This window comes from Triticum aestivum, chromosome 3A (genome assembly GCF_018294505.1).
Source record: "Triticum aestivum cultivar Chinese Spring chromosome 3A, IWGSC CS RefSeq v2.1, whole genome shotgun sequence".
Classification (NCBI taxonomy): domain Eukaryota; kingdom Viridiplantae; phylum Streptophyta; class Magnoliopsida; order Poales; family Poaceae; genus Triticum; species Triticum aestivum.
In genome coordinates, this window is record NC_057800.1 from 637348840 (window position 1) to 637420928 (window position 72089).

At 46.8% G+C, this 72089-nt stretch overlaps 2 protein-coding genes across 2 annotated transcripts; one reads left to right on the forward strand and one right to left on the reverse strand.

The window, feature by feature from the left end:
- The first annotated feature begins 33263 nt into the window (after positions 1-33263).
- Positions 33264-35628, forward strand: LOC123062788 (amino acid permease 6). The gene is made up of 6 exons (XM_044486452.1): positions 33264-33462; positions 33613-33846; positions 33922-34015; positions 34140-34491; positions 34638-34862; positions 34964-35628. Exons 1-6 carry the CDS (start codon positions 33381-33383, stop codon positions 35390-35392), a joined length of 1416 nt encoding a protein of 471 aa, XP_044342387.1. The 5' UTR covers positions 33264-33380; the 3' UTR covers positions 35393-35628.
- A 17-nt stretch (positions 35629-35645) lies between these two features.
- LOC123062787 (receptor protein-tyrosine kinase CEPR2) lies at positions 35646-40994 on the reverse strand. Its single transcript, XM_044486451.1, has 3 exons — positions 40705-40994; positions 36779-38845; positions 35646-36307 (listed from the first exon to the last, which is right to left on the reverse strand). The coding sequence occupies exon 2, from the start codon at positions 38834-38836 to the stop codon at positions 36785-36787; it is 2052 nt and encodes a 683-aa protein (XP_044342386.1). The 5' UTR covers positions 38837-38845; positions 40705-40994; the 3' UTR covers positions 35646-36307; positions 36779-36784.
- Between the last annotated feature and the right edge of the window lie 31095 nt (positions 40995-72089).

The following is a 72089-nucleotide window of genomic DNA, read 5'->3' on the forward strand; positions in this document are numbered from 1 at the left end:
CCGCTGCCTGCTTGCCGGAGCAGCAACAGCAGCCCCATGCACTGCCCGGGCCTCCCATGCATCCTCCTCACCATTGAACCGGCCTCCTCTCCATCTCCTCTGCGCCCATGGGCCTCGACGCCCTTGTTGCTGGGGCTGCTAGATCACCACGGCGCCATCAGGAAGACTCTGGCCACCACCGAGAACCCCCGAACCTGTCAAGACGTGTACACGGAGACCCAAGTCAGGAGACTACTGATGGCCCTCCAAGTTCAACAATCATCGACATCGGAGTACCACTACTTCAACAGGTGTACAACTACGCGGTTTCGTTGAGTATCCCTTCAGTTCGGCAAGTCCGGAAGTTCGTCTTCACTGAACGTTCACACGACCATAACCAGGACCGTCAGGCATCTTCTTTGAGATTTTTGCCAAGTACCACGACGACGCGTCTTGTTCATCTACCGCCGTTGTAAGAATGTCTACTTCCCTCTGAACTCGTTCCGCCCGAAACACATGCTTCGAAGGTATACCACCGAAATGACCTTCCGAGAATGAATGCATGTTGTATGAGATGCTCATGTTCGAACCGTGTCCGAGTTGTCATTGCACGTTCCTCCTCGGTTGCCATGCCGTCGACCCATGGGAAACCCGGTATCCGGGAGCACCCCACCGTTCATCGCATGACACGCTCCCGTCACACTTGTTCTTTTCCACCGGCATCTCAATCGAGTTTCCGGAACCGGAACGTTGCCGTGGCACTATTTTCGTTATCGTCGCCATGGCACCCTTTCTTTCCGCCACGATGACAAATGTTCCATATTATGCTCATGTCAACTTTAAATTAAAATTGCATAAAACTTCTCCATGTCATCCGCATCATAATAACAACAATTAAAATGTTTAAATTGTTGTTTGCTTTTAAATTACTAATGCATATGGGGATTTACCGGATTGTTGTTTGATGGTTTCGGCCCCATTTAAATTGCTTAGATTGTGTAGTTTACTTTTGCTTCACCTCTTGCCATGGTTAACAACATTTAATATTGTTGGGTACATAAACAAGATCGAACTAAATAAGTCACGTGGTGTTTCGTCAATACGCAACGGAGTTGCATATTGAGCTCCACTTAATTTGTAGGATTGCTTGTGCATATTGCCATGCCATGCTTCATTAAACCGAACATGCATCATGCTTGGATGTGCATCATGCCATGATTATGTGGTGGTTGTTTACCATGATTGTTTGCTTATTTCCGGTGTTGCTTCTTCGGGTTGGTTCCGGTAACGTCATGTTGTGAGGATCCGTTGACAACGTTCGTTTGTCTTCTTCATGGACTCGTTCTTCTTCCTTGCGGGATTCCAGGTAAGATGACCATACCCTCGAAATCACTTCTATCTTTGCTTTGCTAGATGCTCGCTCTTTTGCTATGCCTATGTTGTGATACCTACCACTTGCTTATCATGCCTCCCATATTGTTAAGCCATGCCTCTAACCCACCTTGTCCTAGCAAACCGTTGTTTGGCTATGTTACCCCTTTGCTCAGCCCCTCTTATAGCGTTGTTAGTTGCAGGTGAAGATTGAAGTTTGTTCCTTGTTGGAACATGTATATATTGTTCCTTGTTGGAACATGTTTACTTGTTGGGATGTCACAATATATCTTATTTAATTAATGCATCTATATACTTGGTAAAGGGTGGAAGGCTCGGCCTTATGCCTGGTGTTTTGTTCCACTCTTGCCGCCCTAGTTTCCGTCATATCAGTGTTATGTTCCCGGATTTTGCGTTCCTTACGCGGTTGGGTAATAATGGGAACCCCTTGACAGTTCGCCTTGAATAAAACTCTTCCAGCAATGCCCAACATTGGTTTTACCATTCGCCCTAGCCTTTTCTTTTCCCTTGGGGGTCGCGCGCCCAAAGGTCATCATTATTTTAAACCCCCGGGCCAGTGCTCCTCTAAGTGTTGGTCCAACCTGTCAGCTGCCGGTGGCCACCAGGGGCAACTCTGGGCTGGCCTACCCGTACCTAGGACAATCTGAGTGTGCCCTGAGAAAGAGATATGTGCAGCTCCTATCGGGATTTGTCGGCACATTCGGGCGGTGTTGTTGGTTTAGTTTTACCTTGTCGAAATGTCTTGTAACCGGGATTCCGAGTCTGATCGGGTCTTCCCGCTAGAAGGAATATCCTTCATTGACCGTGAGAGCTTGTCATGGGCTAAGTTGGGACACCCCTACAGGGATTTGAACTTTCGAAAGTCGTGCCCACGGTTATGGGCAGATGGGAATTTGTTAATGTCCGGTTGTAGAAAACCTGAAGTTGACCTTAATTAAAATGCATCAACCGCGTGTGTAACCGTGATGGTCTCTTTCCGGCGGAGTCCAGAAAGTGAACACGGTGTTGGAATTATGTTTGACGTAGGTTGCTCTAGGATCATTTCTTGATCATACTTTTATCGACCGTGCTTTGCCTTCTCTTCTCGCTCTCATTTGCGTATGTTAGCCACCATATATGCTAGTCGCTTGCTGCAGCTCCACCTCATACCTTTTACCTTACCCATAAGCTTAAATAGTCTTGATCGCCAGGGTGTGAGATTGCTGAGTCCCCGTGACTCACATATACTTCCAAAACCAGCTTGCAGGTGCCGATGATTCCATTCCAGGTGACGCAACCGAGCTCAAGGAGGAGCTCGATGAAGATCTTGTCCTTTATGTTGTTTCGTTCTAGTCGATCAGTAGTGGAGCCCAGTTGGGGTCGATCGGGGATCTGTGTAGCTTTTGGGGTAGTCTTCTTTTATTTTGGTTCCGTAGTCGGACCTTGATTGTATTTGGATGTTGTAATGCTTTATTCATTTAATTATGTGAAGTGGCGATTGTAAGCCAACTATGTATCTTTTCCCTTATGTATTACATGGGTTGTGTGAAGATTACCTCACTTGCGACATTGCTTTCAATGCGGTTATGCCTCTAAGTCGTGCTTCGGCACGTGGGAGATATAGCCGCATAGAGGGCGTTACAAGTTGGTATCAGAGCCTTCCCCGACCTTAGGAGCCCCCACTGATTGATCGTTTTTAGCAGCCATTGTTGAGTCTAGAAAAATGTTTTGAGTCATTTAGGAATTATATATCGGAGAGTTTAGGAATTCTTTTTACTCCCCAGTCTCTTCATCGCTCTGGTAAGGCATCCTGACGTAGAGTTTTGACTCTTCTCTTCTCAAATTTCACTAAAAAAAATTAGGATCACGCGGGTATCTTGGAATCGTTCCGATGGATTTGTGACGAGAACATTGTTCTTGGTGCCTCCTGTCATTTAGGGGTTGTGGCAGTGTCCCGGGGAGTTGAGCTCCGAGGTGTTGTCGTCACAATTTTATCGTTGCAGTTCTGGAATACCTGAGTTTAGTTCGCCGACATCGAAAATCTCTTTTATGCAGTTGTTGGTGAGATAACCTCGACGCCACCCAGTACTGGGGTGGGAGTTCGGGAGTATTGCCATAACTTGTATAACGGATGCTTTTCGAAGGTTGAGGTAGACAATTTCCGAGGGTTTCTTGGTTATGTGTTGAAGGATGGATACAGCTGGATGTAGGATTTGCTAGATTTGGGTAAGATATTATGCTTCCCCTGTATCCCCAACACCTGATTGCATAACCGGAAAATTTCGGGAGTTTATAAGTGGGAATTCAAGTAGCTCTTAGGATATCTTTCCGACAGATGTATGATACGAAATTGGGGTTCGACGTCTAGTGGTCCGCCTATTCACGGTTGGTTTTACAGTGGTCTCGTTGTGTCTTAAAGAGTCCTTGGTTATGCCGACTCGGGGACGCTTCGTATGTCATGCGCACTGCCTTGTACATGATGGTGATGTACGATCGAGCCCGTGTAGGCCCCACCACGAAAACTTCGGACGAAATCTCTATCATATGTTTGTTCCGGCTTATTCTGCAAGCCAATCCTTTGTTTTGTTTTGAGTTGTGGTATTGAGTTGCTTCAATGTCAAATGTTGATTCCATACCTTCCCCCAAATGGTGTTCTCATACTTCGATGTGAATACGAATCCTTCTCGATCATCGAGTTTGTCATTTCAATTTCTTGTCAACCGGTGTGCTTCTCTTCAAGTGGATCCGATCATCTCAACATCCGCAAAATCCAATCTCAGTTTTTTCATCAACGTTGTTTGTTTCATCCGTCTCCAAGTTGCCTTTTGTTTTTCCCGCCCACCCACCCTTTTTCTTCAAGGTATCTGATATCTTAATCAAGTATCCTTTTATTCTTGTGAAGTCTCTCCATCCTTTTCCGTCTATGTTCTTACCCGGTGTTTCTCATGAAGATTTTAACGGAGCTTCTAGTTCACCATTATTCATTCTTTTCTTCTCTGGTGGAACCAAGTCAAGCCTTGTGGATCATATCCCTTTTTTCCTCGTTTCAAATGTTTTCTCATGCCGTTGCACCTCATAATCATCCACTTCTCGTTATTCAATTGTTCCGGTGCCCTGAAGATACCTCAGAAGGCTCGTCTTGTCATTCAAGATCCGTTCAACCTATCTCGAGGCTGTTATCTCATTCAAGCCTTTTAATTCAACCGGTGCAATCTCTCTTTTCAAGTAATCATTTCAACGGTGTTTCTTTTGAGTGGGCCCTAACCCACAGGTCTTTTCCCAGGATCTTACCTGACTCTTCCAATTTTCTCGGAGCTTCTCAAATTCTTTTCAAAGTTTGACGTAAGAATGAATTATCATCAGTAAAATGCCTTTCTCCAAGATCTATCAAATTCTTTTCATCGTTGGCTCAACCTTTTCTATTTTTCATTCCGGAGTGCATCAACGATTCATGGTGGTGTTTCTCATCGTCATTCTCTGCATTTGAAGACCGAAGAAGAGTTTTACCTCCATATATTATCCATTCTCTTCAAGATTCATGATGCTAGCTTTATGCCATCTTCTCATAATTGATCTCAATTGTGAGAATTCTTTTCATCCATCCGGAGCAATTCAAGAGTCTTTTCAGTTTGATTCCCCGAAGGCCATCATTTCGGGTTTATTCATTCTCAGCTGTCAGTTATCATTCTCCAATCTTACCAGTGCATCGTTCAAGTGATCTCTAATCAGTTCGTGATCCCTTCGTTCTCATGTATCTAGATTATCTCAAGTATCTTCGTTCATTTCACAATTCTTACCCGGTGATTCATCCCTTTACTTCATTCATTTTCAATTCTTACGGTGGGTCGTTCAAGATCTCTCTTCCTTGGTTATCATATCAATTCATTCATTCTTTCCAATCCCGACCGGTGATTCGTTGAAGACCTTCTCAAGTTTATGCTATATCTATCTTATCCTTTCTACGAGAATAAGTAGTATGCCTAATCCATTGCTTGTCATCAGTCTAAATTGGTGAAGGATGAGCATAACATAATTCTTATTCTTGTTTCATCCTAATGATTAATTCCTTATCCCGGAGGCTCATAAAAAATTCTTGATCTCATGTGCTTTATCTATTCTTTTCCTGGAGTTCCAAGTTTCTCTCAATTATTTCACCACGGAGATTCATCTAAATCGTTACAAGGATCCATCTTGCGTTTTCAACTTCTCTTTCCTTTCGTTTGACCATTCTTTTATTACCGGAGTTCTTCATGGAGGTTCTACATGTTGGTTCATCAAGGACGTAATTCCTTCTCGAGATGTTCATTGATATTCTTTTTAGAGGAGCTCAAGCATTCGTCATCTTGCTTTCCAAAGTGTGATTCTTTCTTTCTTTCTTATATTTTGAGGTGGTGTTATGTCACTCTTGATAATTTCCCTTCGTGTTTCATGTTTCACATGTTTTCAAGAGTGAGGTATTTAAATCCATCATTTTTTCTCTTCGCTTAAGTCATCTTTACAACCAAGCAACCTCTTCTTTGGGGTTATCTTGGGGTATATTTCACCTAAAGCATTCCCTGAGAATTGTTGCTATCCATGGTGCTTATAATGACCCAAGTTCTTCAATTATCCTCCCGGTGAAATACTTTCTCGTCTCCTGGTTCTTATCAATCCAATTCTTTTTCTCGTGAGTGGCAGGTTGTCACCTCATAATTTGAGATGTACTCCATAAGACCATATCAAGCTTATTCTTTTCGTTGTTGGCTTTCTAATAACTCCGTTCGACCCTTCTTCTTAAGATGCCTTTTCCAACTCTTTTGTGGCAGAAGTTGGCATTTTCTTCTCCATTCTTTTATTTCAATTATCTATCTTCTATTGCTTTCTACCGGAGGCATTGTGTTGCTGCTCTCTTCAAACCTTCTTCTTTCTCTTGTCAAGAGCATGTTCTTTTTGTGCTTATCCATTTAACCAGAGGTGTGCCTTTTGGCTCAAGTTCTCTTCGCCTTATCAAGCTTTGCATCTCTTTTCAACCGGAGTGTTGTCCGAATTTGTTCTTCCTTATTAGTCTTCCCTACCGGAGTGCTTTCAACCGTGTTCTTCCTCGTTCCTCTTTCCTAATGGAGTGCTTTATACTTCGTTCATCTCTGTTGTATTCTTTCTCGATATGGCTTAACCTTTTCAAGGTTCTTTGGTTTCACTCGTTTGTCAAAGGAGCAACTTAGTTTTACCTCTTCTCTTTCTTTTCCGTTGTTCCCCCGATGCCATCCTAGATCTTGGGACGAGATCCTCTCGTAGTGGTGGAGTGTTGTAACGCCCCGAGACCGATGTGCCAGGTGTCCTCCAGTTATTCGCCGTCGTTGCCATGTCATTTGCTTACGTGTTGCATCTTTCATGTCATCATGTGCATTGTGTGTTTTTCATACATATTAAGTTCTTGCATGTTCCATGCATGATTCTTGCTTCATCACCTTCTCCTTCCCTCCACTTCCTTCTTTTGGCAAGTGTCACGTTCCCTTCTCTTTTAATGTTCATCTTTGCCTCAATATTCTAACACCATGCACCTAGCCTCTCTGTCAAATTTCATCTCTCTTGAAATTGTTTTGGTTAGGGTTAAAATGGTTCAAGTTTGAATTTAATTCAAACTTGAATTATTTTTACTTCCTTTAAAATCTCCAAACCAATTTTGTTAAATAGAGCACATTTTTAGGATCATGTATATATTTTTATATTTCTCTAGCTCCTCTCCTTTCCCCCTGCTTTTTCCTTTTTGTATTTCTGTCTGAAGAAATAGAAAAGCAGCAGCAGCAGCTACCTGGGCCTCAGCCATCCGGCCGGCCCATTAGCTCAGCCAGCACCGGCCCATCCCTCTCCTAAGGCCCGGCCGCCCCATTCCCACCTAAACCTAGCCCGAGCCCCTCGCGCAACCCCCTCCTCTCGGTCTCCCTCGCGCCGCCAGGAGACAGCGAGCGCGCTGCCCGATCCATCTCCCTCTCGATCCCTCCCTCTCTCGCTATCTTACCTTCCCCCTTCGTCCTCCTCATGCGCCGCACCTCCTACACCGAGCGCCACCCCATGGAGCCGCCTTCTCCACTCTGGTGAGGCTGCCGCCACGCCATCTCGCCTCCTCCCCGTCTCTAGCAAGGCTGCCGCGCCAAGTCCCTGAAGCCACGCCCGTCGCCCTTCTCTCCTCGCGCCGGTGACCCGGAGCGTCGCGTCTCCGACCGCTCTCCTGCAGCCAGCGCCTCCATCGTCGTTGCCTCACCGTCGCCATGCCAGGAGCCTTGCGCGCCTGGAAACCGCCGCCCGCACCTCTTCTACGACTTCTCCGCGCCGACGACCTCCATCGAGTGTCCCTGCTTCGTCCGGCCGCCGCGCCACCATGCTCCAGCGCCGCCTCGAGCTCATCTTCCTCGGCCTCCATGCCGTCCCGCAACTTCCTCGCCCCGCTCGATCTGGATGCAGGATCCCGAGCGCCTCGACCCGCTGCCTGCTTGTCGGAGCAGCAACAGCAGCCCCATGCACTGCCCGGGCCTCCCATGCATCCTCCTCACCATTGAACCGGCCTCCTTTCCATCTCCTCTGCGCCCATGGGCCTCGACGCCCTTGTTGCTGGGGCTGCTAGATCACCACGGCGCCATCAGGAAGACTCTGGCCACCACCGAGAACCCCTGAACCTGTCAAGACGTGTACACGGAGACCCAAGTCAGGAGACTACCGATGGCCCTCCAAGTTCAACAATCATCGACATCAGAGTACCACTACTTCAACAGGTGTACAACTACGCGGTTTCGCTGAGTACCTCTTTAGTTCGGCAAGTCCGGAAGTTCGTCTTCACTGAACGTTCACACGACCGTAACCGGGACCGTCAGGCATCTTCTTTGAGATTTTTGCCAAGTACCGCGACGACGCGTCTTGTTCATCTACCGCCGTTGTGAGAACGCCTACTTCCCTCTACGAACTCGTTCCGCCCAAAACACATGCTTCGAAGGTATACCACCGAAACGACCTTCCGAGAATGAATGCATGTTGTATGAGATGCTCATGTTCGAACCGTGTCCGAGTTGTCATTGCACGTTCCTCCTCGGTTGCCATGCCGTCGACCCATGGGAAACCCAGTATCCGGGAGCACCCCACCGTTCATCGCATGACACGCTCCCGTCACACTTGTTCTTTTCCACCGGCATCTCAATCGAGTTTCCGGAACCGGAACGTTGCCGTGGCACCGTTTCCATTATCGTCGTTGTGGCACCCTTTCTTTCTGCCACGATGACAAATGCTCCATATTATGCTCATGTCAACTTTAAATTAAAATTGCATAAAACTTCTCCATGTCATCCGCATCATAATAACAACAATTAAAATGTTTAAATTGTTGTTTGCTTTTAAATTACTAATGCATATGGGGATTTACCGGATTGTTGTTTGATGGTTTCGGCCCCATTTAAATTGCTTAGATTGTGTAGTTTACTTTTGCTTCACCTCTTGCCATGGTTAACAACATTTAATATTGTTGGGTACATAAACAAGATCGAACTAAATAAGTCACGTGGTGTTTCGTCAATACGCAACGGAGTTGCATATTGAGCTCCACTTAATTTGTAGGATTGCTTGTGCATATTGCCATGCCATGCTTCATTAAACCGAACATGCATCATGCTTGGATGTGCATCATGCCATGATTATGTGGTGGTTGTTTACCATGATTGTTTGCTTATTTCCGGTGTTGCTTCTTCGGGTTGGTTCCGGTAACGTCATGTTGTGAGGATCCGTTGACAATGTTCGTTTGTCTTCTTCATGGACTCGTTCTTCTTCCTTGCGGGATTCCAGGTAAGATGACCATACCCTCGAAATCACTTCTATCTTTGCTTTGCTAGATGCTCGCTCTTTTGCTATGCCTATGTTGTGATACCTACCACTTGCTTATCATGCCTCCCATATTGTTAAGCCATGCCTCTAACCCACCTTGTCCTAGCAAACCGTTGTTTGGCTATGTTACCCCTTTGCTCAGCCCCTCTTATAGCGTTGTTAGTTGCAGGTGAAGATTGAAGTTTGTTCCTTGTTGGAACATGTATATGTTGTTCCTTGTTGGAACATGTTTACTTGTTGGGATGTCACAATATATCTTATTTAATTAATGCATCTATATACTTGGTAAAGGGTGGAAGGCTCGGCCTTATGCCTGGTGTTTTGTTCCACTCTTGCCGCCCTAGTTTCCGTCATATCGGTGTTATGTTCCCGGATTTTGCGTTCCTTATGCGGTTGGGTAATAATGGGAACCCCTTGACAGTTCGCCTTGAATAAAACTCTTCCAGCAATGCCCAACATTGGTTTTACCATTCGCCCTAGCCTTTTCTTTTCCCTTGGGGGTCGCGCGCCCAAGGGTCATCATTATTTTAAACCCCCGGGCCAGTGCTCCTCTAAGTGTTGGTCCAACCTGTCAGCTGCCGGTGGCCACCAGGGGCAACTCTGGGCTGGCCTACCCGTACCTAGGACAATCTGAGTGTGCCCTGAGAAAGAGATATGTGCAGCTCCTATCGGGATTTGTCGGCACATTCGGGCGGTGTTGTTGGTTTAGTTTTACCTTGTCGAAATGTCTTGTAACCGGGATTCCGAGTCTGATCGGGTCTTCCCGCTAGAAGGAATATCCTTCGTTGACCGTGAGAGCTTGTCATGGGCTAAGTTGGGACACCCCTGCAGGGATTTGAACTTTCGAAAGCCGTGCCCGCGGTTATGGATAGATGGGAATTTGTTAATATCCGGTTGTAGAAAACCTGAAGTTGACCTTAATTAAAATGCATCAACCGCGTGTGTAACCGTGATGGTCTCTTTCCGGCGGAGTCCGGGAAGTGAACACGGTGTTGGAGTTATGTTTGACGTAGGTTGTTCTAGGATCACTTCTTGATCATACTTTTATCGACCGTGCTTTGCCTTCTCTTCTCATTCTCATTTGCGTATGTTAGCCACCATATATGCTAGTCGCTTGCTGCAGCTCCACCTCATACCTTTTACCTTACCCATAAGCTTAAATAGTCTTGATCGCCAGGGTGTGAGATTGCTGAGTCCCCGTGACTCACAGATACTTCCAAAACCAGCTTGCAGGTGCCGATGATGCCATTCCAGGTGACGCAACCGAGCTCAAGGAGGAGCTCGATGAAGATCTTGTCCTTTATGTTGTTTCGTTCTAGTCGATCAGTAGTGGAGCCCAGTTGGGGTCGATCGGGGATCTGTGTAGCTTTTGGGGTAGTCTTCTTTTATTTTGGTTCCGTAGTCGGACCTTGATTGTATTTGGATGTTGTAATGCTTTATTCATGTAATTGTGTGAAGTGGCGATTGTAAGCCAACTATGTATCTTTTCCCTTATGTATTACATGGGTTGTGTGAAGATTACCTCACTTGTGACATTGCTTTCAATGCGGTTATGCCTCTAAGTCGTGCTTCGACACGTGGGAGATATAGCCGCATCGAGGGCGTTACAGTGCATGCCGGGCTTTCGCCCGTGCGAAGGTGCACTGGGCCAAGATGGACGCCGAGAAGCTGGTGAAGGAGGGGCCGCCGCAGGGCAAGGAGCATCGCCACCCCGAGATGTATTATGAGGGTGTCCTAAAGGGTGCCCGTCTTGTAGCGGATGAGTGTGCGAAAGATGTAATATTTGAATGAACTTGCTTGTGTGATCCTGTGGTATGAAAACTTGTTCATATGCGCTATGCCACGCTTGTTTGAATTTAAAATATTACCTTCTGTTCGGCTGTTTATCAAATCTGAGAGATGGCTAGTCGTCGGCTTCTGCCCCCATGCCATGAGTGCTGGGGTGTTCCGGATAAACCTGAGCACTCTTGTTCCCATTTTTGGGTCCTTCGAGGGAGGTGCTCAGCGCAACGAACAAGGCAATCGGACTATAATGCTTTATCACTCTCACTTAGCCATAGAATTCTATAATTTTAAAGTTTGGCGAAGCCCCTAGTATTCGGAACGCCGAATTTGGGGCGCTATACACGCCTTAAGCCGGATAAAGCCGACTCCTCGCTCTAAGCGGCATAAGTCTTTAGGGACTCGAAACCTCTCGAACAGCGACCAGTCTCTCGCCTTATCATGACAGTCAGTTTTAGCTTTCTCTACTGAGGTGCTTAGCCCAGCTGAACCGGGGCACAATCGCAGTAGTTCTCCCAGTGCTACCTTAGCCGATATAGCGGAACGTAAGGTACCAAAACATGGGAGCCAGGCAAACCCAACTATTGACCCAAGACATGATTCGGAGCTGATGCATATAATGCTATAAGTTCAGGGTGCCACACTGTCTAAAGTGTTCGGACTTCTCATGCCGTATTATGGGGTATGCTTAAGCCCCTAACGTATTAGCCTTACCAGAGTGTACGGGTGCTAGATGTCATGAAATGAACATATATAAAAAAGGAAGAATAAATAATGAGATAATAGTCTAGTGCTATGCATTGTTTATACAAAAGGGTGCGTTAAAGCAAAATGATACAAGTAGTGTGATAAGCAAAAAGTAGGACTATTTGACATGTCCCCTCCAAGGGCAAGCTGAGGAATGGCATTAAAGCAAGTATTTCACTCGTTATCGTAATCCACCTGGGAGTTCCATGGTGCGACATAGCTTTCTGCCTCCTTGATTGCTGCATCATGTGTTCGGCAGTCATACTGTCGGACAGGGTTTCCAGAGATTAAAGTCCTGAAAGAGAGAAAAATAACAAAGCGGGAAGCCCCTAGTGCGGTTGAGCCGCGTCTTGGGGCGTGCCATAGTCGTGCCCCCCTCCCCACCTATGCCCATGGTATTTTCAATGCGTAATTATGTACGCACGGCACGGATTTCGCCATTTGGCTGGGATTGGGGTGGGGGCCACATTGCTATGCGAGCTCGAAACGTGCCAGGCGGTATTGTTGCCGATTACTCCGGGCGCGCTTGAAAGTGTCCGGGTCCTTAATCGCCGAACTAGTGGATTGCCTTAAGAGGCTGCTCTGTGTTTCCATGATGACCCCCCGAGGTCCTGGCATCTGGAGCTTGAGGTATGCATAATGCGGTACCCCATTGAATCTCGCAAATGCGGTTCGCCTGAGCAGTGCATGATAGCCACTGCGGAACGGGACTATATCGAAGATTAACTCCTCGCTTCGGAAATTATCCGGGGATCCGAAGACCACTTCTAGTGTGACTGAGCCTGTGCAATGGGCCTCTACACCTGGTATGACGCCTTTGAAGGTCGTTTTTGTGGGTTTGATCCTTGAGGGGTCTATACCCATTTTGTGCACTGTGTCCTGGTAAAGCAGGTTCAGGCTGCTGCCGCCGTCCATAAGGACTCAAGTGAGGTGAAATCCATCAATGATTGGGTCTAGAACCAGTGCGGCGAATCCGCCATGACGGATACTAGTGGGGTGGTCCCTGCGATCGAAGGTGATCGGGCAAGAGGACCATGGGTTGAACTTTGGGGCGACTGGCTCCAACGCGTATACGTCCCTGAGCGCATGCTTCTGCTCCCTCTTGGGGATGTGGGTTGCGTATATCATGTTCACCGTCCGCACTTGTGGGGGGAACCTCTTTTGTCCTTCGGTGTTCGGCTGTCGGGGCTCCTCCTCGTCATCGCTATGCGACCCCTTATCTTTGTTTTTGGCATTTAACTTGCCGGCCTGCTTGAACACCCAGCAATCCCTGTTGGTGTGGTTAGCTGGCTTGTCGGGGGTGCCGTGTATTTGACACGAGCGATCGAGTATACGGTCCAGACTGGACGGGCCTGGAGTGCTTCTTTTAAATGGCTTTTTCCGCTGACCGGGTTTAGAGCCTTTGAATCCGGCATTGACTGCCGTATCCTCTGTATTGTCGCTGTTAATGCAGCGCTTGTGTTTGTTGCGACATGACCTCCCATTGCCATCCTTGGTATCCGAAGTACCATGGTTCTTTGATATGTTATTGCTACGAGCCAACTAGCTATCTTCTCCCGCACAAAAGTGGGTCATGAGTGTCGTGAGGGCTGCCATAGATTTCGGCTTTTCCTGGCCAAGGTGCCGGGCGAGCCACTCGTCGCGGATGTTATGCTTAAAAGCTGCTAGGGCCTCTGCATCCGGACAGTCGACGATTTGATTCTTCTTTGTTAGGAACCGTGTCCAGAATTGCTTGGCCGATTCCTCTGGCTGCTGAATTATGTGGCTCAAGTCATCGGCATCTGGCGGTCGCACATAAGTGCCCTGGAAGTTCTTGAGGAATGCGGCTTCCAGATCTTCCCAACAGCCAATGGACTCTGCTGGCAAGCTGTTGAGCCAATGCCGAGCTGGTCCTTTGAGCTTGAGTGGGAGGTATTTGATAGCGTGTAGATCATCACCGCGGGCCATGTGGATGTGCAGGAGGAAATCCTTGATCCATACCGCAGGATCTGTTGTGCCATCATATGATTCGATATTTACGGGTTTGAAACCCTCTGGGATTTGGTGATCCATTACTTCGTCTATGAAGCATAGGGGGTGTGCGGCGCCTCTGTACTGGGCTATATCGCGACGCAGCTTAAATGAGTCTTGCCCGCTATGTTCGGCCCGGCCGGACCTACTTTTACTGTATCCGGCGTGATGGTTATCGTCTCGCATAGTGGCGCGCCCTCGTGATCCATAGATCGATCTTGCATGTTTTGCTTTGTCCTCCAATACGTCTCGTAGATCTGGCGTATTTCCCCATGCCTTGACATTTTTATTTGAGTGATGTCGGAGTAAGGGCTGAGCTTTTGACTGAAATGCCTCTCTATCACGGCCACGAGGTGGCCGGTCAGCCGCATCATATGCTGGAGATGTAGGTTTGAGTGCTTCCTCCTCCAGTCGGGGTAGCAACCTACGCTTTGGGTAACTATTGGAGGGGCGTTCGAGTTTATATTCCTCGGCCGCAAGGACTTCAGTCCATCTATCAGCTAACAAATCTTGATCAGCTTGAAGCTGCTGTTGCTTTTTCTTAAGGCTATTTGTCGTGTCTATAAGCCGGTGCTTGAAGCGCTCTTGTTCGACGGGATCCTCAGGCACGACGAATTCGTCATTGTCGAGGCTTGCCTCGTCTTCGGAGGGAGGCATGTAATTATCATCCTCCGCCTCTCCATCTGCCACTCTCTCTGGAGGGCTGGCTTCTCCATCCTCCTGCCCTAGATCTTGCTGGAGGGGATTGTTGTCGTCTTTGGCACTGTCCGGAGTGCTATTATCTCCTGTGTCGGGGTCATCGCTTTTGCTTTGGCAAGACTTAGAGTGGCGCCACTGATGCTGGCGCTTGGGTTGCTTCTTGGAGGGGTCATCCTCCGTTGTCTCATTGCCATTGCCTTCTTTGGGTGTGTCCACCATGTATATATCATATGATGAGGTGGCTGTCCAGTGCCCGGTGGGCAGTGGTTCCTCTTTGCCTCCCGCATCATCGTCCATGCCGTCGATGTCTTCGGAGTCGAAGTCGAGCATGTCGGTTAAGTCGTCGACAGTGGATACTAAGTGGGTGGTGGGTGGGCGGCGAATTACTTCATCATTCGCATCCCAATCCTGCCGGACATAGTTCGACCAGGATTCTCCTGACAAGGAGAGAGACCTTAATGAGTTCAGTATGTCGCCGAAGGGCGAGTGCTGAAAGATATTCGCGGAGGTAAACTCCATGATCGGCGCCCAATCGAATTCGATAGGCACGGGCGCAGGCGGTTGGGGGTCCGTGGCCAGGGAGGAATCCAGTAGTTCGGCATCACGGCTCTTGTCGGTGTCAAAACCGGCGGATCTCGGCTAGGGGGTCCCGAACTGTGCGTCTAGGCCGGATGGTAACAGGAGGCAGGGGACACGATGTTTTACCCAGGTTCGGGCCCTCTTGATGGAGGTAAAACCCTACGTCCTGCTTGATTAATATTGATGATATGGGTAGTACAAGAGTAGATCTACCACGAGATCAGAGAGGCTAAACCCTAGAAGCTAGCCTATGGTATGATTGTATGTTATGGTTGTTGTCCTACGGACTAAAACCCTTCGGTTTATATAGACACCGGAGAGGGTTAGGGTTACACAAGGTCGGTTACAAAGGAGGAGATATCCATATACGTATTACCTAGCTTGCCTTCCATGCCAAGTAGAGTCCCATCCGGACACGAGACGAAGTCTTCAATCTTGTATCTTCATAGTCTAACAGTCTGGCCAATGGAGATAGTCCGGCTGTTCAGAGACCCCCTAATCCAGGACTCCCTCAGTAGACCCTGAACCAGGCTTCAATGACGATGAGTCCGGCGCACAGTATTGTCTTCGGCATTGCAAGGTGGGTTCCTTCTCCGAATACATCACAGAAGAATTTGAATACGAGGATAGTGTCTGACCCTACAAAATAAGTTCCACATTCCACCGTAGAGAGAATAATATTTTCGCAGATCTAATTTGCTGGCTTGTTTTGGCAGCACGACGTTATGTCATGGCCCGGTGATTATTCAAACTGTTTCTTTTAACCAGCCCCGCGCATAACGCGAGGCAGTTTTTCGACACGTCTTGTCAAAGCAGAGATCGTGTCCCCTTATTACGGGATTCTCATTAATGCGGTCGTGGGTAACCCAACCATGTCTAGGACTCCTAGATTATAGGCAAGTCCTAAACGGCTACGGAGAGGACGCTTGATATTCACCCTCTTTATAAAGGGACGAGGTTTTCGCTTTTTCTCTCTCGTGCTCAATCGAACCCTTCTCCCGCCTCGAGTTCTAACACCCAAAGCCCAGGTTAGGTGCTCCGGATCTTCAATCATGTCCGGATCCAGCCTTCAAGGCCGATGGATGCCCTCCTCCGTTACGGAAGAGGATATTAAGAAGTTGAGGGAGGCCAGATACCTGACCGCCGAGGTTTCGCATTGGCTGCCTGCTCGAGGGCAGATCGTCCCTACTCCCGAACCCAACGAGAACGTTGTGTTCGTCTCCCACTTCCTTCGAGGTCTAGGCCTCACTCTGGATCCTTTCGTCAGAGGTTTGATGTTCTATTACGAGCTAGATTTCCATGATCTAGCTCCGGACTCCTTTCTCCACATCTCGACATTTATTGTCGTGTGTGAGGCCTTCCTTCCCGTTACCCCTCACTTCGGCCTGTGGCTCAAGACCTTTGAAGTAAAGCCGAAGATGATCGAGGGGCAACATGCAGCGTGTGGAGGTGCATCAATAGGCAAGATGGCAGGAGCTCCATGGTCGAAAGGTTCCTTTCCAGAGGTGTCTGAATTATGGCAACGGGAGTGGTTTTACGTCATGGCTCCCAGAAGTGCCAAGTGGGCGGCTGCCCCCGCTTTCCGCTCGGGCCCCCCACCACAACTGATGTCATGGATTAGTAGAGGTCTGAGCTGGGGTCCAGCCAAGGACGTGCCTATACTGCAAAGCCGCATCCGAGGTCTCTTCGAGGGAGATTTTAATTTGGTTGTGGTAATACAAGTTATGCTGGTTAGTTAAGTCCAGCCTTGCAGACGCCGGACCCTTCGCTTGTGGGAGTTCAACCCAGAGGGACCGCGTGCCATTCAAAGTTTCCTCAGCCTGACGCACGAGGAGATGTACAAGTCATTCTTTGAACCTCAAGTAGAGTGTCCGGATATTACCGAGGACGTGGGCCTGAGCAGTAACCGCGCCGCCGAACAAGTAAGAAATCCTCTGGCCAAACACACTGTCTTTTATTCGTCACGAAGTTATTTCTGAGAGTTTGTTTTTTGACCAGGAGTGGCTAACAAAGGCGAAGATGATTCGGTGTTTCGCCCCCCTCCTTGAGGGTTTGGAAAATCCGCTATTGGAAAAGATGCTCGAGGTCGCACCTTGCCCGGAGCCCTCGAAGGAAGATACCGGGGGGGATAATACGGGCAGACGCGGGCCCCTATCACCGCCCGTTCCAACCGAGGGAATGCGCGTCTCCACGAAGGAGGACAACCGGGGGAGGAAAAGGACTGCTTCCGAGGATCCGGAAGCCGAAGCCTCCAAACGGGAGAAGAAGTCTCCCACAGAGGGTCCCGCCTCGGGGGGTGCTTTTGCCGCACAAAGTCCGCGGGGGGATCAGCGCTCCAACGAGTCGTAAGTGATCCAAAGTACTTTAATAGTAAAGGTATGCTATCTTTTTTCTGAGAAAATAACCACCGCATATATCTTGCAGTTCGGGCCTTAGCCCCTCTCAGATAAGCTCGTCTTCGGGGGATCTTCTTCCAGAGATGATGGAGAGCAAAACGCCTCCCCCGGACTCCTCCGCTCAAGGAGCGGGCGACCCCGAAGTGTCGTCACGGAGGGCCTCTCTGGACCCGGTGAGGCCAGAAGATAATCCCATAGACCCCCAAAGTCCCCAGTGTCCAGCTCCCGAAGAGAGCAGACAAAAGAGTTCGGCACCATCTGGTGTGCGATCAGACGTTCTGAGGGAGTTGGTGGGGCGAGCGGCCATCTCAGAAGAACACCGTATGCTGATGGGTACGGTGATGGAGAGAATCTCGTCCGCCGAAAGCGGATTACATGAAGCCTTTATGAGTCTACTGACAGGCTTTGAGGTACGTGAGATAATATGTGATAGTACTGCACATGTTAGGTGTGCCCTGTGTAAATAGTAGCCCCTGAGACTCCGGTTGTCGTCGAGAACGGCAGCGAATAGAGGATCATACTCTCAGGCAATAACCAGACTGCCCCTATGTGCAGGTGGTGCAAGCTCCGGTGGCTAGCTGGACTAGTGAGTTTGCCAAATTAAAACGGCAACTGGATACGGCAGACGCCGACATTGAGCTTGTTAACAAGAGGCTTGACGAGGCACATGGTAAGTGTTATTATCTGGTGAATGCCACATAGTAAGAGCAGCATGATGCCAGTATCTTTAATATGTTGTGACTGCAGGTGGAGCTGCCACCATGGAAACCTTGCGGGCAGAACTTGCCCGAGCCAAGGAACAAGCGAGTATTAGTAATGCCGCTGCTTTGAAGGCGGCCGAAGAGTTGAAAGCCGAGAAGGCCGCACATTGCGAGAGCCAAGAGAAGATGGCCAAGATGGCCATAGAATTAAAAGACACTGCCGACCGTTGTCGGGTCCTTGAAAAAGAAAACCGAGCAAAGGCAACGGACCTTGAGAAGGCCACGGCGGCGGACAAAGACACCCGTTCCGCTATGAGAGCGAAGATTTAGCGGCGAGCGCTGCCGATGCGGCCAAGTACTTCCAAGGTCAGACAGGTCGTGAAGTGGACAAGCTATTCTGGTCGCAATTCCACATTCCAGAGCGTCCGCCTTCATTGACTGACCAGTTAGCCGAATGAGCCGAACTGAATAGGTTGTCCGGACTCGCCATGAGGTCTGTTGTGGATCAGCTATGGCCGGAAAAGCCAAAGCCGAACAGCTATTTCAGCTTAGTGCAGCAGTTCCTTGGTGTGGTGCCGCGCATTAATGCGATGAAGAGGTCGGCGTGCATAGAAGGCTCGTGGATGGCCCTTGCCCGTGTTAAAGCATACTGGGCGGAGATGGACGCTACCACTGTTGCGGCGCAGGGTTCGGCCATAGGCCGGGTGGCTGCTGAGCACCATTTCGGGGAGGTTCTCGAGGGTGCTCGTTTGATAGAGGCCCAGTGCTCGAAGAATATTATGCTCGAGTGATATGTATTCTCATTGTAAGCACAATGCTGTTATGAAGTTTTTATAAGGCTATGTTTATACTTTTGCCTGAAAGTAGTATGATGCCTCCTGTGCGGCCATTTATGTATACATGTGTATAACCTGAAAGACTGCAGCCGTCAGCTTCAACCCCCACGCATATAAGGCGGAGGTGCTCGCAAAAAGCGCGTGTTCACACTTAACCCAACGTCTTGGTCCTATTAAGGAGGTGGTAGCGTAGCGAGCGAGGCAACCGGACTATAATGCTTTAACACTTTCATTTAGCCATAGGAGTTTGACGGTGGGGCTACTAGATAGCCCCTGGTGGCTCCGCACTCTCCCGATCGCGGTGTGCGTACATGCTTGGCCGGAAAACGGCCCTTCGTTAAGGCGGAGGAATTCTAACATTCCGATAGGTCATCGAGTGGTTGATCAGTCTCACGCTATATCATGACAGTTAGTTTTCGGCTTTCTCTACTACGGTGCTCGTCCGGATGAACCAGGGCACAATCGCAGTAGTTCTCCTGGTGCTACCTTAGTCGGTAAAGCGGAACGTAAGGCACCAAAACACAGGAGCCGGGCAAACCCAACATTTGACCAAAGACAATGATTCGGAGCTGATGCATATAAGGCCAAACTCGCGATGCCGAACACTCCCTAAGGTATTCGGTCTTTATGGTATAAACCGGGCCTAAATAGTGCCCTTCGTAAGAAGCCCCTTGTGTCCAGGTATGTGCATTATTCTGACGTGGCCACATGCCAAGGCGTCAGCATCCTTCTAAACTGTGTTGAGAATTCGGTGGATATGTATCAACAAGAGACAGTAAAAAAGGTTTACGCAGGGTCTTAATCTAAAAAGAATCCTTGGAGCGGGTCCCTGCTGCATCCTGCGCCTGTGTCTCCGTTGTGCCGTATCCTGGACGGATGTAGCACGATGATCATCTGTAAAAGAGAGGAACTTAGGTGAAAAAGTTGTCGTGCGAAAAGATAGTTTTTAAAGAAACCATATATAATTCAAGATGAGTAAAAATTGCGACTTGTCTGCGTGCGTTGAGCCCCTTCTATTTGTAATAGGGGTGTGACCATTGATCCGGTATAAATTACATATAGCGGCGCCGGACTCGATTAACCGTGTCCGAGGTCTTGACGACCTGTTAAATGCTTTAGTTGGTGAGGCCATTTTTAGTGTGCGGCTGCCAAGGCAGCCGCACTCTCTTCGACGTGCAAAGATCGCTTAATACTTCCGTTTACTATAATGATGCCACGTGGGCCAGGCATCTTGAGTGTGAGGGAAGCGTAGTGCGGTATTGCATTAAAGCGAGTGAAAGCTTCGCGTCCGAGTAGTGCTTGATAGCCACTTTGGAACGGAGCGATGTGGAAGGTTAAATGTTTGCTACGGAAGTTATCGGGGGAGCAGAATATAACTTTTAGTAGCAGGGAGCCCGTGCAATGAGCCCCTGGGCCTGGCGTTACTCCTTCAAAGGTAGTATTGCTATGGCAAATTTTTGTTGGGTCTATCCCCATTTCGCGGATTGTATCCTGATATATTATGTTTAGACTGCTGCCACCGTCCATCAGGACTCGTGTGAAGTGGTATCCGTCAATTATTGGGTCTAATACCAGGGCAGCCCATCCTGCACGCCGGATACTTGCTGAGTAATCACGATGGTCGAAAGTGATTGGTTGAGACGACCAGTGGCAGGACTCCGCGGTGATAGGCCCTTGGGCATATTTTTCTGGGAGTGCCGTTCTATTTCTTCCCTTGATCACATGTAACACGTTTACTCTTTTGACTTCTGGGGGAAATTTGTTTTGTTCTCCAGTGTCTTGCTTGAGAGGCTCACCCTCGTCTTCACTTGGTGTATCCTCCCCCTTGTGTACGGCGTTGAGCTTGCCGGACTACTTGAAGACCCAACATTCTCTATGGGTATGATTAGCAGGTTTACCAGGGGTGCTATGGATCTGACATATTTGGTCTAGAATTTTGTTTAGGCTGGACAGTTCGTCTCTGGCGCCTTTAGAGGGCGGCTTTTGCTGACCTGGCCGAGAGCTTTTGAATCCGGCGTTTACTGCCGTGCTCTTCGTGTTGTCTTCTTTATTCTGGCATTTGTTATTGCTGTTGCGCCATGATTTCCCGTTTCCATCTCTAACTTCAGATGTACTGGGGTCGCTGGTGCTGCATCTGGCTAGCCAGCTAGGGGTGGGCAGAAAAACCGACGAACCAAACACCGAACCGAAACCGAGACCGAATAAACCGAATTTTCGGTTTTTTAAATTGATACAAACAATTTCGATTTTTAGTTCCAATAACCGAACAAAGTTTGGTCTGTTCGATTGTTTTCTCGGTTAGCCGAACTAGTACCGAACTAGTATGAAGGAGTACTAAGCTAGCGTGGAATTTCTCGCAGTCTCTGTACGCGAACCACGTCCGGTTGTTTTCCCGTACCCAGCCCAACTAGCTACGCTACTGTCTACTGGACCTAGCTAGATAGCCCACTAGCCCAAATGAGATGGCTTTCGTGGATTGTGGAATGACCACCTGCCGGAAGCTAGCGAGTGTGACTTAATCGATTGGGACACACTTCCTTTAGTCCCACCTCGCTTGGTCAATCAGGAAAGGTAGACAGGCTCAGCTATATAAGTGCGTCTCGTTGCTCACCTGGGGATAGAGCGCATTTGCTCAATCAACGGGGCCTTCGGTATAAACCGGAAACCGCACCAAAATAATTGGTTAACCAATTTTTCGGTTAGCTTTTTTTGTACTCATTTTCGGTTTCCGATTCTGTGAACCGAATATTGAAATAAACCGAATGGTAGAAACCGAATTTTCGGTTTATACCGAACGCCCACCCCTATAGCTAGTTGTCCTCACCTGCATAAAAGCGGGTCATGAGGCTTGTTAATGCTGCCATTGTTCTCGGCTTTTCTTGGCTGAGGTGTCTTGCAAGCCATTCGTCATGGACGCTATGCTTAAAAGCTGCCAAGGCTTCGGCATCCGGACAGTCGACAATTTGGTTATTTTTAGTAAGAAACATGTTCCAAAGTTTTCGGGCTGACTCTCCGGGCTGTTGAGTTATATGACTCAAATCGTCCGCGTCCAGTGGTCGGACATAAGTCCCTTGAAAATTTGCCCGAAAAGCATTTTCGAGCTCTTCCCAGCTTCCAATGGAGTTTTCGGGAGGCCTTTAAGCCAGTGACGAGCTGGCCCTTTGAGCTTGAGGGGTAAGTACTTGATGGCATGGAGATCGTCTCCTCGAGCCATATGGATATGGAGGATATAGTCCTCAATCCAGACCTCAGGGTCTGTTGTTCCGTCGTATGCCTCTATGTTTACGGGTTTGAATCCCTCTGGAAATTCATGGTCCAGCACCTCATCGGTGAAACATAGGGGGTGTGCGGCACCCCTGTATCTGGGTGTACCACGTTGTTCGGATGCTTGTTGTGTTACATTGTATGTTGGGGCGCACTTGCGTGGTCCACAGATGGATCTGGTTGCGCCGTCCTTTTGGTGTGAGCCCTCGCGTGGATCGCGTATTGTCTTGTGAGTGGCATTGTTTGCTATTCTATGTTGGCCGTGAGGTCGTCTATCCGGCCAGGTGGCTGTTTTGATTTTTGGTTGTGGGGGGTCTAAGGCCTCCTCATCGAATTCAGGTAGCAACTTCCGCTTTGGGTAGCTCTTGGTGGGGCGATTGTCGCCATACTTCGCTGCTGTGTTGAATACTTTACTCCATCTGATTTGGAGTGTGTCATGCGCAGCCTTGAGCCTTTGCTTCTGCTTTTTCAGACTCCTCGCGGTGGCAACAAACCTTTGACGGGCATTCTTCTGCTCCGGGTGCCTGTCCGGCGTTATGTAGTCCGGACTATTATCTTGGACAAAATTGGTTTGTTTGGTTTGATTCCCCGTATTGCCATGGTCCGGCAGTGGTTCGCCCTGCTCCAACGCTGAGTCTGTATGATCATTATTTCTGCCGAGGTGGGATTTAGGGCGGCGCTTGCGCCGCCGCTTTGACTGCTTCTCGAGGGAACAAGCCTTCGGTGCGTCCTTCCGTTCCTCGTCGTCGTCTTCTTTTGGTGGGTCCACCATGTATACATCATATGATGAAGTGGACGTCCAGCTCCCTGTGGGCGGTGGTTCCTCTTTGCCTCCCGCATCGTCGTCCATACCGTCGATGTCTTCGGAGTCGAAGTCGAGCATGTCGGTTGAGTCATCGATAGTGGCTATTAAGTGGGTGGTGGGTGGGCGTCGAATTTCTTCATAGTCCGCATCCCAATCCTGTTGGCCATAATCCGGCCAGGGCTCTCCTGACAAAGAGAGAGACCTTAGTGAATTCAGAATGTCGCCGAAGGGCGGGTGCTGAAAGATATCCACGGCGGTGAATTCCATGATCGGCGCTCAATCGGATTCGATTGGCAGAGGCGCGGATGGTTCGGAGTCCGGGAAAGAGTCCGGCACCTGGGAGTCACAGGCTGCGCAGAGGGTTAGGTAGGTGTTCGGCTCGATCGCCGTTGAGACTGCAGCCCTCGAGGCGGTGTCTAACCACCCGTCCTCGATTGCCGCAGTTGGCTCCGAACTAAGGGTCAGAGCTGATGCGGGCGCGGCCTCTGGGGTACTGTTCGGCGGCAGAGCTAGGTCACCCCCATCGTGACAGTGCGGCGAGCCCGGCTGTGGCTCGAATCCGTCGAAGATCAGGTCTCCGTGGATGTCGGCCGTGTAGTTCAAACTTCCAAATCTGACCTGATGGCCAGGGGCGTAGCTTTCAATCTGCTCCAGATGGCCAAGCGAATTAGCCCGCAGTGCAAAGCCGCCGAATACGAAGATCTGTCCGGGGAGAAAAGTCTCACCCTGGACCGCATCGCTATTGATGATAGTAGGAGCCATCAAGCCTAACGGCGACGACGCAGAGGAACTCTCAATGAAAGCATCAATGTCGGTGTCAAAACCGACGGATCTCGGGTAGGGGGTCCCGAACTGTGCGTCTATGCCGGATGGTAATAGGAGGCAGGGGACATGATGTTTTACCTAGGTTCGGGCCCTCTTGATGGAGGTAAAACCCTACGTCATGCTTGATTAATATTGATGATATGGGTAGTACAAGAGTAGATCTACCACAAGATCAGAGAGGCTAAACCCTAGAAGCTAGCCTATGGTATGATTGTATGTTATGGTTGTTATCATACGGACTAAAACCCTTCGGTTTATATAGACACCGGAGAGGGTTAGGGTTACACAAGGTCGGTTACAAAGGAGGAGATATCCATATACGTATTTCCTAGCTTGCCTTCCACGCCAAGTAGAGTCCCATCCGGACACGAGACGAAGTCTTCAATCTTGTATCTTCATAGTCTAACAGTCCGGCCAATGGAGATAGTCCGGCTGTCCGGAGACCCCCTAATCCAGGACTCCCTCAGCTCTCATGAAGGGTAAGGCCGATACTCGGCTCGATCGCCGATGGGAGTGCGGCTTCCGTAGCGGGGTCTATCCACCCGCCCATGGAAGGCGCAGCTGGCTCCGAATTGAAGGTCGGAGCGGTTGTCGGCGCAATCTCCTGGACACTGTCCGATGGCAGAGCTAAATCATGCTCATCATGGTCGTGTGGCGCACTAGGCAGGGGCTCGAATCCGTCGAAGATCAAGTCTCCGCGGATATCGGACGTGTAGTTTAAGCTTCCAAACCTGACCTGATGGCCAGGGGCGTAACTCTCGATCTCCTCTAGATGGCCAAGCGAGTTGGCCCGTAGTGCGAAGCCGCCGAATACAAAGATCTGTCCGGGGAGAAAAGTCTCACCCTGGACTGCATCGCTATCGATGATCGAAGGAGCCATCAAGCCTAACGGCGATGACACAGAGGAACTCTCAATGAAAGCACCAATGTCGGTGTCAAAACCGGCGGATCTCGGGTAGGGGGTCCCGAACTATGCGTCTAAGGCGGATGGTAACAGGAGGCAGGGGACACGATGTTTTACCCAGGTTCGGGCCCTCTTGATGGAGGTAAAACCCTACGTCCTACTTGATTATTCTTGATAATATGAATAGTACAAGAGTTGATCTACCACGAGATCGGAGAGGCTAAACCCTAGAAGCTAGCCTATGGTATGATTGTATGTTGTCCTATGGACTAAGACCCTCCGGTTTATATAGACACTAGAGGGGGCTAGGGTTACACAAGGTCGGTTACAAAAGGAGGAGATATACATATCCGTATTGCCTAGATTGCCTTCCACACCAAGTAGAGTCCCATCTAGACACGGGACGAAGTCTTCAATCTTGTATCTTCATAGTCCAACAGTCCGGCCAAAGGATACAGTCCGGCTGTCCGGAGACCCCCTAATCTAGGACTCCCTCAGGGATACTACTCAGGTCTCGAGTAGGTCCCATCAGCATTGAGTTTCCTCTCAAAGTCAATACCCTCTTTCCTAGGGTTCCTGTTGAGGGTCTACTTTTTAAGCACGTCACAAAAAGCCTGATGCCCTTTGATGCTTTTGTACATGCCTGTCATATACAATTCCTTCAGCCCTGCATCATTAGTGATACTAGCAATGTCCTTAGATGAGGAATTAGTGATAGCAGAGGCAGTTAAATAATTTGCAGCAATGGAAGTATTTGAGCATTCAGGTGAAGAATTAGCAGTTTCACGTTCAATGCACTTCAAACATGGAGGAACAAATTCATCCTGAGTAGCTCTGATCTGTTGAGCAAGTAATGAATCACGCTCCTTCTGAAGATCTTCATAACTCACTCTTAACTGCTCAAGATCTTGCTTTCTTTGAAGAAATTCATAAGAAAGCTTCTCATGATCAGATAAGAGAGTGTTATGATGACCTTGAAGATTGTCAAACTTGGACTGAAGTCCTTGAAGACTTTCAGCTAGGGCTTTAGAACGATCAATTTCTTCACCCAACATATCGTCGCTCTCATTCAGCATGTTTTGAACTTTTTCCAAAGCTCTTTGTTGTTTAGTGGCAAGGGAAGCAAGTTTGACATAACTGGGTCCAACTTCATCACCAGATTCATCATCACTAGACTCAGATAAGTAGCATTCAGTTACCTTGGCACCTTTTGCCATAAGACATGGTGCACAGGACGATGATTCTGGATTGAAAGTCATAGCCTTGCGCGATTCCATGAATTCTTCGAACCAGGGTTCATGGTGAGATCGATGACCTTCATAGACCTCAGAGAGTCGGTCCTAGATGAGTTTCACATGGCTGAGATGCATAATGTTCCTGAACTGGTTTTGTGACAAGCTGGAGCAGATGATGTCCTTCGCCATGAGGTTGAGTAGTGTGTACTTGCGAATATCATTAGCCTCCGCCATCTTGCATAGGTCAGTAAGACCAATTTCCGTGACAGTCCAGAGTTCGTTGTTCATCGCCATGAGGCGCTTCTTCATCATGGCCTTCCACTTGGATAATCATGACCGTCAAAGATGGGGCATGTCACAGTCTTCATTCCCGTGGTCGACATAACTAAAACTCTAGGCGGTTAAACCAAAATAACACAGAACAAGGGAGCACCTTGCTCTGATACCAATTGAAAGTGCGTTATATCGACTAGAGGGGGGTGAATAGGCAATTTTTATGAATTCTTCACTGAGGAATTTCAGGGTGAGGAAATTCCTAAGTGAAGAACTACTTGCAGAGGAATAAGTACTCAAAAGTAAACATAACAGAACATGAGCATGGTCTTCATGATGAAATGAAAACAAGCATAGAGTACAGAAAGCGTAAACATAGGATAACATAGAATGAAGACAAACAGACTGAAGAAATTGAGCTGAGGAAATAGAGAAAGTCTTCAGTCAAAGTCTTCAAACAGATATGAACAAGCACACAATATGGAAATGAGGAAATGGAAGGGTTGAGGAAATGGAACCAATTAGCTCGGTGAAGACAATGATTTGGTAGACCAGTTCCAATTGCTGTGACAGTTGTATGTCTGGTTAGGGCGGCTAGGTATTTAAACCTGAGGACACACAGTCCCGGACACACAGTCCCGAACACCCAGCTCACGACACTTAGTCCTCACCGTATTCCCCTTGAGCTAAGGTCACACAGACCTGCCCAATCACTCGTGGTAAGTCTTCAGGTGACTTCCAAACCTTCACAGACTCGGTCACTCGGCAATCCACAATTTCCTCTTGGATGCTCTAGACCATGACGCCTAACCGTCTGTAAGATGCACAGTCTTCAAAGGTAACAAGCGTTGGATCTACGCAGGATCAATCTCTTTAGTGATGCTCAATCACTTTGGGTTTGTAGGTGTTTGGGTTTGGGTTTTCCTCACTTGATGATTTTCACTCAAAGTCCTCGGAGGATGGGATGTTCTCAAATGACAAGTGTCAGTTTCTCTCGGAGAAGCCAACCAGCTAGTGGTTCTAGGGGGCGGCTATTTATAGCCTAGGGAGCAGCCCGACATGATAAGACTTAAATGCCCTTCAATGATATGACCGTTAGGTGGGTAGATATTTTGGGACAGCTGGCACATAGCACATCAATGGTCGGAATTTTGAGTATCAAATTCCTCAGGGCTATCATGATCCTCACTGTGTAGGCAATCCACACTGGCGAATTCCTAACTCCTCAGTCATAACAAATTCCTCAGAGACCAGAAGAACTTCGTCTCTGTCGCTGAAGAAATTGACTGAGCTGTATGAGATTTCCAATGGCTTCACTCAAAGGGATTGGTAGATGTAGGATTTGAGTTGAGCATCACTTGGAAATTTTTCCTTAGTATTTCCTCGACCCCCTTTAACAGTACGGTGTTTCCTATGACTCAAGAAACAGAAAATGAAACTACGAAAACAAGGTCTTCATGCTTCATGTTCCTCGAATGAATACCAAGTCTTCAGGATCACACCAATTTCTTCACTTTCAAAGTCTTCAGAAAGTCTTCAGAAATCCAAAGTCTTCAGTCGAAGAACTTCATTTTTAGGGGTCGACTTTTTCTGTAAATATCAAACTCCTCATAGACTTATAGACATGTGTACACTTACAAACGCATCAGTCCCTTAACCTATAAGTCTTCAATACACCAAAATCACTAAGGGGCACTAAATGCACTTACACTTAGTAGTAGCGAGGGTTATAAACCCGCGCTACTACTATCAACTTAGTAGTAGCGGAGGGTATAAACCCGCGCTAGTACTATCAACTTATTAGTAGCGGAGGGTATAAACCTGCGCCACTAGTAAGTAGCAGTAGCGAGGGGTATAAATTCGTGCTACTAGTAAGCGTCTACCTATAAACTTTTCCCTAGTAGTGTCACACAGTCGCCCCTGATACGTCTCCAACGTATCTATAATTTTTTACTGTTCCATGCTATTATATTATCTATCTTAGATGTTTTATATCCATTTATATGCTATTTTATATGATTTTTGGGACTAGCCTATTAACCTAGAGCCCGGTGTCAGTTTCTGTTTTTCCTTGTTTTTGAGTTTTATAGAAAAGGAATATCAAACAGAGTCCAAATGACCTAAAAATTTACGGTGATTTTTTATGGACCAGAAGAAGCCCCCGAAGCAAAAGAGTTGGACCAGAAGAGTCCCGAGCCAACCACAAGGACGGAAGGCGCACCCTACCCACCGGGAGGGTGCTCCGCCCTTGTCGTTGACTCGTGGACCCCCCTGACATGAAACCGACGCCAAAAATTCCTATAAATACAGAAACCCCCGAAAAGAAACCTAGATCGGGAGTTCCGTCGCCGCAAGCCTCTGTAGACACTAAAAAACAATTGGGAGCCCATTCCGGCACCCTGTCGGAGGGGGAAACCATCACCGGTGGCCATCTTCATCATCCCGGCGCTCTCCATGACGAGGAGGGAGTAGTTCACCCTCGGGGCTGAGGGTATGTACCAGTAGCTATGTGTTTGATCTCTCTCTCTCTCGTGTTCTTGATTTGGCACAATCTTGATGTACCGCGAGCTTTGCTATTATAGTTGGATCTTATGATGTTTCTCCCCCTCTACCCTCTTGTAATGGATTGAGTTTTCCCTTTGAAGTTATCTTATCGGATTTAGTCTTTAAGGATTTGAGAACACTTGATGTATGTCTTGCATGTGTTTATCTATGGTGACAATGGGATATTCACGTGATCTACTTGATGTATGTTTTGGTGATCAACTTGCGGGTTCTATGACCTTGTGAACTTATGCATAGGGGTTGGCACACGTTTTCGTCTTGACTCTCCGGTAGAAACTTTGGGGCACTCTTTGAAGTTCTTTGTGCGGGTTTGAATAGATGAATCTGAGATTGTGTGATGCATATCATATAATCAACCCGCGGATACTTGTGGTGACATTGGAGTATCTATGTGACATTAGGGTTTTGGTTGATGTGTGTCTTAAGGTGTTATTTTAGTATGAACTCTAGGGTTGTTTGTGACACTTATAGGAATAGCCCAATAGATCGATCAGAAAGAATAACTTTGAGGTGGTTTCATACCCTACAATAATCTCTTCGTTTATTGTCCGCTATTAGTGACTTTGGAGTGAATCTTTGTTGCACGTTGAGGGGTTGTTATATGATCTAATTATTTTGTCATTGTTGAGAGAACTTGCACTAGTGAACGTATGAACCCTAGGCCTTGTTTTCAAGCATTGCAATACCGTTTTCGCTCACTTTTGTTACTGGTTACCTTGCTGTTTTTATATTTTCAGATTACAAAAACCTATATCTACCATCCATACTACACTTGTATCACCATCTCTTCGCCGAACTAGTGTACCTATACAATTTACCATTGTATTGGGTGTGTTGGGGACACAAGAGACTCTTTGTTATTTGGTTGCAGGGTTGTTTGAGAGAGACCATCTTCATCCTATGCCTCCCATGGATTGATAAACCTTAGGTCATCCACTTGAGGGAAATTTGCTACTGCCCTACAAAACTCTACGCTTGAATCCCAACACGAGTCTACAAGAAGAGGGTTGCATAGTAGACATCACCCCTCTCCACCTCTGGCACCCGGAGATGAGCCGGATTTGGACTAGACAACGAGCAAGTCTGACATGCTTGAGGAAATTCCTACAAGGTAAAATTGCTCAATTGAATGACGAGTGATATGATGCTAAGTGCTATGATGTTCCTTTGTTATTGTAGTGGGTAATTGAATGAAGACGTGGACGATTTCATGTCACAATTGGTACAAGCCACACTCAGTCGCGATGGCATTGCCATGCACATGCCCTATGGCCAAGAAATGAGAAGGAATGTTGAATTAGAGGTGGAGGAGGAGGTTGAGGAGGTCGAGGATCTGGAACCAAACAATGAGAATGAGGCCTATGAGGTCGTGCAACTACAAACCTGAGGAAGATGAAGCTTTGTGAGACACTTGGATGATCTCTCTCTCCCTCTCTCTCTCTTGATGCCACAATCGGGACCAATCAAACAAAGGAAATTTTTTGCTCAAGGATCGAGGAATACTATGGTGGCCATGTGTTTGTTCCCTCCAACTACAAAATCATTTCTTTCACTCATCTTTGGAGTGTGATTCAAGACCAATGCAATTCATGGCCTAGATGTGTTGATCAAGTCAACCTAGCACCACAGAGTGGAGTGCCCATCAATGAGTATGAGGTAATCATTCAATATCTTTACAAGCAAAGGAGCAAGAGAGGCGGCAACAAAGGCTTCTCTTTACATCATTGCTACATGGTTTTTTTGAAAATGATAAGTTGGCAAGGAGAAACTATTAAACAACACTAAAGAGGCAAATGCTTAACATTGTTGTTGATGAGGATGACTTGATAGAGAACCTATCCACTCCTCAAACCCGTTCGTATGGACAAAAAATTCCAAGGCAGCCAAGACGCATAGCGGTGTTGGAGCATACAAGGAAGAACTTATTCCGATGATGGAGGTGAAGAGAGCACAGGAGGGTGACCGGAAGGAGGAGAACTTGACTCGTTTATACGAGATAAAGATGATGGAGGAGAAGAGGTGGGAGGAAAATGTGCTTGATCGAGGAGAGAAAGGTGAGAGTGGAAGAAAAAAACTTGAAATTGAGGTGTGAAGGCTTGCAATGGAGGCTGGGAACAAAACAATAAGAGGATAGCCAAGGAGTGTGCTATAATGGTGATGGATCCTAGGAAGATGGATGATAGGGCAAGACAATATTGGGAGTTATTAACTCATGGGGACATCTTGGTTATGTCATTCGGTGGTGGTGGCAACAATGGTTGTGGCGGAGGCAATGGTGATGGTGGCAACAATGATGGTGACGACGTATGGTGGTGCTGGCGACGATGACACGAGTGCGTTGGCCACTTGTGAACTATGATGGCTTTTGATCCACCATGTGGTTGGTGGTTTTTTGAATGAACTTGCTCATTTGGTGCCTCGAAGCATTGGATAATATAAAATCCACTATTTGATGTCCAATAACATTTTTTGGTGCCATATTATAACCGCGGTTGGAGATGCTCTAATAAATCCAGCAGAAAAGATTAAATAATGACCAATGTTTACTCTTCATAAAGAGAACTATATAATGACCAATGTAGTTAATGCACTGGCTTAACCACTCGAAGCATTGGGTCTGGACTATGCCCAATCATGGAGTCCGCCGCCGCCAAACGTTTCACCAAATCCCGCACAAATTTGGATTATTTTTTGAGTAGTTTTTAAGGCTCTAATAACTAGATCTACCATTTTCCTTTGATATTATTAAGAATAAAACATGCACAAAACTTTCATCAAGAAACACTTAAAACCCAATATATTTCCCGATCACCCAACCTCCTAAAGTACCAAAACTAGTGCAAGCAACCCCTTGACTCGGCCTCGAGGATGGTTTGCCACACAAAACTGATAGACGCTTACTCCATCCTTTTCGCTTCTCCTTCCCCACGAGGCACGAGCATCTCTCCCTCCCCAAGTAGATTTTCTCCTCTTGTGTTACTATGTTGTCATCCTCCCACACCGCTCTTTCTTCTTTGACCAGTCATCCTCTTTCCCACCCTAGATGGATGGTAATGAAGCTCATGACATGGACGAGGACCCCGTGGTGGAGCTTGCGTTTGCGCCACCTAGCTCTAAGGAAGATGTTGGGGCTGCATGGAATGGATATGTGGCCACCCGATCTAGTTTTGGCGAGGCTCCATCAAGCCATAGTCGTGGTCCGCGTGCCCGTATGGATAAAGTTGGTGCCTACGTTGATGTGTGAGTTGTAGTGGATTTTGGGATCTTTGATGCTGTGTAAATTTTTCTCTCACGTTGCATGTGCACATGTTGTTTGTTGGGTACAAATTGTCTTTATGTCGATGATTCTAGACATATGTCACAAGTAATTGAATTTATGTTACAGATGTGAATGTACATCATTGGTTCCTTTGTTCCGCATGTTGTTTGCGTTGCTTCTGTATGTTGCATGCATATTTTTTAGTTTAATGAATGTGATTTGTTTGCATACTCGGAGTACTTGAGTAATCTTGTACGGATCGCAATGGGAAGTGTTGCAACGACGTTTTATACACACGCAAAACGTGTCGCATGCGGAGACTTATGTTGCATGGATCGGGTGTTGCAGGATCATAACTTAACTCGGGCAGCTGCGGAGGCGGCTGAGTGGGAAAAATTATCACCCTGACCAATGCGTATAGATATAAAATACACCCAAAAACCTTGATGAAGATACAATCATCAGGGTGGATTCTGCAATTTGGTACTTTTGCTTTCATGAGCAATTAATGACCAATGTAGTTTTTTTTAATACAGTACAATCACAGTCGCTCACATACACAAGCATACATTCACCCCTATAATCGTATGCATGCACACCATACTGCTATGAGCACCTTCGAGAGACTGAGCCGACCTAGCATCTTAAGATTTTACAAAGTCAGCATTGACAGCTCACGGTCAAGGGGAATGTCTCCTCCCACTGATGAACATCGCCGGAAGCATAAAATAATTTTAAAAATAATGCGAGCACCAATGTCAAATCTAAGACTTAGGGCCAGTTCTTTTGAGCAATTCTTCCAGAATTGACCCCCTCCCAGCTTCTCCCAGAATTGCCACTTAATATTTTTTTATAATTCCTAGCTAATTAGACCTTAACTAGCTAGGAATTGTAAAAAAATATTAAGTGGCAATTCTGGAAGAAGCTGGGGAGGGGGTCAATTCTGGGAGAATTGCCCAAAAGAACTGGCCCTTAACCTCTGGTGGACCGAGAATACCAGTATCCATCCAAATATAGATTGGTTCAACGACCAATGTAGTTAACGCAGTGATTTAATGAGTCGGGGCATTGGATCCGAACCCTGCCCAATGAAGTCCGACGGCGCCGAACCTGGAATGCCGGTGTTGTACAGGTCAGAGTGCCGGCCCTATCATCAGAGCTCCCGTTTAAAGCCCAGCCCCAGCTCTGCTCCGAGTCCTATAAATACGTACCGACCAAACCCCCGTCCTGGTGCTTCATTGCCTTGCCGCACCCGTCCCTCTGACTCCCACACCCCCACGCCACGCCACGCCACGCGGCGAGAAGATGGACAAGCACGCCGCCGCCGACGCTGCCGCCGCCGCCGCAGCAGCAGAGGACGTCGAGACGGGCGAGCACGAGCGCAAAGGTGCGCCGCCCCTCCTCTCGATTTCCTTTTGCCTGGTTTATAGGGGCGTTTGTGTAACGGCTTTAGCGTGCACGATTATTCCTCCTGGGGGTTTGGATTGATCGGCCCCGGCGGCGGCGGGGGCGGTCTTTGTTTGTTCGTTCGTTGCAGGGACGGTATGGACGGCGACGGCGCACATTGTGACGGCGGTGATCGGCTCCGGCGTGCTGGCGCTGGCGTGGAGCGTGGCGCAGCTGGGGTGGGTGGCCGGGCCGCTCGCGCTGGTGGGCTTCGCGTGCGTCACCTACTACACCTCCACGCTGCTCGCCAACGCCTACCGCGCGCCCGACCCCGTCACCGGCGCCCGGAACCACACCTACACCGACGCCGTCCGATCCTACCTCAGTACGTGTCCCCCTCTGTTCCTCCACACGCAAAACAGCAAGGATTCTGAACCCAATGCCTGAAACTTTTCCCCAGGTCCCAGAGAGGTGTTCATGTGCGGGATCGCCCAGTACGGCAACCTGTGGGGCACCATGGTCGGCTACACCATCACCGCCACCATCAGCATGGTGTGAGTATCATCAAACCAACAACCAAAATTCAGTCCACCTCCTCATCACGAATCAAACTACCAAAGTACGTGACAAGTTATCATTCAGGGACATGCTGAATCCTGTTTTTTTCTCTGTTTCTAGTGCGATCAGGAGGTCGGACTGCGTGCACGAGAACGGCCAGGGCGCGCGCTGCGACGCGCCGGGCACCGTGCTCATGCTCGCCTTCACCGTGGTCCAGGTGGTGCTGTCCCAGTTCCCCGGCCTGGAGCACATCACGTGGCTGTCGGTCGTCGCGGCGGTCATGTCGTTCGCCTACTCCTTCATCGGGCTCGCGCTCTCGGTGACGGAGTGGGCGTCGCACGGCCTCCGGCCCGACGGGAGGATCGCAGGCGCCACCGCGGCGTCGTCCAGCAAGAAGACGTGGGACGTGCTCCTTGCCCTTGGGAACATTGCCTTTGCCTACACTTTCGCAGAAGTGCTCATTGAGATCCAGGTAAGCATGGATGATGATGATTCAGATACTCAAACTCCAGAAATTACATGTTTGATCAGAATTCAGATACACATGTTTTTGTTTCAGAACATTACTCCAGGTGACAATGTTTTTTGTCAGTAACTTCTTACCTGTTTTGCTTGCAGGATACACTGAAGTCCCCACCATCTGAGCACAAGACCATGAAGAAGGCAGCAATGTATGGAATCGGAGCCACCACCATATTCTACATCTCCGTTGGCTGCGCCGGATATGCCGCATTTGGTTCAGATGCTCCCGGCAACATCCTTACGGCCCCCGGATTAGGGCCATTCTGGCTCGTCGACATCGCCAACATGTGCCTCATCCTCCACCTTATTGGGGCATATCAGGTCAGTGCATCTCAATCAGAAATTGAGAATTTGCATATTCCATAATATTGACAAGCTGAACTGTTCAACAACTTGGAACTAAAATGCTTTCCTCAATGCAGGTCTATGCACAGCCCATATTCGCTACAGCAGAGAGGTGGATTGTCTCCAGGTGGCCAGACACCAAGTTCATCAGCAGCGCATGCACCGTCAGCATCCCGCTCATGCAGCGAGGCTCGGTGACCGTCGCGCCCTACAAGCTCGTCCTACGGACGGTCATAGTTATTGCAACAACTGTGGTGGCAATGATGATACCGTTCTTCAACGCGGTGCTAGGGCTCCTCGGCGCGTTCAGCTTCTGGCCGCTAACCGTGTACTTCCCCATAAGCATGCACATTGCCCAGGGGAAGATCACCAAGGGGACCAAGTGGTATCTCCTGCAAGGTTTGAGCATGGTCTGCCTGATGATCTCAGTGGCAGTGGGGATAGGCTCTGTGAGCGACATCGTGGATAGCCTGAAGGTCTCCACCCCTTTCAAAACTGTCAGCTAGAGGATGTACAAGACTTGTAGAATAGCGGTTGAATCTGTAGGCTGAGTCTCTGTACTGTATCGTATCATTTTTCTCTGATGTCCACGTATCGGGATGTGATATCCGATCAGTTCCGCAAAGATTTGGAGCTAACAGCTTAGCTGGATCGGTTGTAATGACCCATTGGCTTGTTTCTACTACCTCTAAATAAACTTGCAAGAATGACTAACATGTGAAATAGGAAGTACTGTGTTAAAGACAAGCTCCTCTTTGATAAAATCGAGCCCATTCAAAGTAGTCGAAATTGGACTACACTGCTTTGTTTCATCATTATCACAGTTCAGTACAGTAAATCACCATCTAGCATTTTTACAGAAACTGCAAGCTATATGACTGAATTTATACATAAACTGCTGCAGATACATGACCTATGAGGCTACCACAGAGGCCACTACACTTCCAGAGTATTATTAACAGCCTTCTAGTTACTTGCTTCCAGCTCACTAGTAATACATTCTAATCTGCTACTTCAGTGTTGTTGCTATTCTGAGTGTAAAGGTCCTCATCTTGTTGATGGTGGCATCTTACAAAGAAAAGGTAGCCTGCTTTTACTTATTATTCCTGTTCTTTGCCCTCCGAATACGGAAGTAGAATCATTGTCAATAAGCATTTTCACAACTTCTCTCATCGTCGGTCGCTCAGAAGGGGCTCGAACAATTTAGACAAGGGCAATGTTAAAGACCTTCATTATATCTTCTGACGCATAGTTGCCAACTTATAGATCAAACTGCTGCAGTTACGGGATCAAACCCAGGACACAGTTTCCAGTTCACCTTCAAACTGGTAGTCTGTCCGGCTACGTCCACTAAGAAACTCTGACGGCACAAGACTAGTTTACGCCACTCTCTTCTCGCACCTTGAGAGAATACGGAAGCCCTGCAGTTCAGAGATAAGCTGACGTAAGACTTAAATCTTCATACTGATATCTTTAAGGTGAATATATGCATCTAAAGAGTAAGTAATATTTCACTTGTTAATGTTACTACTCAAATATACATGGATAGGTCTACTTTAATGACTTGATACCAAAACGTGTAAGGATATTATGAAGAAATTAAAAGACAAACTGCGTCCATTTAACATATATTGGTATCAAGTGAAAGATACTACATCAATTATACTGCTTTAATAGTCAAATTAAATAGTTAGTGCTTCACTTCATTAGACGGTGTTATTTACCAGGACAGGACAAGATGAATAATAGAGTAGTTGAGTTTGGGTAGCACTGGCAAAATATTTTCTACAGTACTTGCACAGAAGACTAAACGTTAAACCGTTACAGCATTAATAACTACAAAAAAGATGTAAAGATAAGTCGATGTAAGTGACAGGATGTCTCAAACTTACAGTGAGCTATGTAACCATGGGTACCGGCAAAGCAGCTGATGGATTGACCCCTCGCACATGGAAGGACTCGACAATCCACTTTGAGTCACTGTCATCACCACTCTCAGTGTCTTGCTTTCTGTTGAAATCCTCAAGCCTGTTATTTTCATATCTCAGACATGCCAATCCAGATAAGAGAACAACCAAAGAGGTCACCATGATCAGCACAGCAAAAAGCCGCCTCCGTGAAAAGCTATGATGGTTGTCAATCCACTGGCAAGGGCGTAAACTGGTGCCTGATTGCCTCCAGCCTTCTGAAGTGGCAGTGACACATAGGTCAGAGTTTTCAGAGAATGCATCATCTCCGGCAATCATGAGGAGCTGTGGGGGGATTGGTCCAGACAAATTGTTGTGAGAGAAATCAACATAGGTTGGCCTCAGTGACTGCAATGCATCAGGGATTTCACCAGAGATCATGTTATGGGATAGATTGAGTGAATCCAGAATCAAAAGGGAGCCAACTGTGTCAGGGATTTGGCCAGACAAAGAATTCTCTGCAAGATCAAGGTCAACTAGGCTGTCGCACAAACCAATTTCTGGTGGTATTGACCCTTCTAATGCATTCTGTTCCAAATGCAGGTATGACAATTGCTTCAGGTTACCAATGTGTGCAGGGATTTGGCCAGAGAATCTGTTGTTGGAAGCAACCAGCTTCTTCAGCTGAGGGAGATTTCCCAGCTCCATTGGAAGTTCACTAGAGAAGTTGTTGTTCTGAACAAGCAGCTGGGTTAGGGTGGCTGAAATGCCTATATCAGAAGATATTCCTCCAATAAATCCATTGTCAGCAACATCAATGATGACAGCATTAGGCAATCCCCATATGCCATGAGGAATGCTCCCACTGAACTGATTTTGGCTTACTCTAAACCTCTCTAGAGTCTTGCAAGAAGAGTAGGAGGTGGGGAATTCACCTGAGAAGTTGTTGCTCAAAGCCAGTAAGAACTGCAGTTTGTCGCTTTGGCACAGGAACTTCGGAAATTCACCGGTAAAATAATTCTCTGATATGTCAATTGTATTGAGTGGTGAGAATCTGCCAAGGTTGGCAGGAAAGTTTCCTGAGAATTGATTTTCATAAGTTGAAAATGACTCAAGAAACTCCCAGTTCCCCAGTCCTTCAGGAAGCTCACCATAGAAGTTGTTCCTGTAGACGTGGAAGATCTTAAGATTCTTCAGTCTAGCAATTTCCTTGGGCAGTACACCAGTAAGTTGATTATGAGACACATCAAATTCAGATAACAATGTCAGGTGTACAAGCTCAGGAGGAATTTCACCAGTCAGGTTGTTCTGGTAGAGCTCAATCTTCCACAGGTTGCGCAAGTTGGATATCGCCTTCGGGAACACACCGGTCATCTGATTGCGCGAGAAGTCCAGAGTCCCAAGTGACTCCAAGTCAAAGACTGAAGCTGGTATCTCTCCTCTAAGGTTGCATTGCCCCAAGAATAGCCATGTCAGATTCTTCAGGAGTCCAATGCTTTCAGGAACACCACCTTCATTGAAACTGTTCTCTCCTAGGCCCAATTCAGTTAGGCCTGATAATTTGCTGATCCACACAGGAAATGCACCAGAAAACCCATTTGTTGATAAATCAAAAACTTGCAATTTGAGCAATGATGAAAGATCAGGCAATTGGCCTGTCAAGCTGTTCATTGACAAATTAAGAACTTGCAAATTTGTGCAGTTGGTCAGTGCAGCAGGGATAATGCCTGAGATGGAATTTGCACTGAGGTCCAAAGTATGCAACTGGTGGAGAACAGAAAATGATGGTGATATTGTGCCTGACAGCGAGGCATTTGAGAGTGACACTCCTGTGACCTCACCAGAAATTTCATGGCACGTTACACCATGAAATTGGCACGGCGAGTGAGATTCATCCCAGTTGCTCATGTAATTCTGTGGATCCTGCAAATGAATTTTGATGTCGAGGAGTGCGTCTTTTTCCAGACGTAAAGATGTGGATATCCCAACATTGGCAAATAGTAGAATGCACAAGAAATATATCTGAAGAGGCGAGGTTGACATCCTGTGTACCTGAAAATAAGGGATCCTAAAAATTAGTCACCAGAAATATATCTGAGGAGGTGAGGTTGACCTGCATACTGTGTACCTAGAAATAAGGGATCCTAAAAATTAGTGTGGACACACTGGATCTGATGAAGGTATAAATGCCTAGACGATATTTCCACAGAAGTGGATACTGCTTAAATTCCAGAAACGAATGAAAGCAGTTTGCAGTTGGCTATCACCATAGTTGTACTCGAACTTTTATCGCAGTTGATGGAAATTGAAGTGTGAAAAGACTTCAAGACAAATCACTGTGCCAAATCTTGGTGCTGAATAATCGTGGGGACCAAGCTACTAAAGAGATACTAGTTCTTGTTAGCCTAGGCTCCTAGCAAATACCAGTATCAGTCTTCTCATGCTCTAATTCTTCAGCAACAGAAATGTACTCTCTGAATACCAAAATCTCTTCTAAGTTTCTAAGCACTGCAGATTTTTACATAAACTTATGCAGATATTTTAGCAGGTACTGTACATTAATTGGATATACCCCTATCTTTTCCCAGCCTCTCGGTCTCGGATCACTAGAACCGGATCTTGGATGTGTTCATACTTCATGTCGACATTCGACTCGATCATTCAGCAAGTGGTCGCACAGAACAATTTGATTCCCAGAGCAGAACAAAGGTCCTTATTACCGTTGTCTCTAGCACATACGGCCATTTTCTTCGGTCAAAAAAGAAAAGAAAAGAAAAACATATGGCCATTGTCTAGTATTGCGTCACACGACGGCGAAATGCGAGTTCTGGTGCCTGCAGTTCCATCTACAGCAGATCGTTGCCGACCACACACGACCGAACGGTGCAGGGGCGCAGCGACACTCTACTACATGATCTCATCTGCAAACGGGCGAAGTTCCACGCTTTCTGCATGCATCATCTTGGCACGGAGCTAACCTATGTTTTGTCAAGTACTGATGAACACCAGCACATCGCCGTCAGCGACATGAACCATGCGTATGGAATGCTGATTCCTCTGTCCAATGCCCCTAACCAGTCGCAGCAATATTTCTCCATTGGTCTCTACTTCTCTTGGTCAGAAGAGCTACTCTACGATAATTAATAATATGGCCATGTGTTTCGTCTCACAAAAAAATGTCCATGTGGCAGACTACCGCTTCCCGGGAAAAGCAATCAGAGTACATGATATGAATCAAGAAATGCATCAAAAAGCAATACAACATTATTATGACTAAAGTGAGCTATATACATCGAGCCATACTTATATAGTACTCCCTCCATTACAAATACAGGACGTTGTAACTTTTTTGTGAATCGGATGTGTATAGACATGTTTTAGTGTCTTTGTTCACTTATTTTAACTAGTATATAGTCCATATTGAAATATCCAAAACATCTTATAATGACGAACGGAGGAGGTGTGTGGCTCCATACTCTCTAGTACAGTAAACTAGTAAAGTTTTTGTTTCAAAAAGGAGGGAAAACCCCGGCTCGTGCATCAATTGATGCATGCAGCCCTCTATTATTTTGAAGTAAGTTTTAACGCCCAAAACTACCAAAGCAGTAAAGTACATATATAGGTACTCGATCAATCCTGCTACTCCCTCCGTACCAGTGCATTAGGCACCTCACGAAAACCAGATTTTCCCATCAAAGCGGTAAAGTACTTCCTCCGTAAACAAATATAGGACGTTTTATAGGTAGCTAAGTATGTCAACAAATATAAGACGTACTGTATATATTAGGAGCGAGCACATGCATAGGTACTCAATCAATCCTGCTAGTACCAAAACTTGTCCGCGTACCAAATGGAGAAATGTAACCGCACACAAAAGGCAGGGCACAGCACAGGGGAACGAAGGAACGCACCGGCTGCAGGAAGGCAGGAGACGCGGGCGGAATTCCTTGGCCTGGATCGAAGCAGCAGAGTGCCAGAGGAGGAGAGGGAGAGAGAGAGAGGAACCGGCGGGCGAGCTCTGGGCTATAAGCAGTGGAGCGAGAGAGACGGAGCAGAGGAGAGCGGCCACGGAGGCAGGAGGTGCGGGCGCCTCTAGCTTTCCTTTGGGTCGCGGCGCGGAAATGCTCTGAAGCCTCTGCTCCGTCTGATGCGCCGGCCGGCGTATATATAGCGGTGGCGGTTCATTGCGTCTCGGGATTCGCACTTGCACGCCCGCCCCTGCGTGGTGGGCGCGACAGGGACGGATTTTACACTACGCGGGGACCAAGCGCGACGGGCTCCGTCCCGTCCAGCCCCACCCGCGCGCGCCGGAATCTTCTATCCTGTGGTGGATCGCGGGAGGCTGCGGCGGGCGGCATCGCTGGTGGTCTGGTGACTGGTGGAGGCTGCCATCCACTGGCTGAAAGTGAAAGCAACGGCCGCGTCGCGCAGCTCCCGCCCGGTCTCCGCCCCGGCCGTGCCCGTGCCCGTGCCCGTGCCAACGTGCCGCGCCCCCGTGCCCGCGCGTCGACGGGCGCTGAGTCACCGGCACTAGAACGCCGGTCGATCGAGAGGAGTAGCGCTGAGCTCAACTGTTGTTCCTCTCCACACTGTTGTGCCTTCGTGAAAAACCAAGTGTAAACGAACGGAGCAGGGCGGTCGATTTTTCTGAACCTCCGAAATGCCCCCCTCCCGTTTCAACCACGGTAGGTGAGGTAGGTTCATGGAAAACGAAGCGCCAATCAGCAGGTCTCGGACTCTAGCTAGCTAAGAGACGATAACGCCACCAGCAGAAATTCGAGTCAAAGATCTGCCGAGCCAGCTCACTGCCCTACTAGAAGCAAACGCTACAGGTGCAGATAACCCATAACAATTGCACGGCCGAAAGCTGCAGATCATGACCAGATCATGGGCAAATACTATAATCATCCCGTGCCTCTTGGCCAGATTCTCTGCAGATCACGCACGTACTCGTATATTATCAGATAAGTTCCTCGTCTTGATGCAGATAAAGAACTGCAATCAGCAGCCAAGGCGATCTGTCTGGGTGGTGTTTTGCAACAGACCAAAGAACACAGTTTTATACCGGCGCGACTGATTGGATTGCGACGTGAACCCCGTGAACTGCCTGCCGGGCAGCAGACCATGCGCAAGCAGGACGGATGCCCTGACTGATTGCAAAACAATGCCTGCCATGTCAATCTACTAATGAATACTCCTATATGTCAAACAATAGAGCGTAAGTTAAACCGCCATTGCATCAGCTTCTAGTGCTGCGACAGCGAAATGATCCCCTGCTTGACTTGTTCCTGTGTCCAACTTTAATTATTCGGAGCAATGGACGTCCCTGCTGAAGAACATGTTTGCTAGTTGCCCCCAAAAATAGATGGGGTCAGTCGATTTGCTAGGGCCAATCTGAGCCGTTAGATAGAGAGCTAAGTCCATATTATATCCCTAAATTGTCTAAGAAACAACCCCGAACATCAAAATCGTCTACTTTGCAACTTCGAACTCCGAAAACCAGACAACTATCAACCCTCCTCTCTTGAAACTACTTTTTTTTGGCTGTTTTGACCAGTCGACCGTTCAAGCACCCATCCTAGTCAGCTGCCACGTCAGCCCCTTTTTGTTCAAAAGTTGACCCAAAATTTGAAAGTGCCCAAAAAAAATCAGAAAACAATTCTAAAAAATGAGCACTACTGTGCTAATCATTCTAGGAAAGTTTCGATCTTTTTGCCAAACAGACTAAAAAATATAGGGAAAATACATATCAGAGTAAATTTTGATAAAATTCTGGATCCTAAATGAAAATGCCCATAAAATGTTGAAAACATACTTAAAAAAATGAAAACTACCGTGCTGATCATTCCGAGAAAGTCTTAGTCTTGTTTGCCAAATAGATTAAAAATTAGTACGGTGGTTTTAGATATCTAGGTTACATGGCGATCGAGTTGGGTGCTGACTAGGCGGTCTATTTCATAGACCGGTGACAATTCAAGGTTGGCATATGGGCTCCTCCTCCAGTGCGCTGGTTTAGGCGGATTCGATTATCTCTTCTACCTCCAACCGTTCTTCTTCCTCTTGCAGCATACTGCCACCGGGCGGGCTGCCTGTTGCAGGCGCCTCCTGTGCCAACCTCATTGCCCCCACCGCCACCCCGACCATTTATCTAAATCAACGCACCATGATATTTTCATAGCAAGTCTGCACACCCTACACCCATAACTATCAACCTTCTAACTTGCCCCTGAGCCGTGTTGTCTCTAGATGCGGTTCTTCCTGACTGAGGCCTTGCCGGTGTCCCAAGCCTCCCTACGCTCTCCCTGGCAGCGCCGTCAGTGGCCTTGGTGCTACACCTCTTCTCCGCATTCCTTTTGCGATGAATCGACTGACCCAAATTCAAAAATCAGGAACTCACCTTTAGCTGAACAATTTTTAGAAAGGTCTACACGAGTGCAAGCTCCATAGGGCGCATAAAGGGGCAGGGTACAAAGTTGACGCCACAAGAAAGGTAGTGATCGGAGCCAACCGTACCCTCTTAGAGGTCGATACCCCCACGGACGACCACAACGTTCTGGCGAGGCAAGGCACATACATCAACAAAGGACCAACATAGCCGAGACCACATCGCAAACACCGGTTGGTGTGCTGCCCATGTAGTCCCAACCAAAGCCATAGACAAGACACCACCTCGACGACCTCGAGCCAAATGCCAGAAGAGGAGCTCCGATCACAACAACGAAGGCAAGAAGACCGCCAGAAGGACCAGGCGAAATATATAGACACCAAGCTAAACCACACTGAGGACTGTCATTCTAGGTTGTCGGAATGCATTTCCATCATGTATGGTTGTGTGCATTGTCGATGCAGAGATCAGGGGTAAACCCTCCAATTTTTTAAAAAAAAACGATTCTATGATTTTACCATTCAAATTGATTGGATTGATTCTACGATTCTTGTTAGACAAATCCGACATGTCGCCACTGAAGTCAAGGGGAATATGAATGAAAAATTACTGCAGGAAAGATTTCGAGGAATTCTGCGAGCTGCAGCTAAATATTGGTGGATTGTTCGGCGGCGCCTCTGGTCGGATCTGATCTGGCGAGTGCATCCGGCGGTGGTGGTCATCTCCTTTGTCGGAGGTGGTTGGCCTGAGGCTGGATGGCCAGATCTCGAGATCCGTCATCTTGTCCCGGCTACGAGTCGGGAAGACAGAGTTGCCGGTGAAAACCGAGCCGATGGCAGGCGATGGCGGCGTTCTGCGCCGTTACCTTGATGAACCCATCGTCGTGTAACTTCTGTCGACCCACTCGTGCTGCTCCGGGGGAACCCTAGGATCTGGTCTTCTAGATCGGACGATGGTGGTACTGCGGTGTCGTTTCTCTCTTGTGAGCATCGTTGATGGAGCAGCGCTGGAAGACAGGGGCAGGAGGTGGAGCGGCTTCGTCTTGCACAGAGCTTCGGTGGAGATGTCAAGTCATGCCTAGCCGACAGGTGCTACGCCGTGTCATGCCTGGTCGGCAGGTGCTACGCACGACAGATCCTCCAGAATCTTCGCGTCTGGATCGACAAGCGCAGTGCGGTGGTGTCGTTGGGCGTTGTGGCGGCGTCGAAGGATGGACGGACTGGCAAGGATGATGCAGATCTCTTTCTTGAAGATGGATCATCGGTCCAATGATGATGACGGCTTCTAAAACATGTGCATGTGGTGTACGGTTTAGCTCTGCTGCTGCACCGGCTATTCGTTCCGATACGTTACATGGATAGATCGGCAACGACACCGGTTTTAGATATGGGAGTGAGAGCACTCCACATTATCGAGTTTTGTAGGTGTGAATGATTGCCTTGGGTGGCTTCATGTATGTTCTTATTAGACGTATGTTGAATAATAAATAAAGATGACTGTATCCATCAGTTGATGCAGAGGCTGGGGGTTTTAACCTTCTTTCTTTTTAAAAAACTAGATATTTAAGTGGAATCAAGCACATAATATAAGCTGACCTAAAGCTGCATTGTCATGGAACAGTCAATCCGATTGGAGTATCTTCATAAATCTGGGGGACCAATTACGTTTTCCATTATTGCAGTTATGTTGTGACACCACCTTTGGCTCATGCATGTTCCACTCGAGTGGGTTCTTGTCACAAACATCGTCCGTACTAGTAGCATCTCTAGCCTCTCGACATGCACCCAGCGACACCTGCTTTTGGTGCCACTATATGTCTGGACTATCGTCCATCGATCACTCGTCTCGGCACGTCGGCAAACTCTGCAATAATGCGGCTGCACGTGTAGATCCAACGGCTAGCGATACGTCCGTGTTTGCTGTTTCCAGAGGCCCTCAATGCTGGTGGTTAAGGTACTGTCAAGAGTTCGCATGTCTATCTGCATATGTTGCGCATCTTCATGGCCCATGAGCCTACGTGGCCACTCAGATGCAGAGGGAAGCACTGACGGGGCAATTATTCAGGTCGAGTCAGCGTCTCAACAGCAACGGGGATATCGGATCCATCGAGGAGATTCTTGGGCGGTCAATTCACGATGATTCTGCAAGCACTTTAGCATCATGGAAGATCAGATATTTGTGTTAGCAGTGGGAAAACGTTGGAGAGATGACGCGATCGGTCGTCTTCTGAATCTGAAGCCTAGATCTAAGACAGTAACAGCTTAACTTCCATGCTAAAATTTGCCTTGTCAGAGATCACACATGACATTAGGAGTCAGAGTCAGCTGCACGAGGGGTGCTTATCTGCAGAATGTAGATTGAGAAAACCGGGTGGCTTTGGGCAGCAAGCTATCAGCCTATCCTGATCTCTTCACTTGAGCAAGTTGACGTCTGATCCTCGTCTCGGCCTCCGCTTAAATTATTCTATTGCCAATGATGACTGGGATCAATGATTATTCCGTTGTTTCCCAGCACCGCCAGACTGCAGTCCCTCCACCGTTCCGTGCGCGAGATGGATGACTGAACCAACTTGGATGGTAGTCGGAGGCCATGTCAGGTCACCTCTAGCGACAATGAGCACAACTGTGTGTGCACCAGTACCCGCCTAACTTAGCAAAAGCGCGCGCATGCAAACCAAAGAAAGGCCTTGCTAAAAAGCGAAAGCAAAAAGAGCGCGCGTGCGACGGCAACGTCTCGTCTCGGACGATCGATCGCTCGCTCGCTCGCCGAGGCCAGGAGGCCGCCGGCGTGGCTTCCTGTTGCACGCGGGGCAGCTGAAAGGGACGAAACGAGAAAGCGGGCGGGCGACTAGCTCGTAGGAAAGCTCCGGCCGTCCCGTGTTGATCCTCCACTGCGGATCGATCATCGGTGTCGTGTGCAGCATGGCTCGTCGCGGTCGTCCGAGCAATTTGCGTCTCCACTTGGGTCGATCCTCCGCTGATCGGGCGCCTCCTCTGTTCTCTGACGGTCGCGTCGGTCGACTGGTCGAGGGTGTCAAACTGTCCATCGCCGTGGAGTTTTATCCTGGGAGCAGACCACCGATCGATCGAGCATGGGGCATTCCGCCCGGCCGTGCGCCGCCAGAGGCAGAGCGCGACATGTCGTGTGACGTCCGTGTCGGGCTTGTCTCCGGATCCTCCGAGAGATCGATAGATCAGACGAAGATTTCCGTGTCGACGGCACTGTTTACCGGCGAGGGACAGACGTGACGACTCATCACAGGTAAATCGTCCGACGAGACGCGGCTCGATCTGACCCTAGAATACGAGCACGAGCGGGACGTACAGGGAGTGTGCAACTCGTGTTTACGTCGGCATCGTGCGTGCCACACGATCGAGCGGGCGACGCCGTCACGATCGATGCACGCAAGCACTTTGCGCTTGTTCCAACAATCAAAATCGGCTCGAGTAAAGCCTGCACAGGTTGAGATCTTTTGAAACGGAAGAAAACCATAGAAGACTTGAATGAAAATGAGCGTCCTGCAACCTCACGCAATAGCTGAATAAAATAAGTAGTAGGAATCAGAAATAAATTACAGGTCCTTAGACCACCTATCAACGACTACAAATACTAGAGTGAACCAAAGGCACGTCGCCGTCATCGTCCCTCCGTTACGGAGGCGGACAAACATTATTGTAATAGATAGTAAGAAAGTCGCCGTGCTAAAAGCATCTACAGTCGGACTTGTCAAATCCAACCCCTCAAACACGGACGTCCACGAGCAGTGGCCGATCACACCTCATATTTACTTCTCTGCATCTGGATACCATATATTTGAAATTTTAAATCCGTAGAAAGCATGTGAGTAAGGAAATCCTATGTAGATCGACCTATACCACCCTAATCCACATAGGAGATGTCCACTATCTCCGTGCCCGGTTCCGGGTACATGGGTGGCGGCTGCTCCGCATCGGCCTTCGCCTCTATCTCTGTGCCAAGTTCGGAAAAGCACGTCAGTCTTCACCTGTTCCTGCCCGTCGGCCTCCACATAGGCCTCATCCTGGATGGAATCCAGGATGGCCTGCTGCTTCGCCATCTCGGCCACTTGGGCGACCGCGAACTCCGCCTCCGCGTCCTCCATGTTGAAGCCCGGAGCCGGTGCCGGCTGCTCCGCCTTGTCCTTGTCCGGATCCGCCACCACCATTGGAGTCGACTGTGCCTCCTCTTCCGGCTCCGATGAGTGATAACCCACAAGTATAGGGGATTGCAACAGTTTTCGAGGATAAAGTATTCAACCCAAATTTATTGATTCGATACAAGGGGAGCCAAAAAATATTCTTTAGTATTAGCAGCTGAGTTGTTAATTCAACCACACCTAAAAGGCTTAATATCTGCAACAAAGTATTTAGTACCAAAGTAATATAGAAGTAACGGTAATGGTGACAAAAGCAACCGTAGCAGTTTTGTAGTGATTGTAACATTAGTAGCACGAAAGTAACTTAGCAAAGATCAATATGTGACGAACTCGTAGATAATGGATCGGCAATGATAATTGTGTCAAATGATATTCATCATGTAGTAGTCATAACCTAGGGTGACACAGAACTAACTCCAATTCATCAATATAATGTAGGCATGTATTCCGTATATAGTCATACGTGCTTATGGAAAAGAACTTGCATGACATCTTTTGTCCTACCCTCCCATTGGCAGTGGGGTCCTAATGAAAACTAAGGGATATTAAGGCCTCCTAATAGAGAACCGGAACAAAGCATTAGCACTTAGTGAATACATGAACTCTTCAAACTACGGTAATCACCGGAAAGAATCTCAATTATTGTCACATTGGGGTATGCAGATCGTAACTCGTAATAGGTGTCTACAACTTGCAAGATAGGATCAAGAACACAAATATATTCATGAAAACATAATAGGTTCGGATATGAAATCATGGCACTCTGGCCCTAGTGACAAGCATTAAGCATTGCGAAGTCGTAACAACATCAATCTCAGAACATAGTGGATACTAGGGATCAAACCCTAACAAAACTAACTCGATTACATGATAAATCTCATCTAACTCATCATCGTCCAGCAAGACTACGATGGAGTTACTCATGCACGACGGTGAGCATCATGAAATTGATGATGAAGGAATGTTGGTGATGATGATGGCGACGAATGTTGGTGTCAAAACCGACGGATCTCGGGTAGGGGGTCCCGAACTATGCGTCTAGGATCGATGGTAACAGGAGACGGGGGACACAATGTTTACCCAGGTTCGGACCCTCTCTATGGAGGTAATACCCTACTTCCTGCTTGATTGATCTTGATGAATATGAGTATTACAAGAGTTGATCTACCACGAGATCGTAATGGCTAAACCCTAAAACTCTAGCCTGGCTATGATTATGTGTATCTATCTACGGACCTAGCCCCCCGGTTTATATAGACACGGGAGGGATCTAGGGTTACACAAGGTCAGCCTGCTGCTGGGCAAGATTAAGATGCTCGCCCAGTCCGGATTGTCAATAGTCGATGTAATGGCGGTTTCCATAGCGCGGGGGGTCCAACCACTCCAATACAGAGGGCTGCCCATGTGGCACTACAATGGGGAAGACGATGCCTCACACTACGGTCGAAAGGGCCCAAAGACCCCCGCCGCCCTGGCCAAAATATTGGCCGAACTGTATAAAGGGGAGAAGGAGGAATCCACCCATCTCCAATATCGAGACGGATTTTCCATGTATAATCCTCCTAGCTGGGTAAGCTCTAACTCCACTGTTTTACTACTCTCCCTGAATTATCTTTGACAACCAGTATCATATCCGCTTATAACAGGAATGGCGAAAGGCTGTCGAGGGATCCATGACCCTGCCCCTCAGCTGGAGAATCGCAACCGTGATCTTGACCCCAGATATGAAGAAGATCCGGACATATTTGTGGAGCTCGAGGATGGAATATTCTATCAGACGAGCTATGACGGTACGGATGTACCCATCATCGCCGATTACCCCGGCCCCCTTCCCGCTTCGCATGTAAGTAATTTAAAATGCACTTTTCTTTGAAAGAGCTCCCTTACTATGCCTCACCCATCACACTATTCTGTGTTCTAAAGGGGAGGCGCTCAGCACCGCAACATGCATCAGAAGCATCCCCGAGGAGAGCAGCGCCCACGTCTGGCGCATCTTCAAAGAGGAAGGCAAACGATAACATGGCAGAACCCTCGTTAAAGAGGTAAGGCTTTTCTTTTCAAGAATACCCTTTCTGATCGTCACCTCAAATTGTAATGCCATTCGCTGCATTATATCAGGAAAAGTATCCGTCGGTCTGTGTCCGGGGATCCGGCCGGACGTGCATCCACCAGTCAGGTTTCGGACCCTGCCCAAAGGACGGGGGCTGACACGAGAGTGGCACCGAACTGTCCCTTCATAGAGGATTCGGACTACATGTCTGTCACGAACTCTGAAGTGGAGAGCGCTATGAATCATCGTCATTGGAGGGCCGTTCTTCTTAATCCTGGTTTTCCAAAAGAGGCATTTGATGCCTTTAGTTCGGCCGATGCATACATCCGAGCTGCTCGGGATGGTCTTGTCTGGGCCACAGACCAGCATCTGAAAGATATGCGGGTAAGCGTAGATTTAATAATCATACACCAGTAGCCCCCGAGACTTAAAGTAGTCGATACAACTGATTTAAGGATCAATGTATAACCAGGTGCTGACGAAGAAGAACAGTCTGTTATCTCAGGAGCTAGAAAAGTGTCAGACCCAGCTAGTTGCTGCCAATGCTGAACTGGAGAAATCCAAGAAGGCATCTCCTGGTAATGTTTCCCTCCATCGAGAAAACATAATGGTATACCAATAATGCTAACACGGTTGCTTACCTCTTAATTGGATCATTAGATCAACTGCAAGAACAACTGGAAGCCGCTCGAAGCGGAGAACGAGGATCCAAAAAATTGCTAGCCACGGGTGAGCCTGTGTTAACTAAGGTCGTTGTGGAGAAAAACAAGCTCCAGGATTCGAACACCCAACTAGGCGAGGAACTGAAAGATGTACAGGCCCAGTTGGCGGACTCCGTAAAGGAGAATAAAAGGCTGCGGGCGGCATATTCACTATGTGGTCGAACTTACTTTCGAATAATTCAGAGGCAGAAGGTGCTGATAGAGTTATATCTGCAGATATGCTGACCGGTCGCCCCGAAGAGGAAATGTCTGGATCGTCGAGCGATCTGCTACAAGAGCTGTCGCAGGTCCATGAGCAAGCTCGGCAGGCGATGCGAAGTGTTGCCAAGGCCCTATGGCCATCCGCCTCCCCTCTAGGAAAAATGGAGGAGCTGATACAGCTATTCAAGGGAGCGCGGCGACGCTTTCGACTGGAAGATATCGGCCTGTCGGAAAGGTGCACGGGAAGCCTGGGCCATGGTGAAGACACGGTATACCAAGCTTGATCTGAATCATATGGCTCGGGTCGGACCTCTAGGGTGAGATGGAAAAGAAATTCCCGTTAATTTGGTATATGACCAAGTAGAAGTAGCCGCCAAGTATTCCCAGCAGGATTGTAAGTTAGACCACCTGTTGGACGACATAGAGGAGGAAATTTTTGAGTCCTAGTGACTATGTCCTTTCCTTGACATATGTGACTCTAGCTGAATTATAGAAACAATTGTCATGGCGGACCTTTTCGCTTCAATCTCTGGACCCGAAGGTGTGGAGTGTTTCCGAATACCTTAGCGGTAAAATAGACCGGGGTATGCGTGGGAACCAGACGTAGGGGTCATAGTTGCTTGAACATACAATTTGTATCCGGCTAGTTATGTTATAGTACATTATGATTGTAAGAAACATCTTCTAGGGAGGATAGTTCTATTAGGGGTTCCTTTCCCTGGGTGTGCATGCATTAAAGTGCATGTCCGAACTGTTAGTGATAATATTACAATATAGGTAATCATCTGGAGGTTCATAATGGAAGGAACATAAAGCATCTTTAGTCCGCCGACCGAGTATGATCTTAAGAACGCTAGCTTTCGGCCTCACCCAGTCCGAGGTACACATTCGGATGACCTGGCAGTAACAATTGTAGAGGTGCTCCCTTTATGCCCTAGCCGAACTAACGGGAACGTAGGGCATAAGCATAGGAGCCAGGCAACCCAGCTTGGCCAAAACTTAAGTCATATCGATGGATATAATGGCGAGAAAAAAAGAAAAGGTACATATGAGAAGAAACACATATGTGATGAGCTTGTTGCTCGGAAAATAAGTTTCTGTCCGGGAAGCCCCCAGGTATAGTGGACGTACATGCTCAAGGATGTGTACATCACAGGTGCACGGTTTAGCCGTGCGAAAGAGTTTGAGTTCTAGACAAAAATAAAAAACGAAAAGAGAGGAAAAATTAAAGGAGACAACAGGGAGAAGGAGACAAACACATAGTTTGGCGCTAGGCATAGAATCTTCGGAGTCTGGCCGCGTTCCAGGGGTTTGGCTCTAGGCGATTGTCTGATGCAGCATGCAGGCGGTATGCTCCTCCCGTGAGAACCTCGTCAATTATGAAGGGACCCTCCCACTTGGGCTTGAGTTTGTCCTTTTTCTTCTCCGGCAAGCGTAGGACGAGTTTGCCGACATTGTAAGTTTTGGCCCGTACTTCTCTGCTCTGGTATCTACGGGCCTGTTGTTGATAAAATGCGGAACGGGCTTTTGCAACATCGTGCTCCTCCTCCAGGGTATCTAGGATGTCCTGCCGATCAAGATTGGCCTCTCTCTCTCTTCGTACATGCGCACTCGAGGTGAGTCATGGATAATATCGCAGGGCAACACAGCTTCCGCACCGTACACCATGAATTAAGGTGTATATCCAGTAGTGCGGTTGGGCGTGGTCCATAGCCCCCAGAGTACGGAGTCAAGCTCCTCAACCCAATGCTTGTCTGGTTCTTTCAAAGACCGCACTAGTCTAGGTTTAATGCCGCCCATAATAAGACCATTAGCCTGTTCGACTTGACCGTTTATTTGTGGGTGATAGACAGAGGCGTAATCGAGCTTAATGCCCAGATTAGCACACCAAGTTTTCACCTCATCGGCTGTGAAATTGGAGCCGTTATCGGTGATGATGCTGTGTGGAACACCATAACGGTGCACCACGCCGGATATGAAGTCTATTACTGGCCCCGCCTCGACTGTTTTGACTGGTTTGGCCTCTATCCACTTAGTGAATTTATCCACCATGACCAACAGATACTTTCTCTTATGGCTTCCTACTTTAAGGGGTCCGACCATATCGAGCCCCCAGGCCACGAAAGGCCAAGTGATGGGGATTGTTTGTAGAGCGGTGGGGGGCATGTAGCTTTGGTTGGCGAATAGCTGGCATCCGATGCCACGCTGGACAAGGTCCTGTGCATCCGCTTGGGCCGTCGGCCAGTAGAAACCTGTATGGAAGGCCTTGCTAACAAGGGCCCAAGCTGCAGCGTGGTGCCCACCGAGTCCGGCATGAATTTCAGCCAAGAGCTGCCGCCCCTCTTCCTCGGAGATACATCTTTGAAGAACTCCGGTAGTGCTTTTCTTATAGAGCTCTCCTTCATGAACCTTGTAGGCCTTCGAGCGCCGAACAATGTGGCGAGCCTCATTCTGGTCCTCTAGGATTTCTTTCCTATTAAGGTAGGCCAAGAAGCGTTCGGTCCATGGGGTAATGACTGCCATGATTAGGTGGGTCGACGATGTTATTTCGGTGGCTGAGCCCCCGATGATATCGTTGTGTTCGGAGGCTGGGGTTGTGTTCGGATCTGGACTGGTGTTACCGCTCTCCCCTTGCCACACCACGAACGGCTTAAAGAGCCTTTCCAGAAAGATATTTGGTGGGACGGGGTCGCGCTTGGCGCCCATGCGAGCGAGGACGTCCGCCGCTTGATTGCTTTCTCGAGCCACGTGATGAAACTCAAGCCCCTCGAATCGAGCCGACATTTTTAGGACGGCGTTGCGGTAAGCCGCCATCTTCGGGTCTTTGGCATCAAAGTCTCCATTTATTTGAGATATTGCGAGGTTTGACTCCCCGTGCACTTCCAGGCGTTGTATGCCCATAGAGACAGCCATCCGGAGACCATGTAATAAGGCCTCGTATTCGGCTGCATTGTTGGAGTCTGTGTATAATATTTGGAGTACGTACTAGACTACGTCTCCAGTGGGGGACGTTAAAACGACGCCCGCTCCTAGTCCTGCCAGCATTTTGGAACCATCAAAATACATAACTCAGTTGGAATATGTGTTGTACTATTTAGGGAGTTCGGCCTCTGTCCATTCGGCGACGAAGTCCGCCAGTACTTGGGATTTGATGGCTCGGCGTGGTTTGTATGTTATGTCGAGTGGAAGGAGCTCAATGGCCCATTTGGCTATCCGGCCCGTAGCATCGCGGTTGTTTATTATATCATTGAGTGGTACTTCGGAGGCCACCGTGATAGAACATTCTTGGAAGTAGTGTCATAGCTTCTGTGATGCCATGAAGACCGCGTATGCTATCTTTTGATAATGAGGATACCGGGATTTGCATGGTGTGAGGACGGTGGATACGTAATATACCGGCTTCTGAAGTGGGAATTTGTGTCTGTCATGCTCTCGTTCCACGACGAGCACGACGCTCACCACCTGGTGTGTTGCTGATATGTATAATAACATGGGTTCGCTGACGTTTGGTCCAGCCAGGATTGGGTTGCTCATCAGAAGGGTTTTTATTTCTTCCCGTACGGCTGTTGCCGCATCCGTCCACTCGAAGTGATCAGTGCGCCGGAGGAGGCGATACAATGGCAATGCTTTTTCCCTCAATCTGGAGATAAAGCGGCTTAACGCTGCCACACACCCAGCAAGTTTTTGGACCTGTTTAAGGTCCGTTGGTGTGGCTAATTGCGACAAGGCTCAGATTTCGGCTGGATTTGCTTCAATTCCTCTATTGGAAATGATGAAGCCCAACAACTTTCCAGCAGGAACGCCGAAAACACACTTTTCCGGATTGAGCTTTATGTCATATGCATGGAGGTTGTCGAATGTAAGACGTAAATCGTCTATTAGTGAGTCAACTTGCCTAGTTTTAATGATGACGTTGTCCACATATGCTTTAACTGTCTTGCCGATCTGTTTCTCCAGGCATGTTTGAATCATGTGTTGGTATGTGGCCCCTGCGTTTTTGAGCCCAAAGGGCATGGTGTTGAAGCAGAATGGCCCATATGGGGTAATGAATGCCATTGCGGCTTGATCGGACTCCTTCATTTTGATTTGATGGTATCCGGAATATGCGTCGAGGAAGCATAACGAATCGTGCCCTGCGGTGGCATCGATAATCTGGTCGATGCAGGGGAGGGAGAAGGGATCCTTAGGGAAAGCCTTATTGAGGTCTTTGAAATCGACGCAAATGCCAGGATTTATCCTTCTTTGGCACCATCACCAAGTTTGCTAGCCAATCCGGATGTTTTATTTCTCTAATGAATCTGGCCTCGATTAGCTTGGCTAGCTCCTCCTCCATCGCTTGACGTCTGGGTTCGAAAAAATGTCGCAGTGTTTGTTTGATCGGTTTAAATCCCTTCAATATGTTGAGGCTGTGTTCGGCCAATCTACGTGGGATTCCTGGCATATCCGAAGGGTGCCAGGCAAATATATCCCAGTTTTCACGCAGAAATTCTTGTAGCGCGATGTCGACCGTTGGGTCCAGTTGTGCCCCAATAGATGTTGTCATCTTGGGGTCCGTGAAGGAAATATGCCCTAGAGGCAATAATAAAGTTATTATTTATTTCCTTATTCCATGATAAATGTTTATTATTTATGCTAGAATTGTATTAACCGGAAACATAATACATGTGTGAATACATAGACAAACCGAGTGTCACTAGTATGCCTCTACTTGACTAGCTCGTTGAATCAAAGATGGTTAAGTTTCCTAGCCATAGACATGAGTTGTCATTTGATTAACGGGGTCACATCATTAGAGAATGATGTGATTGAATTGATCCATTTCGTTAGCATAGCACTTGATCGTTTAGTTTGTTGCTATTGCTTTATTCATAACTTATACATGTTCCTATGACTATGAGATTATGCAACTCCCGTTTACCGGAGGAACACTTTGTGTGCTACCAAACTTCACAACGTAACTGGGTGATTATAAATGTGCTCTATAGGTGTCTCTGAAGGTACTTGTTGGGTTGACGTATTTCGAGATTAGGATTTGTCACTCTGATTGTCGGAGAGGTATCAATGGGCCCTCTCGATAATGCACATCACTTAAGCCTTGCAAGCATTACAACTAAGGAGTTAGTTGCGGGATGATGTGTTACGGAACGAGTAAAGAGACTTGCCGGTAACGAGATTGAACTAGGTATTGAGATATCAACGATCGAATCTCGAGTAACATACCGATGACAAAGGGAACAACGTATGTTGTTATGCGGTTTGACCGATAAAGATCTTCGTAGAATATGTAGGAACCAATATGAGCATCCAGGTTCCACTTTTGGTTATTGACCGGAGACATGTCTCGGTCATGTCTACATAGTTCTCGAACCCGTAGGGTCCGCACGCTTAAAGTTTCGGTGAAGATTTGTATTATGAGTTATGTGATTTGATGTACCGAAGGTAGTTCGGAGTCCCGGATGAGATCGGGGACATGACGGGGAGTCTCGAAATGGTCGAGACATAAAGATCGATATATTGGACGACTATATTCGGACATCGGAAAGGTTCCGAGTGATTCGGGTATTTTTCGGAGTACCGGGGAGTTACGGGAATACGGGGAAGTAGTATTGGGCCTTAATGGGCCTTAGTGGGAAGGAGAGGCAGCAGCCAGGAGGTGGCGCGCGCCCCTCCCAAGCCCAGTCCGAATTGGACAAGGGGTTTGGGGCGCGGCCCCCCTCTCCCTTCCTTCTCCACTCCCCTCCTTTCCCCCGTTCTCCTAGTTGGACTAGGAAAGGAGGAAACCTACTCCTACTAGGAGTAGGAATCCTACTCCCTTGGCGCGCCCCTCCTAGGGCCGGCCTCCTCCTCCTTGCTCCTTTATATACGGGGGCAGGGGGCACCCCAAGACACACAAGTTGATCTGTTGATCTCTCCCAGCCGTGTGCGGTGCCCCCCTCCACCATATTCCACCTCGGTCATATAGTAGCGGTGCTTAGGCGAAGCCCTGAGTCGGTAGCAACATCATCACCGTCATCACGCCATCGTGCTGACGGAACTTTCCCGTGAAGCTCTGCTGGATCGGAGTTCGCGGGACGTCATCGAGCTGAACGTGTGCTGAACTCGGAGGTGCCGTGCGTTCGGTACTTGGATCGGTCGGATCGTGAAGATGTACGACTACATCAACCACGTTGTGCTAATGTTTCCGCTTTCGGTCTATGAGGGTACATGGACACACTCTCCCCCCTCGTTGCTATGCATCACCATGATCGTGCGTGTGCGTAGGAAATTTTTGAAATTACTACGTTCCCCAACAGTGGCATCCGAGCAGGTTTTATGCGTAGATGTCATATGCACGAGTAGAACACAAGTGAGTTGTGGGCGATATAAGTCATACTGCTTACCAGCATGTCATACTTTGGTTCGGCGGTATTGTTGGATGAAGCGGCCCGGACCAACATTATGCGTACGCTTACGCGAGACTGGTTCTACCGACGTGCTTTGCACATAGGTGGCTGGCGGGTGTCAGTTTCTCCAACTTTAGTTGAACCGAGTGTGGCTACGCCCGGTCCTTGCGAAGGTTAAAACATCACCAAGTTGACAAACTATCGTTGTGGTTTTGATGCGTAGGTATGAACGGTTCTTGCTAAGCCCGTAGCAGCCACGTAAAATTTACAACAACAAAGTAGAGGACGTCTAACTTGTTTTTGCAGGGCATGTTGTGATGTGATATGGTCAAGACATGATGCTAAATTTTATTGTATGAGATGATCATGTTTTGTAACCGAGTTATCGGCAACTGGCAGGAGCCATATGGTTGTCGCTTTATTGTATGCAATGCAATCGCCCTGTAATGCTTTACTTCATCACTAAGAGGTAGCGATAGTCGTAGAAGCATAAGGTTGGCGAAACGACAACGATGCTACAATGGAAATCAAGGTGTCGCGCCGGTGACGATGGTGATCATGACGGTGCTTCGGAGATGGAGATCACAAGCACAAGACGATGATGGCCATATCATATCACTTATATTGATTGCATGTGATGTTTATCTTTTATGCATCTTATCTTGCTTTGATTGACGGTAGCATTATAATATGATCCCTCACTAAATTATCAAAGTATAAGTGTTCTCCCTGAGTATGCACCGTTGCGAAAGTTCTTCGTGCTGAGACACCATGTGATGATCGGGTGTGATAGGCTCTACGTTCAAATACAACAGGTGCAAAACAGTTGCACACGCGGAATACTCAGGTTAAACTTGACGAGCCTAGCATATAACAGATATGGCCTCGGAACACGGAGACCGAAAGGTCGAGCATGAATCATATAGTAGATATGATCAACATAGTGATGTTCACCATTGAAACTACTCCATCTCACGTGATGATCGGACATTGTTTAGTTGATATGGATCACGTGATCACTTAGAGGATTAGAGGGATGTCTATCTAAGTGGGAGTTCTTAAGTAATATGATTAATTGAACTTAAATTTATCATAAACTTAGTCCTGGTAGTATTAGCATATCTATGTTGTAGATCAAAAGCTCACGTTTAGCTCCCCTGTTTTATTTTTGATATGTTCCTAGAGAAAACTAAGTTGAAAGATGTTAGTAGCAAGGATGCAGATTCGATCCATGATCTGAGGTTTAACCTCATTGCTGCACAGAAGAATTATGTTCTTGATGCACCGCTAGGTGACAAACCTATTGCAGGAGCAGATGCAGATGTTATGAACGTTTGGCTAGCTCAATATGATGACTACTTGATAGTTTAGTGCACCATGCTTAAACGACTTAGAATCGGGACTTCAAAGACATTTTGAACATCATGGACCATATGATATGTTCCAGGAGTTGAAGTTAATATTTCAAGTAAATACCCGAGTTGAGAGATATGAAGTCTCTAACAAGTTCTATAGCTAAAAATGGAGGAGAATAGCTCAAGCAGTGAGCATGTGCTCAAATTGTCTGGGTACTACAATCGCTTGAATCAAGTGGGAGTTAATCTTCTAGATAAAATAGTGATTAACAAAATTCTCTAGTCACCATCACCAAGATAGTAGAACTTCGTGATGAACTATAATATGCAAGGGATAACGGAAACGATTCCCAAGCTCTTCGTGATGCTGAAATCGACGAAGGTAGAAATCAAGAAAAGCATCAAGTGTTGATGGTAAACAAAACCACTAGTTTCAAATAAAGGGACAAAGGGAAGAAAGGGGAACTTCAAGAAGAACGGCAAACAAATTGCTGCTCAAGTGAAAAAACCCAAGTCTGGACCTAAGCCTGAAACTGAGTGCTTCTACTGCAAAGGGACTGGTCATTGGAAGCAGAACTACCCCAAGTAATTGGCGGATAAGAAGGATGGCAAAGTGAACATAGGTATATTTGATATACATGTTATTGATGTGTACTTCACTAATGTTTATAGCAACCCCTCAGTATTTGATACTAGTTCAGTTGCTAAGAATAGTAACTCGAAACGGGAGTTGCAGAATGAACAGAGACTAGTTAAGCGTGAAGTGACGATGTGTATTGGAAATGGTTCCAAGATTGATATGATCATCATCGTACACCCCCTATACTTTCGGGATTAGTGTTAAACCTAAAATAAATGTTATTTAGTGTTTGCGTTGAGCATAAATATGATTGGATCATGTTTATTGCAATACGGTTATTCATGTAAGTTAGAGAATAATTGTTGTTCTGTTTACATGAATAAAACCTTATATGGTCATACACCCAATGAAAATGGTTTGTTGGATCTCGATCATGGTGATACACATTCTCATAATATTGAAGCCAAAAGATGCAAAGTTAATAATGACAGTGCAACTTATTTGTGGCACTGCCATTTAGGTCATATTGGTGTAAAGCGCATGAAGAAAATCCATGCTGATGGGCTTTTGGAATCACTTGATTATGAATCAGTTGATGCTTGCGAACCATGCCGCATGGGCAAGATGACTAAGACTCCGTTCTCCGGAACAATGGAGCGAGCAACAGATTTTTTGGAAATCATACATACTGATGTATGTGGACTAGGAAAGGAGGAAACCTACTCCTACTAGGAGTAGGAATCCTACTCCCTTGGCGCGCCCCTCCTAGGGCCGGCCTCCTCCTCCCTGCTCCTTTATATACGGGGGCAGGGGGCACCCCAAGACACACAAGTTGATCTGTTGATCTCTCCCAGCCGTGTGCGGTGCCCCCCTCCACCATATTCCACCTCGGTCATATCGTAGTGGTGCTTAGGCGAAGCCCTGCGTCGGTAGCAACATCATCACCGTCATCACACCGTCGTGCTGACGGAACTCTCCCATGAAGCTCTGCTGGATCGGAGTTCGCGGGACATCATCGAGCTGAACATGTGCTGAACTCGGAGGTGCCGTGCTTTCGGTACTTGGATCGGTCGGATCGTGAAGACGTCCGACTACATCAACCGCGTTGTGCTAACGCTTCCGCTTTCGGTCTACGAGGGTACGTGGACACACTCTCCCCCCTCGTTGCTATGCATCACCATGATCTTGTGTGTGTGTAAGAAATTTTTGAAATTACTATGTTCCCCAACAGTCCGTTGGATGGAATCGGAATTTGACTATTTCTTCTGTTGGTTTGAAGGAGGTGGATTTGGGTCATTTGTCCAAGATTACATCATCCTTATCCACCGTGGAGAGTAATGCGGTTAATTCTTTGGCCGCGAGGGCTTCAGATAATGCCTCAAGGTCCAGCGATGCGGTTTTGTTTTCAGCGCGGAGTGTTATGTCCGGATCACTAGCGAGAGTGATTATGCCATTGGGCCCTGGCATCTTGAGCTTCATGTACCCATAGTGAGGTATAGCCTGGAAGCGTGTAAATGCGTCCCGCCCCAATAGGGCGTGATATCCGCTGTTGAAAGGGGCCACTTGGAAGGTTAGTTCTTCGGTACAATAGTTCTCCAGTGTGCTGAACACCACATCGAGTGTGATTTTTCCCGCGCATTGCGCCTCCTGACTGGAAATAATTCCCTGGAAGGTCGTGCTACTTTGCTTGATGCAGCTTCTGTCTATTTCAACTTTACTGAGTGTATTCTCGTAGATGAGATTTAGTCCGCTGCCGCCGTCCATGAGAACCTTGGTGAGTCGGAAGCTATCCACGATCGGACTGAGGACTAAGGCGACTGGTGCCTGAACTGTCCTGAATTTTGGTTCATCCTCGGCATTGAAAGTTATGGCCGTGTCGTTCCAAGGGTTTGTTGCTGCGATTTGGCAGACTTCGGCAAGGTTGCGGAGTGCCCTTTTACGCTTATTGTTTGAAGCGAAGGTCTCGAAGACCGCCAGTACTATGGGGTTGTCGTCTTCTGGAGTATATTGCTCTGGGTTATTTTTGGTGAGGATATCCTTACCGCTCTTGGCCACCTGCTGGAGTATCCAACATGCTCTAAGGCTGTGAGTTGATATAGTATCCGGTGTTGTGTGTAGCTTACATGGTCCATCGAGCCATCCCTCCAGAACAGTTCCATGTTTCGTAATGGGTTTATATTTCTTTGTTATTTGGCCGGGCGCGCCACTAGGGTGCGTCCTTTTCACCTGAACGAGGGGTTGCACTACAAAAAAATACACTTCCGTGATAATACGTGTTTGTCACAGTAGGTCGCGTTTTTTGTCATGCATGTACATCCATGACAAATTTATGACAGAATCAAGATAGTCATACTTGTGCTGTCGTAGAAGTGTTCCATGACATTACCAAAATTATCATCACGGAAGTATCCACTTCCATGAAGATAAATCGCGCGTCACAGAAGTGCTTTCGTCAAGGGTGACCGACACGTGGCATCCACCATAACGGAACGCCGTTAAGCTATTGGGTTGGGTTTTGGATCTGATAACCCGTTAATGGCCCTGACCAATGGGGATTTTCCACGTGTAAAATCATCATTGGCTGGAGGAGACACGTGTCAGGTCCGCGTTGGCATAGGTGTCACTCATCCAATGGGCGAGACGCGCCTATGATATGTTGATACGTGGACCAGCCCATCAAGTTTAAATGGGCCGGCCCAATTGAAGGCCCACAAGATTTTGCGGACCATAATGGGCCGGCCCAGCTAAAGGCCCACGAGATTTTGCGGACCATAATGGGCTGGCCCAGCTAAAGGCCCACAAGATTTTGCGGGCCATAGTGGGCCAGCCCAGGTAAAGGCCCACAAGATTTTTGTGTGCCATAATGGGCCGGCCCAGGTAAAGGCCCACAAGATTCTTGCGGATCATAATGGGCCGGCCCAGCTAAAGGCCCACGAGATTTCGCCAACATTAATGGGCCGGCCCAGGTGTAGGCCCACAAGATTTTGAGGACCCTAGTAGGCCGGCCCATTAACTGGCTGCCATGTTTTGGGCCAAATGCCGGCCCATATTTGATCCAGTCCATTAATGGCCTGCCATGCTCCGGGCCTAATAGTGGCCCATATGAGATCCGACCCGTTAAAAGCCTACCACGTTCTGGGCCAAATTACGGCCTAGATCAGGTCCGACCCTTTAAGAGGCTTTGGGCTCAATTATGGCCCATATCAGATTCGGCCCGTCAACTGGACACTATGCTTTTGGGCCCACTTGCTAAAGGCCCACTTAGTAATTCGGCCTGATATTAGTTTTGGCCTGTTAAGGGCCCGTTTAACATTTCAGCCCTATATTAATTTCGGCCTGTTAAAAGCCAGTCATATAGTTGGGCCTAACTACGACTCGGTTTGCATCCGGCCTGCTCGCAGCCGATATCTGATTGAGCCAAACAAGGAGCGAGACAATTTTGGCCTGTTAAAATCCCGTGATTTGATTCGCACAATCATGGGCCGGGATTCATTTTGGGCTGCTGCCGGCCCGTGAGCTGTTCGGCATGTTTCAGGCCCAACCTACATCGTGATTGCATGACAGCTCGATTATGTACCGTAATTTTACGGTTTGGCCGGTTTACTGCGAAGACATGATATATATACAGTAAAATAACTGCAACATCGTGAATAAGAAAAAACCTAGACTATACAATAAAGAAATTACGGCATATTACATCCACTGGGCATCAAAGTTCGCCACTATGATAATAAAGCACAAGCAGACAGCAGATTACATACACTGGGCATCAAAGATCGCCACCAGTGCAAATAAACACGCCGACAAAATAATATACAAAATCGATAGCACTTCAATAGAGTTCAAGAAAGGTTAGCCCTGCTGGGGAGTTGCAGCGCAAGCAGCTGAGCAAGATGATGAGACTGTGCTTGTTCAACACTTATATCTTCCTCACTCTGAAAGATAAACAAGAAGATAAATGACAGGTTTTGCACATAAAAGTATCAGTGCTGACAATTCATCACATTTCTTACTGACGAATAAAGTGACACAGTTTAAAATTGCATTAACACAATATGGTATTGTTCAGGTCAAGACATGGCAGGAAATGACATTGTGAAGGAGTTGGCAGCTTCACGACACCACTGGATTACAGATCAAGAACTCATAAGTATCAACGGTTAGTGTGCTGTCCATTTATACCATTTCAGATTGGCAAATAAAGAGATGGTTTAAATAATAGTAGAATGATATGACATTGTTCATAGTTAAGACATTGCAGAATATGACATTGTGCTGTAGTGGGTAGGTTCACCACACCACTGGATTACGGATGAAGAACAGAAGCATACATGCAGTGCAAAAGAAGATCACTTGCTTTGTATAGTTTAATTTACATGGTATGAAGAAGGAACTTGGTTGTACAACTAAAAACTTAAATTGAGAAAGGACAAACTTTTGTTTATGAACTACATATTAAACTTTAAACACGCAATTTGATGCAAACACCAAAAATAAACAGCTGTTGCAGTCATGCCTAACCAAATATATACAACAAAGTTTGAAGGCTTGAGATGGACAAACTTATATTATTGGTGAAGACAGGCTCTATAAAGGCCTTGTCCATGCTGATGGGGGGGGGGCAATTCAAGAAGTTTACCACAGAATCTTCTTTAAAAGCATTGCCTTTATTCTACATTTTGTTAAGAGTAAATATAGATGTGATAATATACGAAAAAATGGAGAATGTTTAAGATAAGATGAAGAGTGATGCTACATAACCAAGTAGCTATAAATGTAAGTGCAGTGATACAGGCGAAAGGTACAGCCAAGAGCAGTGCACAACTAAACTTCTTCAGTGCCAACCTTATGGTAAGAGTAAATATAGATGTGATGTGTAGAAAATGGAGGGCAAAGGAAACTAAGCTGCAGAGTGATGGTACATGAACAACTACCTGTCATTATAAGTACACTGATAAAGGACATGTAACATCCCAAATTTTCAATTTGGAATGTTATACATTAGGTCATCATGCATATCATATTTTATTTTGCTTTTGGTTTTGATCCTAGAAAATCCTAAGCAACTCAAGGACCCACGGAGAGAGTTGGGGATTTCGTTATTTACATATTTGAGTTTTCTCAAATTGTGTAAATAGGATCATTTGATTTTATTTATTTTATCATCAATTATTTTTATTACAAAAATATGAGAGAGGGAATAAAATGACTTCCCAAAATATAGAAATATTGAGGATTTAATAAAAAAATCAAATAAGTTTTATTTCGGAGTTTTTCGGTATTTTTATTTGAATTTAGGAAAAATGCGCGTTTTTTAAAGTTGTAGTTTGGGCCCAGATAAATGTTCACTTTATCGGGCTTGATTTTTGGAACCCGGCAAAATTTATTTCGTGATTTTTGGAGTCCGTTTAGTATTTCTTTTTATTTTTCTTCTGAGCGGATTTATAAAAAAACGTGTAACCGACTCCGGGCCGTACCCGGCCAGGAAACCGCCGGCCATGCCTTTATATAGCGCCCGCCCGGGCGAGAGAGAGAGCCAGCCCAGCCCCTGCGAAACCCTAGCCGCTGCCGCCTTTAGCCGCCGCCGCCGGAGCCGCGCGCCTTTTGAGGTTTGCCGCCGCCTCGTTTTCCATGCAGTTTTTTTTTTAAAAAGAAAATTCTGTTCGTCGTTTTTCTTTTTTTTCGTCAGATTTTCCACGGTTATTTTCTGATCGCGATTTCTGATCCGATTTTCGTTTTAGTATAACTTTTCGCTCGTTTATCGGAATCAGGCGATTCAAGCGCCTGGAGTTTCGTCTCGAAACCCTCTTTCCGAACAATCAACTTAAACATGTTTTTGCTACTGTAAAATTTACCCTAGATCCAGATTACTAGAACGAAATTGTTTTCTTTCGCCGTTTGACTTCTTTTGCTTCGTTCGATTTGATTCTTTTTGCCAACCAGAGTTCTTAAGTTGAACCTTCTGGTTAGATCTCTTATTTGAGTTTTACCCGTGCATTAGATGAGTACTTATTGTATGCTTGTTTGTTTGTCTGCGATAGAATACCCGGAGTGCGCCGCCTGTTACGTTGTATCTCTAGGTTACGCGGATCATCAGCAAGGCAAGTAACACTTTGATCATACCTTTTCTACAACCCAGTTTTATTGCATTAGATCAATCCTCACACATTGCATGATTAGGATCTAATTAAATTGTGGGATGGGAAGTAGATGAGGTAGTACCTATTACCTGTTTATTATCAAACCTTTGGGAGTTACTTCTACGTTTGCTTACTATGCCATGCTATGCCAGTAGATGTGGATTGGGTGAGTGATATCCATGACAGATGTGAGATTTATAATTAAGGGTTTATCTAAGGTGGCAACCTAACACACATCTGGGTGGATTGAGGCACCTGGGGTTATCAGGACTTGCCTGTTTTGTTTTGGACCGCCACCCAGGCTCAAAGGGATCATGAGATTATTCATGCTAGAAACTTCCGTGTGCAGCCACAAGCCATTATGGGCTCTGGCATAGTTGACTAAGTTGTGCGAACTCTTACAATGGTAGACTAGCAGATGTAGGAGAAAGTAGGTGTACCGGTCTACCCGTCGTAAGGTGCTAGCGCTTCTGAAAGACTGTGTCTCGGTCATCCATCTTCTCAAACACCCTGTAGTGCGAGAAACCAAACGGAGGCGATCGAGTCTTGTGGGGAAAAGTGCGCAAACCTCTGCAGAGTGTATAAACTAATCATGGTTAGCCGTGTCCCCGGTTATGGACATCTTGAGTATCTAGTACCTGGATTATCATGTGAATCTCAACATGTTACTCTAAATTAATTTTGTGGGTTTTAATGATGTTACTTAATTGGGATTGAGAATGCTGTCAACCATTCTCAATGATTAACAACCACCATGATAGTAATTAATTTTATTCCTTTGAAGTAGGGAAAAATTGGCTTTACGCAAAACTGTAACCATAGAGCTTTCCACCAGCCAAATATGCATATAGTATAGTTGTTGCATTCCATTACTCTCTATGTGTTACCTTCCCAGCATATTCCATGTGCTGACCCGTTTTCGGGCTGCAACGTTAATGTTGCAGACTTTTCAGACGATGATTAAGGAGTTTTAGGTCGTGGTTCTATACTCAGTGATGCCGTTGGAGTTGATGGACTCACTTATCTTCCAAGCCTTCCGCTGTTATCGTTATTAGATGGCCTTAAGCCATATTTATTATAATAAGTTCTCTTTTGAGACACTCGATGTAATAAGTGTGTGATTGCTACTCTGCTATAAATCCTCCGAGTACTGTGTGGTGTCAGCATTACTGATCCAGGGATGACACCGGAGCACAGAGATCAGACTGTTTGAGGTCTGGTCGCTACAGGACAGCATGTAATTACAAGAACAATGCAGAGCTAAAAAAACATTGGCATTGGATATATTCTACACTAATGTAACAATTCATACAGATCAGATAATTTGGAGCGAACAATTGATAAGCAAGCTATCATGCATACTACTGTCACATAATGAACCAGGTATGTATGCAAGTACAGTGATACAGGACAACATGTACTAACAAGAGCAAAGCAGCGGGTAGCATATTTGCGATATCCTATCGTTCTTGTCAAACCAGAATTCTTCTTCGAGCAGATTTCCTGCAAAAAAGATCTGTAAGGCACATGCGGAAAAGTAGAAGTTCAAATTGTCATGTGATTTCATAGACAGTACCTCATCCTGGGAACGAGACTAGTGCATAACAAGGTTTTTCCATTCAATGTCTTCTAAATTTAGCACAGGAGACTTCACCGGAAATTCGTTTATAGACTTGCCATCAAAGAGTGATTTCCTCAAGTAACACCGATACTGCTGCAATGCTTCCTTAAAAAGCACAAGCAAGCTTTGCTCGTCATGACTATCCAGATTGACCCTCACCTAGTTAAAACAATGTAATGTAAATCATTCATGTGTTCAATCAGCAGAAAACAGGAAAATAATAACCATGAATAATAGCACTTACACGTAAGTTGGACAGGAAGATGTGAAACTGGTGTTTGTCTTCACAATAATCTTCCCATGATGGGAATATATGCACATAGTCCCTAACAACATTGAAAGCATTGTCTTTTAAACTGGGAATAAACAGAATGGGGTTCCAATCTGCAGGAATTGGCCATCTCTACAGTTGGGATAGGTCTTCGGCCGGTGGACTTGAAGGAAATATGCCCTAGAGGCAATAATAAAGTTATTATTTATTTCCTTATATCATGATAAATGTTTATTATTCATGCTACTATTGTATTAACTGGAAACGTAATACATGTGTGAATACATAGACAAACAGAGTGTCACTAGTATGCCTCTACTTGACTAGCTCGTTGATCAAAGATGGTTATGTTTCCTAACCATAGACATGAGTTGTCATTTGATTAACGGGATCACATCATTAGGAGAATGATGTGATTGACTTGACCCATTCCGTTAGCATAGCACTTGATCGTTTAGTTTGTTGCTATTGCTTTCTTCATGACTTATACATGTTCCTATGACTATGAGATTATGCAACTCCCGTTTACCAGAGGAACACTTTGTGTGCTACCAAACGTCACAACGTAACTGGGTGATTATAAAGGTGCTCTACAGGTGTCTTCGAAGGTACTTGTTGGGTTGGCGTATTTCGAGATTAGGATTTGTCACTCCGATTGTCGGAGAGGTTTCTCTGGGCCCTCTCGGTAATGCACATCACTTAAGCCTTGCAAGCATTGCAACTAATGAGTTAGTTGTGGGATGATGTATTACAGAACGAGTAAAGAGACTTGCCGGTAACGAGATTGAACTAGGTATTGAGATACCGATGATCGAATCTCGGGCAAGTAACATACCGATGACAAAGGGAACAACGTATGTTGTTATGTGGTTTGACCGATAAAGATCTTCGTAGAATATGTGGGAGCCAATATGAGCATCCAGGTTCCGCTATTGGTTATTGACCGGAGACATGTCTCGGTCATGTCTACATAGTTCTCAAACCCGTAGGGTCCGCACGCTTAAAGTTCCGGTGACGATTGTATTATGAGTTTACGTGATTTGATGTACCAAAGGTAGTTCAGAGTCCCGGATGAGATCGAGGACATGACGAGGAGTCTCAAAATGGTCGAGACATAAATATTTATATATTGGACGACTATATTCGGACATCGGAAAGGTTCCGAGTGATTCGGGTATTTTTGGGGGTACCAGGGAGTTACGGAAATACGAGGAAGAAGTAATGGGCCTCATGGGCCAAAGTGGTGGAAGAGAGGAGGCAGGGCGCGCGGCCCCCTAGTCCAAACCGAATTGGACTAGGGGGCCGGCCCCCCTTTCCTCCTTTTCCTCCTTCTCCTTCCTTCTCCTTCTCCTCCTTCCTTTCCTCCTCCTAGTAGGAGTAGGAAAGGGGAGTCCTACTCCTACTAGGAGGAGGACTTCTCCTCCTGGCGCGCCCATAGAGGGCCGACCGGCCTTCCCCCTTGCTCCTTTATATACAAGGGCAGGGGGCACCTCTAGACACACAAGTTGATTAGTTGATCTCTCCCAGCCGTGTGTGGTGCCCCCTCCACCATATTCCACCTCGGTCATATCGTAGCGGTGCTTAGGCAAAGCCTTGCGTCGGTAGCAACATCATCACCGTCACCACGCTGTCGTGCTGACGAAACTCTCCCATGAAGCTCTGCTGGATCGGAGTTCATGGGATGTCATCGAGCTAAATGTGTGCTGAACTCGGAGGTGCCGTGCATTCGGTACTTGGATCGGTCGGATCGTGAAGACGTACGACTACATCAACCGCGTTGTGCTAACGCTTCCGCTTTCGGTCTACGAGGGTACGTGGATAACACTCTCCCCTCTCGTTGCTATGCATCACCATGATCTTGCGTGTGCGTAGGAAAATTTTGAAATTACTACATTCCCCAACAGTGGCATCCGAGCCAGGTTTTATGCGTAGATGTCATATGCACGAGTAGAACACAAGTGAGTTGTGGGCTATATAAGTCATACTGCTTACCAGCATGTCACACTTTGGTTCGGCGGTATTGTTGGATGAAGCGGCCCAGACCAACATTACGCGTACGCTTACGCGAGACTGGTTTTACCGCCGTGCTATGCACACAGGTGACTAGCGGGTGTCAGTTTCTCCAACTTTAGTTGAACCGAGTGTGGCTACGCCCGGTCCTTGAGGAGGTTAAAACAACACTAACTTGACAAACTATCGTTGTGGTTTTCGATGCATAGGTAAGAATGGTTCTTGCTCAGCCCGTAGCAGCCACGCAAAACTTGCAACAACAAAGTAGAGGACGTCTAACTTGTTTTTGCAGGGCATGTTGTGATGTGATATGGTCAAGACGTGATGAGATATAAGTTGTTGTATAAGATGATCATGTTTTGTTGAAGTTATCGGCAACTGGCAGAAGCCTTATGGTTGCCTTAAGCTTTACAATTATCGCTATGCGATAGCAATAGTTGGCAAGACGACCATGTGACGACACATTGATATAGATCAAGATGATGGAGATCATGGTGTCATGCCAGTGACGATGGAAATCATGACGATGTTTTGGAGATGGATATCAAAGGCACAAGATGATGATGGCCATATCATGTCACATATTTTGATTGCATGTGATGTTTATCGTTTATGCATCTTATCTTGCTTTAATTGACGATAGCATTATAAGATGATCTCTCACTAAATTTCAAGATAAAAGTGTTCTCCCTGAGTATGCACCGTTGCCAAAGTTCGTCGTGCCCAGACACCATGTGATGATCGGGTGTGATAAGCTCTACGTCCATCTACAACGGGTGCAAGCCAGTTTTGCACACGCAGAATACTTAGGTTAAACTTGACGAGCCTAGCATATGCAGATATGGCCTCGGAACACTGAGACTGAAAGGTCGAGCGTGAATCATATAGTAGATATGATCAACATAGTGATGTTCACCATTGAAAACTACTCCATTTCACGTGATGATCGGTTATGGTTTAGTTGATTTGGATCACGTGATCACTCAGAAGATTAGAGGGATGTCTTTCTAAGTGGGAGTTCTTAAGTAATATGATTAATTGAACTTAAATTTATCATGAACTTAGTCCTGGTAGTATTAGCATATCTATGTTGTAGATCAATAGCTTGCGTTTAGCTCCCCTGTTTTATTTTTGATATGTTCCTAGAGAAAACTAAGTTGAAAGATGTTAGTAGCAATGATGCGGATTGGATCCGTGATCTGAGGTTTATCCTCATTGCTGCACAGAAGAATTATGTCCTTAATGCACTGCTAGGTGACAGACCTATTGCAGGAGTAGATGCAGACGTCATGAACGTTTGGCTAGCTCAATATGATGACTACTTGATAGTTTAGTGCATCATGCTTAACAGCTTAGAATCGGGACTTCAAAGATGTTTTTAACGTCATGGATCATATGGATGTTCCAGGAGTTGAAGTTAATATTTCAAGCAAATACCCGAGTTGAGAGATATGAAGTCTCCAACAAGTTCTATAGCTAAAAGATTGAGGAGAATAGCTCAAGCAGTGAGCATGTGTTCAGATTGTCTGGGTACTACAATCTCTTGAATCAAGTGGGAGTTAATCTTCCAGATAAAATAGTGATTGACAGAATTCTCTAGTCACCATCACCAAGTTAGTAGAACTTCGTGATGAACTATAGTATGCAAGGGATGATGAAAACGATTCCCGAGCTTTTCATGATGATGAAATCGATGAAGGTAGAAATCAAGAAAGAGCATCAAGTGTTGATGATTAACAAGACCACTAGTTTCAAGAAAAGGGCAAAGGGAAAGAAAGGGAACTTCAAGAAGAACGACAAGCAAGTTGCTGCTCAAGTGAAGAAGCCCAAGTCTGGTCCTAAGCCTGAGACTAAGTGCTTCTACTGCAAAAGGACTGGTCACTGGAAGCGGAACTGCCCCAAGTATTTGGCGGATAAGAAGGATGGCAAAGTGAACAAAGGTATATTTGATATACAGATCATTGATGTGTATTTTACTAGTGTTCGTAGCAACCCCTCGGTATTTGATACTGGTTCAGTTGCTAAGAGTAGTAACTCGAAATGGGAGTTGCAGAATGAACAGAGACTAGTTAAGGGTGAAGTGACGATGTGTGTTGGAAGTGGTTCCAAGATTGATATGATCATCATCGCACACTCCCTATACTTTCGGGATTAGTGTTGAACCTAAATAAGTGTTATTTGGTGTTTGCGTTGAGCATGAATATGATTTGATCATATTTATTGCAATACGATTATTCATTTAAGTAAGAGGATAAATTGTTGTTCTGTTTACATGAATAAAACCTTCTATGGTCATACACCCAATGAAAATGGTTTGTTGGATCTCGATTGTGGTGATACACATTCTCATAATATTGAAGCCAAAAGATGCAAAGTTAATAATGATAGTGCAACTTATTTGTGGCACTGTTGTTTAGGTCATATTGGTGTAAAGCGCATGAAGAAAATCCATGCTGATGGGCTTTTGGAATCACTTGATTATGAATCAGTTGATGCTTACAAACCGTGCCTCATGGGCAAGATGACTAAGACTCCGTTCTCCGGACCAATGGAGCAAGCAACTGACTTATTGGAAATAATACATACTGATGTATGCAGTCCGATGAATGTTGAGGCTCGCGGCGGGTATCGTTATTTTCCGACCTTCACAGATGATTTGAGCAGATATGGGTATATCTACTTGATGAAACATAAGTCTGGAACATTTGAAAAGTTCAAAAACTTCAGAGTGAAGTGGAAAATCATTGTGACAAGAAAATAAAGTTTCTACGATCTGATCGCAGAGACAAATATTTGAGTTACAAGTTTCGTCTTCAATTAAAACAATGTGGAATAGTTTCACAAAATCATGCCACCTGGAACACCACAGCATAATGGTGTGTCCGAACGTCATAACCATACTATTATTGGATATAGTGCAATCTATGATGTTTCTTACCGATTAACCACTATAGTTTTGAGGTTATGCATTAGAGACAGCTACATTCACGTTAAATAGGGCACCATCTAAATCCGTTGAGACGACACCGTATGAACTATGGTTTGGCAAGAAACCTAAGTTGTCGTTTCTTAAAGTTTGAGGTTGCAATGCTTATGTGAAAAAGTTTCAACCTGATAAGCTCAAATCCAAATCGGAGAAGTGCGTCTTCATAGGATACCCAAAAGAAAATGTTGGGTACACCTTCTATCACAGATCCGAAGGCAAGATATTCATTGCTGAGAATGGATCCTTTCTAGAGAAGGAGTTTCTCTTGAAAGAAGTGAGTGGGAGAAAAGTAGAACTTGATGAGGTAACTGTACCTGCTCCCTTATTGGAAAGTAGTTCATCATAGAAATCTGTTCCTGTGACTACTACACCAATTAGCGAGGAAGCTAATGATGATGATCATGTAACTTCAGATCAA

Coding starts and splice junctions, on each gene's coding strand:
- LOC123062788 (XM_044486452.1), top strand. CDS start 33,381: ATGGACAAGCACGCCGCCGCCGACGCTGCCGCCGCCGCCGCAGCAGCA. Junction 34,016..34,139: donor ACCGCCACCATCAGCATGGT/GTGAGTATCATC, acceptor CTCTGTTTCTAG/TGCGATCAGGAGGTCGGACT. Junction 34,492..34,637: donor AAGTGCTCATTGAGATCCAG/GTAAGCATGGAT, acceptor TTTTGCTTGCAG/GATACACTGAAGTCCCCACC.
- LOC123062787 (XM_044486451.1), bottom strand. CDS start 38,836: ATGTCAACCTCGCCTCTTCAGATATATTTCTTGTGCATTCTACTATTT.